The 59,971-nt window shown below is 45.0% G+C and overlaps 1 protein-coding gene across 3 annotated transcripts; it reads left to right on the plus strand.

Annotated features, from left to right (window-relative positions):
• Nucleotides 1–5,011: 5,011 nt before the first annotated feature.
• STPG4 (sperm-tail PG-rich repeat containing 4) lies at nt 5,012–44,568 on the plus strand. 3 transcript variants are annotated; one of them, XM_025185855.2, is made up of 7 exons: nt 5,018–5,401; nt 13,556–13,627; nt 22,921–23,181; nt 25,765–25,829; nt 26,839–26,893; nt 42,656–42,760; nt 44,265–44,568. In XM_025185855.2, the coding sequence occupies exons 1-7, from the start codon at nt 5,333–5,335 to the stop codon at nt 44,379–44,381; spliced, it is 744 nt and encodes a 247-aa protein (XP_025041640.1). In that variant the 5' UTR covers nt 5,018–5,332; the 3' UTR covers nt 44,382–44,568. The 3 variants fall into 3 exon arrangements, with proteins under 3 accessions (XP_025041641.1, XP_025041640.1, XP_025041642.1); XM_025185856.2 differs by lacking the exon at nt 42,656–42,760 and having other exon boundaries at nt 5,012–5,401; XM_025185857.2 differs by lacking the exons at nt 25,765–25,829; nt 26,839–26,893.
• The last annotated feature ends 15,403 nt before the right edge of the window (nt 44,569–59,971 follow it).

Here is a 59,971-nt window from a genome sequence, read left to right on the forward strand (position 1 = left end):
CTATGTCTTGAACCGGGTGCAGAGTTGACTTGTCTTGGTTGATTAGAAGGCCTAGACGACTGAGGAAGGTCGTGGTTGTATGTATCATAGAGGCCGTTTCGGCGTACGAGGATCCCTTTAGAAGGCAGTCGTCTAGATAGGTAAATATGATGACGTTTTGTCGTTTGAGATACGCCGTTACGACCGCCAGTACCTTTGAAAATACCCTCAGAGCTGATGAGAGACCAAAGGGAAGAACCTTGTACTGGAAGTGATCTGGTCCCAACGTGAAGCGTAGGTAGCATCTCTGGGAGGGGTGGATGGTTACATGGAAATAGGCATCTTTGAGGTCGAGGGCTGCAAACCAGTCCCCTTGATCTAGTGCAGGAATGATTGTGGAGAGTGTGACCATCTTGAAATTCTGTTTCTTGAGAAACTTGTTCAGTTTGCGGAGGTCCAATATAGGTCTCCAACCCCCTGTTTGTTTTTCGGTTAAGAAATAGTTTGAGTAAAACCCTCTCCCGTGGAACTCTTGGGGTACCCTTTCTACAGCTCCGATGAGGAGGAGTCCATCGATTTCTTGTTTTAGAAGGGTTTCGTGAGAGTGGTCCCTGAAGAGGGACGGGATAGGGGGAAGGGTAGGGGGGATAGAGGTAAATGGGATGGTGTAGCCCACTCGAATTATCTCTAAAACCCAGCGGTCCGATGTTATGGATTCCCATTGAGGAAGGAATGGCCGCAAACGGTGGGTAAATAGATGGCCATGTTGAACTCGTGGTAGATCGTAAGAGAGGTGTTGTAGGCCCTCGACCAAATCTTCAAATTTGTTGTTTAGATGGTTGGGTAGTTGGTGGGCGGGCCTGGTTGGGGCGACTTCTGGGACCTCGTTGCCTTGGTCTAGTGTCTTCATAGGGCCTCTGTGGTCGATTGTATTGCCCATATCGGTATCGGTTGTATGAGTTATATGGGGTGTATCGTCCACGTTTATAGGGCGGCGTGTACATGCCCAACGTGTGAAGTATGGACTTAGAATTTTTGCTGTTATGGATCATTTAGTCCGTAGTAGCTGCAAATAGCTTTTGCTTGTCGAATGGCAAATCTTCCACTTTAGGCTGGAGTTCGCAGGGAACTCCTGACGACTGGATCCAAGAAGCTCTACGCATGACCACCGCTCTAGCTGTAATTCGGGCTGCGGTGTCAGCAACATCCATTGCGGTTTGGAGAGCAGTGCAGGTGATCATATGGCCCTCATGAACTATTGCTTTCAAGATGGATCTTTTGGACTCAGGGAAATGTGGCACCAGTTCTCCCAGTTTCGAGTAATTGTCAAAGTCATGATTTGCTAAAAGAGCGGAGTAGTTTGATATTCTGAGTTGTAGGGTGGAAGAGGAGTATACCTTCTTGCCAAAAGAGTCCAACTTTTTGTGGTCCTTGTCTGCATTGCCCAACTTGTATTGTGGGAGCTTTGCACGTTGTTGTGCTGAGTCTACGACTAATGAATTAGGTTGTGGGTGTGTGAAGAGAAAGTCGTTGTCTTTTGATGGGACAAAGTACTTCCTGTCGATTCTCTTATTAGTTGGTTGAATGGATGCAGGTGTTTTCCAGAGGTCTTCTGAGGTCTCCATTATTGCCTCGTCTATAGGCAGGGCAATCTTGCTATGTAATGTAGGATGGAAATTTTTTAGCAATTGGTACTGTTTCTTCTGGACCTCTTGCAGGGAAACATTCTGGCTTGTCGCTACCCTCTTGAATAGTTCCTGGAACTGTTTTAGATCATCAATTGGTGCAGAATCTGATGGTACTACGGCTTCATCTGATTGTGTATCGGAAGCATCAGAATGTGTGACATTTATTGAATGAATGTCTGATTCATTGTCAGAGATTCGGTCCGCCTCTTCATCCGATAGAGTTGCTGGAGGTAGGGGCTGCGGCCGAGATGAGCTTCTCCGGGATGGAGTGGGGTGAGTTGGGGAGCGTCGTCCACATGGCTCCCAGTGTTCCCAGGGTCCCCATTGTGGTGGATAAGGTGGGGGTGGGTAAGACCAGTATGGGTGCCACGGGTTCTGTTGTGGTGGAGCCCTGTAATGATGGGAGCGAGACTGCCTAGGTGATGCGTGTCTCGAGGAATAAGACGTGTGGTGGTCATCCTCAGGAAGAGGAGCGTCTTGGCCGGATAAGAGTGATGTAGACCTGGGAGGGGATAGCCTTGATGGGGACCTCCCAGTTGAGTAAGATGTGGAAGGCAGGCACTGATAGTAAAGGCTGCTGTGTGAGTCAGTTTCCTGCTGAGGCTGATCGCTAGCAGTCTCATCTGGCTGCCTGTCTGGTTGTGCTGGCAGCGTTAGTGCAGCATCATGCTGCTTAGTTGGAGCTGGTGCCGGGCGCTTAGCAGGCTGTAATTCGCTCTGCTGCGGTGCCGTGGCTTTAGTCGGCACCGCAGCTTTAAGCTGTGCTGTGGCTTTCAGTGCCGCCGGAGCTTGAGGCAGCATCGGGGCTGGAAGCGGTGCCGCAGTTTGCTTCGGCGCCGGCTTTTCTTGCCGTGCTGGCTGTTTGGAGCGCTCCCGGGGCCGCTCAGCTGTAGCGCGCCCCAGTGCCGGTGCGGAGTGGGAGGATCGCCCCGAAGCCTTTGTGGCAAAAGTCCTCCTGCTCTGGTGTGCCTCGCCTCCATGTTTTGGAGAGGAAGAGGATGGTAGGGAGCGGGATGGTGAGGGTCTGCCCCTAGGCTCACTCCTGGAGGGCGTGGGGGGGCTCTTGTCACATTGCCGCCTGTTCCCCAGCAGGCTGTAAAGCCTTTTCAAATAAAATCATTCTTAGGCGGAGCTCTCAGTCCTTTCTGGCTCTCGCTGTGAGTGAATTGCAATGAGTGCAGCTGTGGGGAGAGTAAGATTCCCCCAAACAGCGAATGCACTTTGAATGCCCATCTGAAGCCGGCATAGGATCCCGGCATTGGTCGCATTTTTTAAAGCCCGAGGAGCCGGACATGGCCGGTTCTCTCCTCTTTGAGCTTGTTCCATGTATTTATTTGGCTGTTACTGTTGTTCTCGTCTGTCTCCGTGTGTTGGTTTTTTTTTTGTTTTTTTTTAACTCTTTTCTTTCTTTCCTGTGTTGAACAGCTGTGAGAACGCCGGTACCTCAGAGTCCCGGTTTGAAGCGGATTCAAGCCCCCTGAGGGGGGATTTAGGTAAGTGTATTCTTCTTGTTACTAGGTTTTTTTTGGTTTTTTTGTTTTTTGAAAGAAACAAGGAAAGCTAACTTGGAATAACAGGGGAAAAGAACTATGACTAAACTGGAGAGGAGAGTAGTCAGAGAGTCTGACAGGGAGCTCCTGTTTGCTCCATCCGCTGACGAGGGCGGTTAAAGAGGAACTGAAAGGGAGGGGGTTGAGCCGCGCTCCTCAGGAGGCGGGAAGGGCTCGAGACGCCTCCTGGGCATGCGTGGCTCAACAGGGAAAACTGCTATACAAAGCTCCGATCTGAGGCTCAGGGCGACCCTTCACCTACAGTGGAGCACCCACGGGGACACTACTCGAAGAAGAATTATTTATTATCACCCTGCACACTTGCAATAGTACAGTCAGGAGCAGTCTGGAGTCACCAGGTTCAAGACAGCAGTTGCCACACGCTTCTCTACCGAGAGGGCAGTTCTCATTCTGATGATCTTTATGCAGCAGGTCGAGGGCCAGCTCAGCATACAGTTCCACAAAGGTGGTTTTATGCATCTTAAAGCTCTAGCCACTGCTCTTCATCCCGCACCTGCCTGATGATGCAATCCCACCCCTCAGAACTGGTTTTCTTAGCTCAAATGCAGCAGTCTACCCTGTAGTGCTGCCCTTGGAGTGCAAAAAGCAATGTTAAATTGCTGCTGTCTGTGTCGTGCAGAATGCCACGCGCCTCAGAGTCTTCCTCTGTCAGTAACTTGAAGATTCACTGCGCTGCCATGTGTGATGGCCTCATGACATTTAACAGAGCCTGGGAGAGATGAGCAGGCTCCATCCCCTCTCATGGCAGGATGCTGGAGTGCACAGGAAAGAATGTCACTTGAAAGAATGGCACGAAAGGAAGGTGGAAACCACTGGGGCCATTGGAAACAAAGCAGTGCCTGATGGGACTTTTAGCAGAGTCCCAAGATGTGTTCCACATTTCCACAATACCTACTGGCAGATGGTGTCGCCAGGCCTGTGGGATACATACCCACCATGCGTTGCTCACATTATTGATTATGATTGATCCATGCTGCGGACATGATCTGTCGACAGAGGGAGCAAGTGTAAAGACCCTTTGGTAACTTTGCATTTGTCTTTTTTTTTTTTTCTCGTGGACATTAGTTTTACTGACAAGGCTTTGTAGAGTAGACAATTCCTAAGACTGTAAATAAGGCACATTTTTACCAGTGGGGGTAATTAATCATTGTAACAATTTACCACCTAAGATTGTAGTGGTTCTCCGTCACTGGCTATTTTAAAATCAAGCTTGGATGGTTTTCTAAAAGCTACGATACAGGGATTATTTTGTGTTATACAGGAGATCTGTCTGTATGTTCACAATAGACCTTTCTGGGCTTGAAATCTGAGAGAGGTAGTGACTTACTGATCTGGTTTCACTGCTAGGTGTCAAGCAGACTGAAGTGGCCCATTTTAACAAATCTGTGGAGTTTATTAGTTGAATAAGGTAGTATTCCAGTAAGCATGGACAAATTTTCCTAATATTTAAAAGTTAGGTACAAGAAGGCTCTATCAGAATCATGAAAGAGCTTGTGTTTAGTGCTGCCTGAAAAGATGCATTGCTTAAAAAAAGTTAAGGTAGCATAAATCAGTGAGATGGAAACAGGCAACTAGACTGAGGATACAAGTTATAGGGAAGGTGAATAAGCATTATACATTAGGTGTCATGGACAAATGGCAATGGAATAAACTAAAAAACTAAGGAAAACTGTATTTCATAGAAGTGTAATGGCACGATGTGTGTCCAAAGCTATCCCCCCTGTTAGGTGTTTATGGTGTGTGTTACATCACAATGGCTCCTTTTAACGGACACTGTGTATCAACTGACTTCTTTGCCATCCAAGGATGAGAGGTGGCAGCTTGGATCTGTTTTATTCTCTGGTGTGTGTTGTCCTTACAGGGGCCTGTTGACAACCCTGTTCTTCAGCATAACTGTGTGGGGGAGAGGTCCACACTAGTCCTGAGAGTTGACAGCAAGATAACAAAGGATCAGTCAAAGCACAGAATCAGTGGTCTCCTAGCAACAGAGCTGTTAGTAGGACAAAGCTAGGCTATCTCAGGCTCCTGCTGCTCCCCCCTTCAATACAGTATCTGTAACTATGGTGGCCGGAAGGATATAGGCACCAAGGGAAGATGGTGGGTGGACCCCGCCCCGGAATCAGGATTAACATGGAAGAAGAAACTGACAGTCTGCTGGAAAAGGTACTTTCATGTTGTACCCCATTCTTTTTTGGGGGGGATGGGATATAATATCTAGACTGGGAACTAGCGGATGAACATGTGGGAGATGACTGACTCGGAGTACTAAGCCAGGGAGGGAATAGGTTACTGACTGAGGGCTTGCTAGTGTGCATGGGATTGGGTGTGTCTAGACTACAGGGTTTTTCGAAAAAAGTGGCCTTTTTTCAAAAAAACTTCCCCTGAATCTAGACTGCTGCCGTGTTCTTTCAAAAGTAAATCGAAAGAATGCGGCAGTTTTTTCGACTGAGGAAAACCTCATTTTGTGAGGAATAACACTTTTCAAAAGTGCTCTTTCGAAAAAAGGCGCTATGTAATGCAAACTGTGCCTTTTCAAAAGAGAGCATCCAGACTGCCTGAGTGCTCTCTTTCGAAAAAGCGACTTGCTTTTTCAAAAGTACTGGTTGTAGTCTAGACACTCTTTTTCGAAAGTAGGCTTGCAGTCTAGACGTAGCCCCTGAGAGTTACAGCTGTTGAGTTGGAGGGAATAACACCCTCGTAGGCTACAGCAGCTGGGTGAGCCTAAAAGTAATGCAGATGAGAGTGGGGCCTTTTTTTACAGAGGTGATAGGGAAATCCTATCGGGGGGTTCTTAATGTAGCTTAGGAAGATTTAGTACTTTGCTCTGAGAGATAAGGGCGGTTTCTACACCTGCTCATTGGACACTGTGGATCAATTGCATTTCTTTCTGAGTTCAGACTCACTAGTAGAGTGACCAATCATTTGGCTTCAAAGAGGTTTTTCTTCCTTCTCAGCCTTGCATTCTTCAGTTTGTCTTCTGCCTAGGCTGTAAGCACGTGCCTTCAGCTCTTTGTGGAGCATTCAACTAGCTGGCCAGCAGAAACTGGCTCAGATTTGGCAGTGCCCAAATTCTGTAAGTAGCTGGCTCCTGTGCCATCATTGCAAAACCCCTTCTTGCTTTCTCGCAAGTCTGCTTTGAGCAGACTTAGGCTTGGTGCACCCTCTCCCACTCAGCACTAGCAGAATGGCCTCTTATAGAAGTGATATCCTCACTAGCACTAGTTGAGACAACTCGTTCTGCATGACTCTTCAGTAGGAAGCCAAAATTAGGAGCTCAGATTCCTACTTCCTCCTCCCCTTCAAGATGGACACTCAAGAGTTAACTCACCCTCTCCCTCCCCCATGCATATACGTCACCGAAGAAAAATTAATAATAGCTAGCACTGAAATAGAAGACCCTGAGGACTTAAGTAGGGCTTCTGTGATGTATTGACTTGTTTCAAGTCGTCTGCACAGGAAGAATTTCATCCTCAATCCCTTGAGTGCCATACCCCAAGGTCTCCTGTAGCACATCCTTCAAATTCATAATGAGAGGAGTTTTTCAACCGTCAAAGCCACAGTCCAACCAAAAGTAACTTTGTCCCTTTACACCTTTCTGTCTGCCTCATCTTTTATTTCAAAGGGCTTGGCCTGGAAACAGGAGCTTCTTTGTAGTCAGTCATCTTATTTCACAATCCACACTTTGCAGCAGCCGAACTGGACCCCCACCAGTGTTCCCTGTTCCTGTCACCCAGGAGAGATTCAGGTGCCACTCAGCTGATTAGCAGAGTGCGCACAGCTGGCAGCATGTGTTTCTAATGGTGGTGCACATCCACACATGTTTTGGTGCACATCAGAAAAAAATATTCCACACACAGATGGAAAAAATTAGAGAGAACTCTGACCCCTACACTATTGACTCATGCAGTCACAGTCACCTTAGCTGTATAGAAGGAATCAGGTAGGCATAATGAGAAAATTGGAGGAGAAACTCTCATTCCACGTAACAGTGTGGCAATCAGCAGTGGTAGGACATACAGAAAAAGTTAATGCTTTGAGTGCTTACTCATCCATTCCAGTGTTGGGGTGTGTGCTCATCAGATGAACTGGCACTGGAAGCTTTTTCCTCTGTGGTATCTGTAGGGAACAAACTCTGGCTCCCGTTGGAGTGGGGCACAAATAGGCCAGTACAAGGGATGCCGATGCCCCACTCCCTCCCTTAGTTCCCTCTAAGTGCCAGTGTCGGGGCTGGAACACTAACCCTTGCTCAGTGACAGCTGAGGAGGGACACAAGGGGGGAACAGGTTACATGACAACTCCTCCCACATGACTCCTGTCTGTGCTACCCCTAATCTGGGGAGGGCCATTCCTAGAAGGGTGCGGAGCCCGAGACAACCCCTTCCACTCCAGGTCCTGCCTCTTCCCACCTCTCCTTGCCCCTGCTCCACTCCTCATACCCCCTCCATCTCTTCCCCCAAATCTCTGCCCCTGCTTTGACCCACTTCTCCCAGCCCCGCTTTACCCTCTCAGAGATGTAGGGAGGGAGGTGTGGCACTTAGCTGGGGCACCCCGCTCTGGCAGCAGCTCTTAGGTGGGGAGGGTCATGGTGCTCCATGTACTGCTGCCCACAGGCACCACCCCTGCAGCTTCCATTGACCGCAAGGGTGGGGACAGTGCATGGAGACACCTCGCCCCCAAGACCGCAAGGATATGCTGGCAGCAATGTGGAGCGAGTAGGCAGCAAGCTGCTCTACCCCCTCTTCTGGGCTGCTGGTGGTGGCAGGGGGGCCCCCGGGCCATTTCAAATCTCCCAAGAATGGTAGGTGGGCCAGGAAATGCAAAGAGAGGAGGGGGGAATGTATGGGGGTAGCAGGTGGGGCCAGAGGAGAGACCTGGCCCTGAACTTTGCTGGAGCAGTGCCCCCAGGCCAGGAATATTCTTGCAGTCCAGGCACCATCAGCCTGTATAACTCACTGCCACTGCTCCTAAGTCCAAGTACAGGACAGGACATAAGCAAAGTTCACGCAGACTTGGGCAAGGGGACCCAACCCGTCCCATGAGCTGCTCCCCACTCGTGAAGGCACTGGAGGCAAGTGGTACCTAACAGTGCCTTCCTCCATGGAAGCCTTGCAGGCAGCAAGAGATATTTTCTTCCTACTTGTGCTGCCAACTCCATGGGTAGAGAGGCCCAAGGAGCCTGCCCTCTGGCCCACTTCAAGGGGAAAATCACCAGGGATGCCCTGAAAATCCCCACGACTGTGCTAGCAACCTCCAAAACCGCATCCCAGCCCACAGGCCCAAAATCAGGTGAATTCCAGGCACAGGTCACCAGACTCTGGGCACTGATTGTCAGGATCTTGACACCAGTCCCCGGAGCCCTGACGCTTGTCTCTGGACCCACTGCCAGAACCTTATGACCAGTCTCCAGAGCTTGGATACTGATCACAGGACCTTGCTGCTGGTTGCTGTAACCAGTCATCGGAGTTCCATCACCGGTCATTGCAGGGTCAAGAGCCATGCTCCTGGCCATCACAACCAGCCCACCCCACAGTATAATCATTTCTGTCACTTGCCACATGTGCGGCATAGCTCAGCAGGCTCCTGGTACCGCTTCCCAAACAGCAGGTGAGAGGCCACTGGGCAGAGTAGGGAAACTTACCCTTTGGTGGTACCTGTATGGTCGCCAGAGGATGAATATTTAGCCTCAGTCTCAGACAACGAGGAGTCACAAGCCCCCACCAACCAGCCATTAGGCCAGCCTACAAATGTGTGGCCACAAGGCCAATGGCTGGGGCCCTGGCAAGGGTATAACCCCTGGCTATGTGTGGATGTTGCAGATCATGCAGTCAGTCTCAAGGGCATTGGAAGGACCTTCAACACCAGTATACTGCCCCCTCCCATCCCCCAGGCTCACAGTTTGGATCAGGTCATCCTCGTTATCATCACTTGATGAGACAGTTGCAGGTCCCTCACAGTGGGTACCCCCAGGATGATGCAAAACCCCCCAAGAGCTGCTTACAAGAGTTGCAGCCAGCCTGGGACTAACAGCAGAGGAGATGGCTGAATCAGTGGACTCAGTATTTGACGTGCTGGCGGCAGCAACACCAGCAAAGGAGGTTCTGCCAGCCCAACCAACAGTTCACAACACTCCCCTTCAGCTTAGTGATAGTGCCAAGAATGTTTACAGAGTTCACGGCAGAAGTTGAAGCTTATCTCAGGCATGGGAGGATCCCGATCTATCCCCACCTGGATGACTGGCTTGCCAAGAGTTGCTCCAAGAACCAGGTGAAATACAGTATCAGGATATTGGGAGCCACTTGTCATGCCTTGGGCCTGCCCCATTCAGAGAATAGAGTCCATAGGTGCAGTGCTCAACTCTGTTGAAGCGAGAGTATTCTGACCACAAACTATGTTCACAGCCCTGTCAGATCTTATATCCCATGTCATTGCATACCTGTTCACCAAAGCTCGGGGCTGCCTCAGACTCCTAGGGGCACATGGCCATGTGCACCTATGTGGTCCAACATGCAAAGCTACCGCTAAGATTCCTCCAAATGTCACTGTCATCAATCTACTTCTTAGCCAAACACTCCTTGGACAGACTTCTCATGACCCCCCTCCCCCAAGTTCTTGCCTCCCTCCAACAGTGGTGTAACCCACACCTAGTAATGAAAGGAGTTCCATTCATGGCTGCATGGCGCAGGGTGTCCCTGGTGTCAGGTGCCTCCGACCCTGACTTGAGAGCACATCTCAGTCCCCTTGCAACTCAGGGACTATGGTTGCAGGAAAAACTGATGCTTTCCTACTGTCGTGGGTGGACAGTCTCATGTGCATCTTTTCACCAATCCCACTAGTCAGCAAGGTTTCTCTCCAAGATCAAGGGACAAGGCATGCCTCATCATGATCGCCCCTGCCTGATTTTGCCAGCTTTGGTTCTTCTGAGAGTGCCTGCTCATGTCTATTCAACATAGGTGTGTGTGCATGCCACATGCACCAGTCTGGAAGTTTTTCCCTATGTAGTACCTGTATGAGCCAGGATCCTCAACTCTTTGTAGTGGTGCACACATGACACACTATATAAGGCACCCCCCAGCCCCTTCCTCCTCAGTTCCTACTTATGACCAGTGATGGTGCTTGGAACAGCGTGCTCCAGCCTTGGCTGCAGCAGGCACTCCCTTTGCATTGTTGATAGTTCTAAATGAACTGCTAAGTACCCATAAATTGTTGAACTTTGATTCTCCTAAATAGATTTTGTCTGGGAAGGTGGGCCTTGCTCCCCTCCCCCCCAGCTTCATAGCCTGCATTTGAGCCACAGGCCCATGCCAGTCAGAGATCCAAATGCTGACTGCATTCGTTGCCTGGGGAAAGGTCACATCTTGGAAAAGGGTCACATTTGCAGGCCCTTTCTTCCCAGAACTATTAAAGAGCGAAGAATTCATCTTAGAGGGCTCTTAATGGAGTCTACACTTGCTCCACGGGACCAGCGGTTGGACTCGGCACTGAGTATCAGTGTCTTGGTGTGCAGTGGAACACTAGTATTGATGGCTCAGCAGTGGTCGTCGCCCACAGCTTTGGCCGGGCCTGCTAGGAAGCCAGGCAAAGACAAGTCCCTTCATAAGGACAAAGGGAAGAAGAGTGACAAGCTAACAGACAGGCTGGAGAAGGCCCAAAAGGCACCAAGCCCTGCACCTGGGTCATCTTCATTGATGTTGGAGGACCATCTCCCCTCCATCACATTCTCCATACACTGCACAGTCACTTAGCAAGCCACCCTGGATTTGGCAAAGCTGTGCTGCAATCCACAGGTCCATGAATTCCTACCCACCTCCAAAGTTATCTTTTGTAACTGTTGATCTTTGGGGTGTGTTGTTCATGTCCATTTCACGACCCACCTGCCTTCCCCTTTGGCAGAGTTAGAGTAAGAAGGAACTGAGGGAAAGTGGGAGGAGGGCCCCTCAGTGCCCCTTATATCATGGTATCTGCATGCCACTCCAGAGGGCTCCAGACATAGCCCCTTAGGATTCCACTAAGGGTACGTCTACACTGCGGGGTTTTCCAGAGGTAGCCCGGAAAAGCTCTGCCATGTCCAAGGAACACATTTACTCCTTCACTTTTTTTGTGGAAGAGCAAATGCGCTCTTTTGGGGAGCCCTGTATATCTTGTTCTATGAGGGATAAGAGCTCTGCCGAAAGAGGAGGCTTTTCCGCCATTTGGCCCCATGTAGACAGGGCCAAATGGTGGAAAATCCTCTTCTGGAAAAGCAATGGAAAAAGCTTTGCAATTTGTGTAGCTTTAAAAAAAAAAAAAAAAAAAAGAAAAACCAATAGTGTAGACCTAGCCTAAGGAAAAAGATTTCTGGCACCATGCGTGTGGTGAACACAGACACCTACCATGGAATAGCTATGTGCAGCACATCTTGAAGAACAACAGTTACAAATGGTGAGTAACCATTTTTTAAACTGGGAGGGATAGCTCAATGGTTTGAGCTATTGCCTGCTAAACCCAGGGCTGTGAGTTCAATCCTTGCAGAGGCCATTTGGGGCAAAAATTGTCAGGGCTGGTACTTAGTCCTGCTGTGAAGGCAGTGGACTGGACTCAATGACCTTTCAAGGTCCCTTCCAGCTCTAGGAGATAGGCAATCTCCATTAATTTTTTAATATTCAAAATAAGATTTTGGACAAATAATATTTTAAATGGTCATTAGTGGTATACAATCTCTTGAAGATAAATTAATTTTAAGTAATGGAGAAGCATGATGTAGAGTAAGGATGACATTTTCAAAGATGCCAAAGAGAATTAGGGGCCAACTTTCTATTTAATTTCAATGAAATCAGAGCACCTGCCACCCCTGAGGTGCCTTTGAAAAAAGTCCCAGCCTGTGTGTCTATACCCATGGTCACCAACCAGTAGATCGCGATCTACCGGTAGATCTCAGGGGCTCCAAGAGTAGCTCTTGAGCCCTCTCTGAACTGCGCACCTGCGCAGTACATTTACATTAGATTTCCTCATGTAATGTAGGTGGGGCTTCAAGGAAGGGGCGGGGCAGTAGATCTTCGCCTGTTCTGAGACTTAAAAAGTGATCTTGGGTGTAAAAAGGTTGGAGACCACTGGTCTATACCAACAGCCCATGTTACAGTCACAACCATGCTAGTAACAACTGGGATTGAAAAGAGCTCTTGGTTGCTCAGCTCCTTTGAACAATGTGGATCGTACTTTTTTTCTCCCATATGAGCGAAACTAGATTGCCCCCCATAGGCAGCCCATAGCCTTCTTTTTCAGCTTTTCTTTATTTAAAAAAGTCCATGGGAATCTGAGTGTTTATTACAACAATTTAAAATGTTTAAATGAAAATGTGAGTAAAACATTAAATTCTAGGTAAATAATGAGGGATGGAAGACACTGGGGGGCAACAATTAGAGAAAAGTGAGCATACTTCTGACTTGGTTTCAGATACTGAGCCATCAATTCTCTTTTCTGAGTGGGGAGCAGGTTACACGGAGTTCCAGCCGCCCGTTTTTTTTAGGGCTCAGGCACTAACACAGGCACATGCATGTGTGTTTGTCTCTGTGTCTCCCATCGTATTTCTTTACTTTATGAAAAAGGCTTGCATTTACAAGAGGACTAATTTATTATTAACAAACACATCCACCTAAGGTAATGTATTGAATTTTCTTAACCTAATCAGTATAATAATGCTACCAAATACTCAGGAATCTTTCAGTAAAAATTAGTAAGAATAAAAAAATGAAGGCCATTGTCTACAGCACAGACTTACAACATAAATATGATGTGGTTTCCAGACAATAGCTCAACCAATGCCCACAACAGAGCTACATCATATAGTTTGAGTAACATGGTTTCAACTCTACTATGGAGAGGGAGAAATAGGAGTTTGCTCCTTCATTACATTTTAATAATCTGTCACTGAGAAAGTTAAGGAACTTAGCAAAGAAATTCTGCTATAAATCTCATCTCATTTATGCTCCCAGAAGTTGTGCCCATTTTAAAATGTTCCTCCAATCTTGAATTCTCAAGTCTTAGTAGACACTCCGATCAGTTTCATTCTAAATCAGATCATACAAGTGAAAAGTTCAAGCAATGATTCAATAATGCAAAAACTTTCTATTAAAAATAACATTTAATTTAATAAAGAACTACTCTAAAAGAAACCCTTAAACGTAGTCGAACTCTGTCTCATGTGTTGAAGTTTAGGATGACAGGTTAGATAGACTGTATATCTTTAAGTATAATTACAAGTTATAAACTGTTGTATTTAGCCTAAAGGAACAATTGTAGGAACATGTGGATGCTGTGCAATAAATCTTTGTTTTTTAACAGGCCTCTGAGAAAGCAAGAGAAAGAGAAACATCTTTGGGACGAAGAGATACATGGTGGAGCCTCTCACTTAGAGTATGCGTATTTTAGTTCATATGTTTTACAGTACTTATGCACAGTTGTGCATGTGAGCAATGCTACAAACAGGAATATTCCCACAGACTTCATTGAAGTTGCTTGCTGAGTGTAAGAGTGGACCTTAGCTAAGGGTACGGCTACACTGGTGTTTTTTTCGAAGAAGGCATGCAAATTATGTTCGCATTTGCATACCTTCTTCTGTTTTTTTTTCCCCGGAAGATGATTTGCCGATATTTGGCCTGCCTACATGGGGCCAAATGTTGGAAAAAAACTCTCTTTCGAAGGTCCCCTTATTCCTTGCAAAATGAAGTTTACAGGGACTTTCAAAAGAGAGTTTTATTTTTCTGACATTTGGCCCTGTGTAAACAGGCCAAATATCAGAAAATCCTCTTCCAGAAAAAAACAAAAAAACGGAAGAAGGTATGCAAATACATGGTCATCCAGATCTTCTTGTATGATATTCTGGTCCTCCTCCATTTTGACAATACCTCCCTACTTTGTGTCATCCACATATTTTATTAGCGCACACCCACTTTTTGTGCCAATGTCAGAAATATAAACGTTAAATTAGACTGCTCCCAAAACTGATCCCATGACTCAGCCCCTGCAAGCACACCAGCAAGAAGACAGGTTTCTAAGCCCTTCTCGTTAGCATTGTGCTGTGTCTGCTCTGAGTTAGAGCTTGAGCTGGGGACTTAAAGGGGCAGAAGAAGAAATGCCACTGCCAGCTAACCCTGCAATAAGGAGACAGGAGCACCCTACTGTAAAAAAAGAATTGTCTTTCATTCTGTATCCCCAGATATCTGTCCTTTATTGCATTGCTAACCACATTTCCAACCCTTCAGCACCTGCAATTGTGATCTCTTCCCCAGTGTTCAGGAAGGTTGCATGTGTTACAACTCCATCACATAGCGTTCCCATTGAGGGCATAACAGAGTTTCCATGTTTGAGAGGGATATTTGAAATTAACAAGACTGCTCTTCTACCTCTGCCACGAGGAGCAAAGCCCTTAGTGTTAAAGGTATTTTTGTTCCTAACTGGAAATTAGGGGAAATTAGGAGCTTAAATGCCTTTGAAGATCTGGTCCCAAAAGTTCAGTGCCTTTTGAAAGCCACACTGCATAAGAACATGAGAATGGCCATTCTGGGTCAGACCAAAGGTCCATCCAGCTCAGTACCCTGTCTGCCAACAGTGGCCAATGCCAGGGAGTAAATCGAACAGCTAATGATCAAGCAATCTCTCTCCTGCCATCCATCTCCATCCTCTGACAAACAGAGGCTAGGTACACCATTCCTTACCCCTACTGGCTAATAGCCATTTATGGATTTAACCTCCATGAATTTATCTAGTTCTCTTTTAAACCCTGTTATAGTCCTAGCCTTCACATCCTCCTCAGGCAAGGAGTTCCACAGATTGACAATGCGCTGTGTGAAAAACTTCCTTTTATTTGTTTTAAACCTGCTGTCCATTAGTTTCATTTGGTGGCCCCTAGTTCTTATATTATGGGAACAAGTAAATAACTTTTCCTTACTCACTTTCTCCACACCACTCATGATTTTATAGATCTCTATCATACCCCCCTTAGTCTCCTCTTTTCCAAGCTGAAAAGTCCTAGTCTCTTTAATCTCTCCTCAGATGGGACCCATTCCAAACCCCTAATCATTTTAGTTGCCCTTCTCTGAACCTTTTCTAATGCCAGTATATCTTTTTTGAGGTGAGGAGACCATATCTCTATGCAGTATTCAAGATGTGGATGTAGTATAGTTTTATATAGGGGCAGTAAGATATTCTCTGTCTTATTCTCTATCCCTTTTTTAATGATTCCTAACATCCTGTTTGCTTTTTTGACTGCCGCTGCACACTGCGTGGATGTCTTCAGAGAACTATCCACGATGACTCAAGATCTCTTTCCTGATTACTTGTAGCTAAATTAGCCCCCATCATATCGTATGTATACTTGGGGTTATTTTTTCCAATGTGCATTACTTTACATTTATCCACATTAAATTTTATTTCCCATTCTGTTGCCCAATCACTTAGTTTGGTGAGATCTTTGTGAATTTCTTCACAGTCTGCTTTGGTCTTAACTACCTAGAGCAGTTTAGTATTCTTTGCAAACTTGGACACCTCATTGTTTACCCCATTCTCCAAATCATTTATGAATATTTTGAATAGGATTGGTCCTAGGACTGACTCTTGGGGAACACCACTAGTTACCACTCTCCATTCTGAAAATTTACCATTTATTCCTACCCTTTGTTTCCTGTCTTTTAACCAGTTCTCCACCCATGAAAGGAGCTTCCCTCTTATCCCATGACAACTTAATTTATATAAGAGCCTTTGGTGATGGATCTTGTCAAAAGCTTTCTGGAAATCTAAATACACTATATTTACTGGATTTTCCCTTGTCCACATGTTTGTTGACCCCTTCAAAGAACTCTAATAGATTAGTAAGACATGATTTCCCTTTACAGAAACCATGTTGACTTTTGCCCAACAAATTATGTTCTTCTACGTGTCTGACAATTTTATTCTTTACTATTGTTTCAACTAATTTGCCCGGTACTGACATCAGACTTACTGGTCTGTAATTGCTGGGATCACCTCTAGAGCCCTTTATTGGTGTTACATTAGCTATCTTCCAGTCATTGGGTACAGAAGCCAAATTAAAGGATAGGTTACAAACCATAGTTAATAGTTCCGCAATTTCACATTTGAGTTCTTTCATAACCCTTGGGTGAATGTCATCTGGTCCCGGTGACTTGTTACTGTTAAGTTATTCAATTAATTACAAAACCTCCTCTAATGACACTTCATTCTTTGACAAGTCCTCAGATTTGTCACCTACAAAGGACAGGTCAGGTAAGGGAATCTCCCTAACATCCTTAGCCATGCAGACTGAAGCAAAGAATTCATGTAGTTTCTCCGCAATTACTTTATTGTGCTCCTTATTTAAGTGTGCCTTTTCTATCTCGATTGTCCAGGGGCCCCACTGGTTGTTTAGCAGGCTTCCTGCTTCTGATGTACTTAAAAACATTTTGTTACTACCTTTTGAGTTTTTGTCTAGCTGTTATTCAAACTCCTTTTTGGCTTTTCTTATTACATTTTTACACTTAATTTGACAGTGTTTATGCTCCTTTCTATTTACCTCACTAAGATTTGAGTTCCCCTTTTTAAAAGATGTCTTTTTATCTCTCACTGCTTCTTTTACATGGTTGTTAAGCCACGGTGGCTCTTTTCTTGTTGTTCTACTATGTTTTTTAATTTGGGGTATACATTTAAGTTGGGCCTCTATTATGGTGTTTTTGAAAAATGTCCATGCAGCTTGCAGGGCTGTTACTTTAGTCACTGTACCCTTTAATTTCTGTTTAACTAACCTCCTCATTTTTGCATAGTTCCCCTTTTTGAAATTAAATGCCAGTGTTGGGCTGCTAAGGTATTCTTCCCACAACAGGATTGTTAAATGTTATTATATTATGATCACTATTTCCAAACGGTCCTCTTGGACCAGATCCTGCATGCCACTCAGGACTAAATCGAGAATTGCCTCTCCCTTTGTGAGTTCCTGCACCAGCTGCTCTAAGAAGCAGTCATTTAAAGTATCAAGAAATTTTGTCTCTGCATCTCGTCCTGAGGTGATATGTACCCAGTCAATATGGGGATAGTTGAAATCCCCCACTATTATTGAGTTCTTTATTTTGATAGCCTCTCTAATCTTCCTTAGCATTTCATAGTCATTATTACTGTCCTGGTCAGGTGGTCGATAATTATAATAGATCCCTACTGTTATATTCTTATTAGAGCAGAGAATTACTATCCATAGTGATTCTATGGAACATGTTGATTTCATTTAAGATTTTTACTTCATTTGATTCTAAATTTTCTTTCACATATAGTGCCACTCCCCCACCCGCACGACCTGTTCTGTCCTTCTGATATATTTTGTACCCCAGAATGATTGTGTCCTATTGATTGTCCTCACTCCACCAGGTTTCTGTGATGCCTATTATATCAGTACCCTCCTTTAACACGAGGCATTCTAGTTCACCCATCTTATTTTGTAGACTTCTAGCATTTGTGTACAAGCACTTTACAAACTTGTCACTGTTTATTTGTCTGCCCTTTTCTGATGTGTCAGATTCTTTATGTGAATGTTTTTCGTCTGATCTGGCCATTTTGCATGAACATTTTGGAATGAATATTTTGCAACATTTTGGTATGAAATCTTCTGGTGTTTAACACGGAAGGGAAAGCTGCTGTTATTTCTCCTTTTGCTTAGTTGTGCAATATTGGAAATTTTCCTATTAACCCCTCGCTGAAAATACACAGTGCCTTTCTCTAACATAGCTAGCTTTGAGACACCTAGTGCCGTAGGATTTCAGACTCTTTATTGCATTGTTCCTCACAACATCCTTCAAAGGGGTAGCCAAGTTAGTCTGTAATAGAAAAAACTTAAAAAACAACAAATAGACTAGTAGCACCCTAAAGACTAACAAAGCATGTAGATGGTATTATGAGCTTTCGTGGGCTTAACCCATTTCTTCAGATGACAGGAGTGTTAGAAGTCCAGATCCAAGAATAAATAAGGGAAAAAGGGGACGGGAGGGAGAGAGAAGAAAAAAAAGAGAGAAAATGAGAAAAAAAGGAGGGAAGGAAGAAAAAAGAGATAGTGAGTAGATAAGCTTCAGAGGGGTAGCAGAGTTAGTCTGTAAAAACTTAAAAAACAACAAATAGTCTAGTAGCACCTTAAAGACTAAATAGTTACAAGAGGCTGATAAGAACCATTAGCACATCCATTGTTTGATTGATAGGTTAAATCACAGGATGTGGAAAGTAGTGTGGGAGCCAGCCGATGTCTTTGTTCATACCATTTGCATAAAAATTAAACTTGTAAATGAAGTCAAGTTCCAATCCTTCTCTGTGAATTTGGCTTGTGGGATTTGCCTGAAATAAAATGGTGACTTAGAAATCCATTAATGAGTGTCCTAGTAAATTAAAGTGTTCTCCAACAGGTTTTTGTGTATTGACTTTTCGGATATCTGATTTGTGTCCATTAATTCTTTCCTGTAGAGACTGTCCAGTTTGGCCAATATACATGGCAGTGGGACATTGTTGGCATTTGATGGCATAGATCACATTAGTGGATGTGCAGGCAAATCCTGCACCTGTGAGGATGGAGAGAGGATGTTCTCAGTAATGACGGATGGCAGAACAAGGAGCAATGATCTTAATTTGCAGCAGGGGAGGTCTAGGTTGGATATTAGGAAAAACTGCTTTACAAGGAGGGCAGTGAAGCACCAGAATGGGTTACCTACAGAGGTGGTGGAATCTCCATCCCTAGAGGTTTTTAAGTACTGGCTTGACAAAGACCTGGCTGGGATGATTTACTTGAGGTTGGTTCTGCTTTGGGCAGGTGGCTGGACTCGATGTCCTCCTGAGGTCTCTTCCAACCCTGTGATTTTATTATTCTATGAGATGGAGGAGTAGGAGGTGTCAGCCGATGGTCAGGGCAATGCGTGTGTGTGTTATACACCCGAGTCTTCAACTGCTAAGACACTAGATCCTGTCACAGCGGGCGGCCTTAGGGGAGGCTGACAGGCACCCTGAGAAGTTTTATGTCCGTGTCTTTGACCGCTAGGACCGGCGTCCCTTCGCGGCGGGCAGCCAACAGGCTGACAGATGCCCCAGAGTTTACAGGGAGAGCTTATTACACCTCAGACTTTAACTGCTAGGACACATGATCCCTTTGCAGTGGGCAGCCTAGGGAAGGCTGAGAGGTGCCCCACGGATCTGTCCCTTGGAGGCAACATGATCCAAATGCCCCAGCTCTCCCTATATCTGTCCCTTATGACCGGCTGGAGTTTTTAATTGTGTTTGGCTCTGTTATAGCAACAGGAGGAGTCAGGTTAAAGCTTAAACAGTTACAGGTTTATTAAAGAGGTTTCTAAAGCATATGGTTACAATGGCTATTGCTCTATTTCTTAACTGCTAGCAAATTCAGATCTTAAAATGGTTACAGAGGGAAAAGGAGATAGCAAATAATGGTACCAAGTGACAGCTTAATCTTTAAAGAGCTCTGTTCTATGCATGCACTAAAACAAAAGGACACATACGGGTACAATTTTTACCCCCTTCTGCGTCCCTCGATTCCAGCGTGTCAGGCCAGGATCGGTCTCTCAATTCCTCGGAAAGATGAATACGAGGTGGGTATCCCCATGGAACCTTGGGAGGCAATTATCTAACCCGACCAGCAGGCAGATGGTAGATTGACACTCAGAGTGAGTGTGCTGCTGGACCCATCTTTATACCCGTGGGGTCACGTATTCTCTTCCTTATCTATGGCACCAAATGGTGCTAGTTCATCTTTGTGACGCCAGCTCTTACAAGGGAGTTGTGAACTTAATTTACACTTGTAAGAGAGATAACTAAATTGGAAGTACTGGACATTCTTTGCTCAGCAGGTGATTCTCCCCCCCCCCCCCCCCCGAAGACGGCTGTGTGTTCATATCAATATAGGTGCCAGCCAAAGCAGTTCTCGCAGCCTTGAGGTCAGCAATTGGCATATTTCTGTTTACAGCCATCCAGGGTCACAGCAGCCAGCATATCCGGGCCTTCTGTCAAGGCATCAAAGACTATGCTGATTTTATTGCTTTCTATGCCCTGTATGCTCCAGGCACCTCAGAGGGGCAAGCAAGAGGGATGTTGCAAGGGGGGTATTCCTGTCTGGCTACAGGAGGGAATGTGTCACTAGTGAAAAAGAGACTGTTGTACGTATATTTTGTCTTTTTGAAAGACATTCCCCTCCTCCAGTTTTAGGAGAGCAGGCAGGAGTGGTGGGATTTTCTGCTAGCTCCCTTGCCTGTGGGGGAAGAGGGTTGATTAGAGTTGCATAAAACTAAACATCCCTCCCTCAGCCCTGCTCTGCTTTTCCCCATGCCCCCATCCTTTTTTTGAGGCCCTGCCCCACCATTTGCTCACTCCCTCCATTGCTTGTTCTTTCCCACCCTCACTCACTTTCACCTTACTGGAACAGGGAGTTTGGGTGTGGGGTCTGGGGTGGGCTGGGGATGAGCAGTTTGAGATGTACAATTGGCACAGCAGAGGATCATGGGCTGACAGCAGAGCTGGGGGCAGAACTGGGGATGGGGAGGATTTGAGGCTAGAGACAGTGCTGCCCCGGGGCCAAAGAGATAACAAGGGCAGAGCTGGACTGAGGTAGGAGCTGGAGCGGTGGCTCAGATGAAGCAGACCTGCTGTTGGGGGTGGAGCTGGGGCAGAGCAGAGCTGTTACTGGGACCAAAAAAAGGAGGAGAGTGGAGGGAAGGGGAGCTTTTATCCCCCTGTGGCTGGGATAGGAGCTGGGCTGGAGCAGGGGATGAGCTGGGGCTGAGGCCAGAGCTGGGCTGGAGTAGATCTGGGGCTAGGCTGGGTGTGTGTGTTTGTGTTTGGGGTGTGCTTCCTGCTTGCCTGAAAGATACTGTGTGCTGAGCTTATTTCTGTGGAGGACTGCGTGCTGATCTTGTTTATTTGGAGGACCATGCATTGAGGTTATCTTTTAAATCATCTTCCATACCAAATGACTAGAGGATAGCTAACGTGATACCATTTTAAAAGAGCTCTAGAGGTGATCCGGGCAATTACAGACCAGTAAGTCTAACTTCAGGCAAACTGGTTGAAACTTGAACAAAATTGTCAAACACACAGATGAACATAATCTGTTGGGGAAAAGTCAATATGGTTTCTGTGAAGGGAAATCTTACCTCAAAAAGCTACCAGAATTCTTTGAGGGGGTCAACAAGTACATCCACATCATCATGGAAACAAGGGGGATATAATGTGCTTAGATTTCCAGAAAGTCTTTGACAAGATCCCTTACTCAAGGCTCTTATGTAAAATAAGCTAGGATGGTATAAAAGGAAAGGACCTCTCATGGACTGGTAACTGGTTAAAAGATAGAAAACAAAGGGTAGGAATAAATTATCAGTTTTCTAAATGGTGAGACTAGTGGTATTTCTATGGGGTCTATACTGGGACCAATCCTATTCAACATATTCAGGATTGATCTGGAGAAAAGGGAAAATGGTGAGGTGATAATATTTGCAGATAATACAGAACTGCTCAAGATATTTAAGCCCAAAGCAGATTGTGAAGAGCTTCAAAAGGATCTCACAGAAGTAGATGACTGGACAACAAAATGGAAGATCTATTTTAATGTTGCTAAATGCAAAGTAACACATATTGGAAAACATAATCCCAACTATATGTATAAAATGATGGGGACTAATTTAGCGGTTTCTACTCAAGAGAAAGATTTTGGAGTCATTGTGGATAGTTCTTTGAAAACATCCACTCAATGTGTAACAGCAGTCAGAAAAGCAAACAGAATGCTGCAATCATTAAAAAAGGGATAGAGAATAAGATAGAAAAATACCATCTAACCTGTTTAGAAATCCCTGGTATACCCACATCTTGAATGCAAATGTGGTCACCTTATCTAAAAAAAAATACTTTGGCATCAGAAAAAGTTCAGAAAAGGACAACAAAATGAGTAGGCGTACGGAATATTTGCCATATGGCAAATAATTAACCTGGGACTTTTCAGCTTGGAAAAGAGGCAGGTATATGATAGAGCTCTATAAAATCATCCACTGGTGTGGAGAAAGTGAATAATCCTTGCCATAACGCAAGAACTAAGGGATCACCAAGCAGAGATGAAAGTAAGTGGATGTACCCCGGTGCACAGCTCCGGCAAGAACAGACTGAGCTGCGGCAAAAGCCAGCAGGGAGCTATTTAAAGAGCTGACAGGGACCCAGGTTGCAATAGGACAGTACTTGTAAGAAATTTTAAGTTACTTTCACCACTTTCACCAAGTGAAATTAATAGGTAGCAGGTTTAAAGCAAACAAATGGAAGTATTTCTTCAGACAATGCACAGGTAACCCAGCAGTTGAAGTAGTTGTTACAGCAGTTTAAGCTCGAGACTTGATTGCAGTTCTTGGGCACAATATTTTTTTGTCAGTAGCTAACATATTGGAACATCCTGTGGATATTTCAGTTGGCCATTTCAATGATTTTCTTTGGAAAAAGAAATATTTGTCATGAACTGTTCCAAAGGTGAAATGGCCAGGATCATAAAACCTCTGAAATGTGAGCTTTTTTCAGGCTTTTAATGACTGAGTTTCATTAAAACAAAGACAAACGCCAGTTTGAAATAACATTCCAAATACAATTCTAGTAGAAATGCCGAACTGTTCAAGAATTTCACTCTAAATAATGTTTGTTTTTACTAGCCAACACCTACACCAGGGACTTATGTAGTACGGGATTTTATTGAAGACTCACAGCTCAACCCAGTGAAACCAACATATAATTTTAAAGGAGAAGGCAGAAAGCGAGTTTCCATCTTCCAGCCAACAGCTGATCTTACACTACCAGATGTTTATACTTACACTCCGCCCAGCTTTGTAGAACTGGCAGACAAAAAGCCAGCTACATATTCATTTAAAAACACAGCAAGGAAAAGTCCCAGCACTTTATGCTTTAAAGACAAGGTAATAACAAAATAGTGGCCAGAGCTATTTATAGGTTCCCCTTGTTTTTCCTTACTTAAAGTCATCTCTCCCAGTGTACACATATTAAGTACAACTTGCTCTGTCTCAGCCTTTAATATTTATTATTTTATATGTTTTTGCTGTCATATTTTAAAAATGTACCTTTAACCCCAGAGTAGAGAAGCTCTGAGTGCCATGATCACAGGCAAAGTTGTTTCAGGCCCACCTAGTGGCTCTCCTAGACCAGTGGGTTTCAAACTTTTTTTCTCGTGACCCAGTTGAAGAAAATTGTTGATGTCTGCGACCCAACATAATTTGACTAGAGTGTGGGCTCAGGGGTGGGGCTGAGGATGAGAGCTTTGGGTGTAGGAGGGGGCTCTGGTTTGGGGGGCGGTCAGGGCTGGGGCAGGAGGAGCTTACCTTGAGTGGCTCCCAGTCAGTGGTGCAGTGGGGGTGCTAAGGCCAGCTCCCTGCCTCTCCCGACAGCGCAGACCATGCTGCACCCCAGAAGCATCCAGCAGCAGGTTCCCAGCCAATGAGGGTATATCTATGCTACCACCCTAGTTCGAACTAGGGTGGTAATGTAGACATACCCTGAGAGTGCAGTGCTAGTACTCGGGGCAGGGGCAGCACACCGAGCCAGTGTGCTCTTTCTCCCCTCGCCTGCCTAGGAGTCGGGCATGCTGCGCAGTGTGCAGAGCCAAGATAGGCAAGTAGCCTGCCTTAGCACTCCCACTGGTGACCTCAATTCCCTGCAACAAGAAAACCCAGTGCCTCCCATTCCATGACCTAATCCTGGATCGTGACCCATCGTTTGAAAACCACTGGGCTAGAGTAAAAGGAGTCCCCACATAAAGGCTACGTCTACACTGGCCCCTTTTCCGAAAGGGGCGTGCTAATTTTCCAGGTCGTAATAGGGAAATCCGCGGGGGATTTAAATATCCCCCGCGGCATTTAAATAAAAATGTCCGCCGCTTTTTTCCGGCTTTTAGAAAAGCCGGAAAAGAGCGTCTACACTGGCCCCGATCCTCCGGAAAAAAGCCCTTTTCCGGAGGATCTCTTATTCTTTCTTCAAAGTAAGAATAAGAGATCCTCCGGAAAAGGGCTTTTTTCCGGAGGATCGGGGCCAGTGTAGACGCTCTTTTCCGGCTTTTCTAAAAGCCGGAAAAAAGCGGCGGACATTTTTATTTAAATGCCGCGGGGGATATTTAAATCCCCCGCGGATTTCCCTATTACGACCTGGAAAATTAGCATGCCCCTTTCGGAAAAGGGGCCAGTGTAGATGTAGCCAAATAGTATCACTCAAAAGCTTTTAAGGTTCCTTCTCTGTGGTTGCCTCAGACGCCCCTTCACACCCCCCCCAAAAAAAAACCTCCCTCTTTTTTGTGCAGCATATAAAGCAACGGAGCCTAGTTGATTAATGGGCTCCAACCACTTTCATCTTCTCAGACGCTCAGCCTGTTCCTGTCAGAGACCTCAGTTCTGCAACAAAAACAGGAAAGAGTTAGGTTTTCAGGTGGCTCCAGTCCCCCTCAGGTTCCAATGAGCTTTTGCCCCCTCAGAGGTTCCTCAGAAGACCCTGACCACCATTTGCTCATATTATTTATGCCACCTGCAACATCCAGGTTCAGTGATGTTTATAGAATTGCCACAGGGGAAGAAGGAACCAGGTTCATGTTTTTTCTCTTCCCATTGATCTCTGCAATTGCCATGAGAAAGTCTTTCTTTCATTAGGAGCTCCCCATCTGATCCCTCTCACCAATTGTCATGACAGTAGTTTCAGTAGCATGAGTAGAGAAGCTAAGTGTATGTTACACTTTGAGGATACATCTATACCGTGTGGCTATATTGGGATCCCAAAATAGCTACCCCGAGTCTTAACAGGCCACCCATTTTTTTCAAAATAATGGGTGTGCTATTTTGGTATCCCTGTAACCCTCATTCCATGAGGGTTAAAGGATGTCTCGAAATACAACGTTATTTCAAAATTTGGTGCTGTGTAGACATGCCAAATTTCAAAATAAGCTATTTTGAAATAGAATTGAAATAAGATACACAACTTGCATAGTGCAAATTGTGTATCATATTTTGAGTTTAGAGTACTGTGTAGACGCACCCTGAGACTTTCAGTCAGGGTATACCAGTATAATGTGTTTGCTTGAACTAGCCACTGTGTAGATTTTTGCATTTGTTCCCTCCACATCTGAAAATTTCAAGGCACAATTTAAATCTAGTTTTTCAGCATCCTACTCTAAAAATGTTTACATTGAAGTGGGTATAAACATTTGTTTGCTCTTCTGAGGGGTATTGCAAGGCTTAATGCTTAGAACAAGGTTTTTGCTCCTTGGATGAAATATGCTATATGCTATCAATTTCACTAGGAGCTAACCCTCTGTAGGATTAGACCCTTAATACATAGTAATACACATATGAACAAAATTCCACCTGCAGATACATGCATACATGTCCTATTGATTTAAATGAGGGTTGTGTCTGAGACTGCAGATGTTAGTGAAGAAATCAGTAATCTGAAGTCAAACCTTGATACCTGTCTGTCCTATCTACACTACTCATTCCTTTAAGGATATTGACACTGCACCAGGGCAATATGATCTTTTCCCTCTTCCAGTGCCCACGTTTGCATCCAAGTAAGTAAATCAATGTTCTTATCTTCTCCTTTTCTGAGATTGTTTTTTTTCATGTATTTTACCTGAATTTCAGAGCTACTCTGCACCTACAGTCCCCATTTATATAATACCCAAAGCCCATTGAAATCTTCCATTAACTTCAATGAATCAGGTCCTAAGTCAGTGTCTTGATTTTTCTCTGTTACAGGCTCTGACTTCAGAAAACACATAAACATATGCTTAACCCCGCCCCAGGCAATAAGCATGTACTTGACTTTGAGCATGTTTCAGTTCCACAGGCTTCAGCAGGGCAGCCAACAGACTTTGCCAGGCCATGGGCAAGGTGGAGGGGGCCATCTCTGGGATCTGTGAAAGGGCTGGGCAGAAGGGGCAAAGCTGGGAGCTAGTCTCCCCCAGCCAACCCATCAGGAACACCAGGTGTGCACTGGCCAGCGCTCCGGCAGTGATTTAAAAGACCAGGGCTCTAGCCATTGCTGTTGCTACTGTAGCAGTGGTGTCAGATGGGAGCACTGGAGCTTTTAAATTGCCTGGGCCTGGGACAGCTGCCCCCTTTGTGGCCTCCATCCCCCGCGAGTGAACCTGGACTTCAGAGTCCAAAGCATGTGCTTCAAGTTAATCTGAGTTGGTGTGCTTTGTTGCATCAGTGCCATAATCCTGATTCTAGTGAGAGCTGTTTGTGCTCAGTGCCTCTGTACAACAGTCCTTTTACCTCAGAAGGCATCTAAACATGAACTAAGCGATTGGAGTTTGTAAACTGGGCTCTTTACAGACAGTAGTAGTAGTGAAGTGTCATTCATAAAAATGGTTTAACTATCTTTCTCTATATGCCAATGGAAAGTTATGTTTAAGTCTCTTGGTTTCACTGTATATTTCACCAATACAGAATGATTTCTTTTATATTGCCTTTTCTTATACCGAAATAGAGAGCGGTGGAAACTGTTGGTAAAACTGTAAGTAGCAGTAAGAGTGTGCCTCAAATGACTTTAATTGCTTCTTTTTCAAAACTCAGGCAGTTTATGTTTCGTTCTGCAGTTCAAAGATTCCCAACAATTTACTTCACTCCTGTAAGTACTATGTAGACAAATATTAACCGATAGACTCCCCCACTCTTTTTACTAACGGGAAGCCCCCCCCCACACATCTTGTAGTTCTAGTAGTTTCTTTTTATATTTAAGGAATAATCTTTACTGCTTTGTAGTATAATTAGTATCCTGAGTATGCAAAGGCCCCGATCTTGCAAACAGTTAAGATTGTGAGTAACTATGAACATGAGCCAGGCTTTTTTTTTTTTTTAAACTACAATGAGAAAAGTGACACATGTTCTTAAGCATTTGCAGGACCAGGGCCAAAATGATTTTTTAAAAACAAGCAAATACCTCAGCTTTGCTTTGGCAATTATTCAATCTTTGAAGCCATTTATGGTGAATACACTATAAAAACACAGAGATTGTTGCTATCAACATATCGCTAGAAAAAAAACAAAAACAAAAAAAGAAAATACTATAAGGGTTTGAAAGCATCAGGGCACGTCACTGCCAGATATGTTTTGGGAATGTGGGAGAGTAACTGATTCAAAAGGAGTCCAGGTATAATAGCTTGTGAAGAAAGGGAATGAAGAGTTGGACATGCATCATTTCAGTGAGAGAAGAATGATTAGCTAATATTAATTCCTTACATTGTACTATAGTAAAGTTTATATGCTCCCCCAATATTCAGGAACATGGCCATAGCTCCACCAATGTTTGGGCTTAAGAGAGAGCTCATCCATACAATGGACCAGGGCAAGCAGCCCAAGCTCTGTGGGGCCCCAAGCTTCAGGGGACATTGGGTCCAAGGAGGCATGGGTCCAACCCAGTCCCAGCCCACACCTTCCTCCAAGTCCCCCACTACTGCCCTGCCTCTCTCCCTCGCACTCTGCCTCATCCCACTCTGCTCCTCCCCTTCCTGCTCTCTTTCCATTCTTTCCCCCAAAACCCTAACTCAACCCCACCTCTTGCCGGCTTCTTTCCCCTCCCCTGAGTGACACCAGGAGCCAGTGGGGCAATGGCAGAGCAGAGGAGGACAGTCTGGAGTCAGGTCATTCACTACTGCCAGCACCAGGCCATGAGCTAACTCCCCAGATCACCCTGGACCCTGTGATCCTCTGAAGTGTGGGGCCCTGCAAGCTCTGCTTGGATCTGTTCTGGGCACCACTAAAAATTATAAAATCTAGCACCCATGACCATGTGCAACATTTAGGCCTGATTCTGATCTCGCCAGTTGTGTAGCTCCAGTGACTTCCATGACATTGCTGCTGATTTATATTTGGGGAGACAGGAATCAGGCCCAAGATAATGATACCTCCTCTTTATTTCACTTAAAATGTACCATATGGTGTTTATTAAATTGTCAACACTCTAACCCTACATAGACTAGACGTACTAACACACAATTCTGGCATCATTCTGAATTAGCTGGGAATTACACTCATGAATTCTGGGCCTGACCGAACAAACCTTTCATATGCAGAACTCCAGGAAAGAAAAAAACTGTCTAGCTGCACTTTTACTCATGATTACCCAAAGCTTAAGTCAGTTCTGAACCTCAGCTGCTATTGTGTATTAAGCAAGCTTTATACACTCATATCCTATACTCTTTCTCATGCACACAGTACCTTTTAAAAGTCACGGGCAGCCCTAGACTAGCTGCCAGCAACTGGCGCCCTAGGCAAACCATGCAATCGGCGCTCCCACCTCCAAACCCCTCAATGATATTGCGCCACCATTTGGCACCCCATTTAACTTGGCGCCCTAGGCGACCGCCTAGTTCGCCTACATGGACAGGCCGCCTCTGGGTTTGGTTCTGCTTGTGTTTTCTTCCCTCCAGCGATATTCTGGACATTTTTCTATTGCCTGCTCTCAGGGCCCAACTTATGTCAGGGCCCTGCAGTCATTTACAGATGATTAATTCTAAGCCTGTGAATCTTTCCATTGATGTCAGTGGGACAATTCAGGAGTGTAAAGTTGAGCATTTTGCAGGAGTGGAACGTTAGTGGTAACTGTTCTTTCTGATTAATTGTCTGGAAAAGATTTCTTTTAGAGCCCCCCCCAATGGGTGAGTGGGGCTCGTTACAAAGACATAAGACCCTGAGGCTTGGCATACTCCTCAGTGCCCAACCAGTCCTTTTCTATCCCAGGAGTAAGGGATGAAACTTAAACTTGAAATTTTATATTTTATTAGTAAATGTTTACTCTGTGATCTTATTAATTGTGTTATAGCTGATGATTACAAGACAACCCATAGTTCCAGTGGTACCATTGTCCATTCAAGCTTCCTTTTGTGCAGTTTTTTACAATGGTACTAAACCTGGTGGTGTGATTATGGGATGCCAATTCGCTATTATCAAGGGAACGCAGAGTCATCATCCGTCCTATTTTTAACATAACCGTGATTCACACAGTAGAATATACTGTACTTCAAAAGAAAGTACCTGGTAAGAGACAGAGGTGACAACTCACTGCTGTGATTCATGCATGTATTATACGGAGAGGCCAAAAATGGGCCTTGCACATAATTAGCCACAAAAATCTGGAATATATAAGAAGAGTCCCTTCAATCTAACAGCAAAAAATTCAGCTATGCATCTTGAGACATGGGAAGGTAATAACTCACAATGGGATAAGATGTCAAAACTCAGTTGATACCAGCTCAGGATAACTTCCTTAACAAGCAGCTCTAATAAACAATGAGCACTCAAACAGAAAACAGGTACATAGATCATGTAGACGCCATGTATTACAGGCTTGATTGTGGCTCAGCTGCTTCTCACAAGACCACATGCAGGGGGAGGGAGGTGTAAGGAGCCATTTCTCCACGACGTTCAATGGTTCATGTAAGGTTGACGGAAGTACAGCCTCAGTGGTCTGGGGAGTGCACTGCCATGTGTTCTCCTGAGACCTCCTTGGCAGAAAAGTGGAAGAGAGTAGGCAGAGCCATAGAAGATGACTGTTTCCCCAAATGCAACTGAGGAGGGGAAAATACACTGCACATAGCTTTCAGTTTATACTATTAAAAATGTGGAAGGTGGCACTTGAAGAGATGTTTCATAAGGTGGGAAGGCACCTCCCTCAAACTATTATTGGAAACCTGCTGCTGAGCATTGCCTGGTTCATTCCAAAGGCAAAAGCATTTGCTTTTTGGAAGTGTTTTTGTGAATCCCAAGGATTCACCATCATCTCTGGCCTTGGTGTTTTTGCAGTATCTAAGATGAAGTGAGTGCCATCAGAGGCAGGAAATGCACCCCCATCCCTTCTCATCACTTCTTATAACACGACTTCTGGGAGTCTGACCAATATATTCAGAAATTACTTTGGAAAATATACATATATTATCAAGGAGATCCTCTGAAAATGCATTTTGTTAGCTGACTCTGATTTAGAACCCATATTAGCTGCAATATTTCTGTATTCTTTGCCTTTCCCCTTTCAGGAATTAATGCTTAAACCTGTCAGTCTTGCTCTGTTTTCCTCAGTAGATGCACCCTTTTTCTTTGGTCTTAAATATAATTTATCTATAAAAGATCAGAATGTACAAATGTTAGCAATGTCAGATTCCTAATGGAGACTAGAAGAGGATTTTGACTCATGAAATCTAGCTACTATTTGTATCACTCATAATCAACCTATTAAAAAAGAAACATCATCTTTAAAAAAAAAAACATCCAGAAAATGCTGAGCATCTGTGCATGAAAATACAGCAAAGGATTGTGTTTATTGTAAATTATCAGAAGATATTATTTCACTGTTTAAATAGATGTTAACCTTTTATTTCACAATTCTCTAGGATTTCAATTAACTTTTCTATGTACGATAAAAAGTCATTATTCGTAAACAATATCTCTTAAATGAGTTATTGATACAGCTGCCATACAGTACTGTGCAATAAATGAGCTTTAACATCCTTTAAAAATCTGCCTACAGCTTCAGAGTGGCACTCTACACCTGTATGGTTTGCTGATAGATTAGATCTGTTGAGTTGCTGTTTGGGAGACTATTTTGTGCTTTCTGTTTATTTCATGAGGTTATTTTCTGTGTCAGAAATCATAACATTATAAAATCATAGAATTGAAAGAAGCCTGGGAAACAAGCAGGAAGAATTGGAAAGCTTTTAATATGGTGTTGGGGAAAATCTCACTGCCCTGGGGTACAGAGTCCCCAGAATGGTCCGAGGCTGGAGGTCAAAGCAGTGAGGCAGGGGAGAAATCTAGAAGGAAAACTTTATTATGCATGCATGCAGGCTGACAGCTACCAGAGTGGGAGCAGCAGCAGCCCTGAGAGACAGTTTCAGGGATTCTTTATACAGTATGTTCAGACAGTTTAGTTGTTGATTGTTTTCTTAACATATCAAAGTCTCAGCAGAAGTACTCTGAGATGTTTCTGTTCACCCCAGGAGTGCTAGAAGTAAGTTTTACTGTACAAAGGCACATGAGAACCTGAGTGAGGAGTCTACAAGGCAAACTGTGACAAAGATAAGAGTTTACATGACAATTTGTGACAGACTAGGAGTATCCATGAACTTGAGATAGGAGGCATTGTAAGGGTCTTGATTAGAGTTAAGATGATTTCTCTCTGTTACAGGGAGAGAGGTCTGGAAAACTTTTAACCCTTACAGCAGTTTTCTTTTAGAGAGTTTTGATTTCCTCCAGTGTCCACCCCTTAGACACAATTGGAGTTATTTGATTTTTCTCCCACAATGGTCTGCCACTGTATTCTTGACAGCAAGTAAAAGAAGTATGGATTGGATGGGTGGATACAAAGCTGGCTAAATGGTCACGCTCAACAGGTAGTGATTGACTGCTTAATGACTGGCAGGCGGTCGGTATCAAGCAGAGTGCCCCAAAGGTCAGTTCTGAGGCTGATTTTGTTCAACATCTTTATTAATGACCTAGAAGAGCTGATGGATGACACTCAGCAAATTCATGGATGCCACTAAGCTAGGAGGAGAGGTAGATATGCTGCAGGGTAGTGATAGAGTCCAGAGTGACCTGGACAAATTGGAGGTTTGGGCCAAAAGAAATCTGATGAGGTTCAACAAGGACAAGTGCAGAGTCCTGCAGGTGGAATGGAAGAATCCCAAGCATTGTTACAGGCTGGGGACCGACTGGCTAAGCAGCAGTTCAACAGAAAAGGACCTGGGGATTACAGTGGATGAGAAGCTGGATATGAGTCAACAGTGTGCCCTTGTAGCCGAGAAGACTAACAGCATTTTGGGGTGCATTAGTAGGAGCACTGACAGCAGATCTAGGGAAGTGATTTTTGCCCTTTATTGGGCACTGGTGAGGCCACATTTAGAGTATTGCATCCAATCCTGAGCCCTGCATTACAGAAAGGATGTGGACACATTGGAGAGAGTTCAGCAGAGGGCACGAAAAATGATTAGGGGACTGGAGCACATGACTTATTAGGAGAGGCTGAGGAATTTGAGCTTTTTTAGTCTACAGAAGAGAAGAGTGAGGGGAGGTTTGATAGCAGCCTTCAACTACCTGAAGTGGGATTCAAAACAGGATGGAGAGAGGCTGTTCTCAGTGGTGACAGATGACAGAATAAGGAACAATGGTCTCAAGTTGCAATGGAAGAGGTCTAGGTTGGATCTTAGAAAAAACTATTTCACTAAAAGGGTGGGGAAGCACTGGAACGGGTTACTTAGGGAGGTGGTGGAATCTCCATCCCTAGAAGTTTTTAAGTCTCGGCTTGACAAAGCCCTGGCTGGAATGATTTAGTTGGGGTTGGTCCTACTTTTAGCAGGGGGTTGGACTCATGACCTCCTGAGGTCTTTTCCAATCCTATGATTCTATGATTCCATGACTTGCCCTTCGTGAATCTATGCTGACTATTCCTGACCAGTTTCCTCTCTTCCAAGTGCTTCAACATGGATTCCTTGATGAACCCTTTCATGATTTTTTGGGGGGAACTGATTCTCATTTATCCTCAAGCATATAGTTGGATCAAAAATATTAATATCAAAAAGATTTTTAATCATATACTCTGTTATCTAATAAGCAATTGCTAGCCTTCTTAATCTTACCCTAGTATAACATACAGTAATGCACTAGTATTTCTGCAGTGCTGTTATATGTGATTCTAGCTTTTCAATTTCATAAATACATATCGGCATCTGGTGAAAGACTTCACACATATTTATGGTCAGGAAATGGATTTTGTAAAAACAATCTGTCAGTGTTCCATATTAAGTCAATTATAAACCTAGCAGTATATGCGGGATTTGATGATTTAACTGTTAGGAACAGAGCCAGTACTATTAATAGTACCACATTCATAGTTATGTGCCATTCAGCATACAAAATGGTAATTTAATTTTAATTGGTATTCCAGCTTTTATATATAATTTTGGCAGCAAAGGCGCTAATAAAACTTCCATTTACTTCAGACTGGGCCTCAACATGTTTTTTCCAAATGCCAGCATACAGATACAGACCTAATCTGGTATTTGAAACTTGCCTATGGTCCCAGCCCAGCAGTCATTTTTGGGGCCTGTTTTCTTGGTGCTCTAGCACTTCAGAGTCAGCTCCAGACCTTCTGCTCATCAGCACTCTTTCCAGATTCTTCAATGTTTGTCTCAACATGATTCCCCTTCTTAGCACGAGCACATGGCTATCTTTCCTCAGCACCTCAGCTGGCTCTTTTCCCAGTACAAAAGTACCTTGTGTTTAGCAGGCCTTTTGGCACTTTGCTGTTTGCTCCATATTCTCACTGTTGGAAGACCTTGCTATTCTTCCTGGTGTTACTAGTAATTCCCTCCTCCGCAATGACATTTTCTTTAAAGGGAGAAAGGACAAGTGTTCAGTGGCTTAAAGCCATACAAGACTGATAGCCATGCTCATGACTTCATTAGCTTGGGAGCTGACTGTGATGTGCATGTGAGCACATTCAGAGATGTCACCATGCATGTGAGCACACAGAGATGTCATTGTGTATGTGAGCATACACAGAGATGCCACCGTGCATGTAAGCACATTCAGAGATGTCACCATGATTGTGGAAGAACATGGTGAGTCCCTCTAAATAATTAATTATTTTGAAATGTCTCATCATCATGGAAGACTCATCTCTCATCACAGGAAGTGACTGGGTCAATTCAAGGGCATCATATATATTAGCAGAGAGTGGCATGTGTCAGCCCTAGTTCTTAGGGTCAAAATGCTTGAAGGGTTGAGGAATTCCTGATCATTTCACTCATAGCAAAGATCCAGGTGTGAGAATCCTGATAGAACTATATCTTCAGAGAAGCAGAACAATAGGCAAGCAATTTTTTCTTTTACACTTTGAAATGAAAGGGCAATAATTCTCCTTTTGTTGATACATTTGTAGCCGTAGGTCAGCATCAGCTTGGTTTATCATTAAGTCATTGTAATTATATGAAACATTGCAAAATCCATTAAAAAGCTTGTTTTCATGACTAGTCTAACTTGCACTGATGACTCATCAGAATGCTTTTCATTCAGAAGTTGTTTTCCTTTGTCATCTGCCATGCGTGTCCTACTTTTACCCTTATCATGTATCCGTTTTTACACTTCCATATCTGTTGACCATAGTTTTATACTTTGACTGCCACTCATATTAGATCCGAGTTCACCTGTTTCAGACCACCCTGGATTATTGCTATAAATTATCAACAGGAGAAATATTATATAATGAAACTGAAGTTAATAAAAATGCTTCAGCCCATTTAATTTCAAGCTGTCTCCTCCTGTTTTTTTCTCTCTTTATTGAGTCTTTGTTATTAATTTTAAAGGCCAGTTTCCCAGCTATGGTGTTTGATATATGGGAGTTTCAACCTATGATATACCACAGGAATTTGATTATGCCGTAAGACATCCTGATCTGTGTAAAACTGTGAAGACATGTTGCATTTTTCCTATGCATCTCTCATGCCATTGTAGCTTTAAATGGAGCTTATGTCATTCTTGAAAATTAGGTTTAAATCATCCACATTCTGACACGAGGCCTTTTCTCAATAGTGAAGTGAAATTTCTTATGATCTGAACAAAACCTACCTTCACAAACCTTGTGATCTACCTTTGATCTACCTTCACAAACCTTTTCCATTGAAAATCTAAATCAATTACCACATGAAAAAGTACACGTTACAAATACATTAATAAGCATCATGTTTATTATGCTTCATGGAACATGACATATGCTTACATAAGAACAGGGGAAATAAATAAATAAACATTACACTACCTAAAGTGTATAAATAGATTTGGTTGATTTAGAGCTTTTAGAGACAATAATTTTGTTTGACGCAAGGCATATCTGAGCCATTTATGTCAGACAGTCATTTAAAATGTACCAGTAAAAGTCATTTTAATGGTATGAAACATTGCAACATCCATTTCATACATTAAAAGGCTTGTTTTCATTTCAAGATAGGGCTGACATAGCTGTCATAATTGATCAATGTTACTCAGATTTGCTGAGTCTAAAGAAATATTTTGTCTAAAACAGAATCTAAGAAGCTAGAATGGTTAGTACAAAATCTAGGCTAGAACTTTTGCATCAGTGAGAATGAAATGAATATTAGAAAATGTATTTTAAATATAATATAAAATAGCAAAATTACATTTATATAAAGAGCTACTTTAATATTAGCATTTTTTTTCTCTCCCCAAAGTTGCTGTCCATTTTCCTAACCCTTCAAGTTAGCTTCCAAATATAACTTTCTAGTTAAAGAGCCTGACCTCGCTTCCTTTGCTTGACTGGAGTGGGAGCTCTGGCTGTGCAAAAGTTGTAGGTTTGATTCAATCTGGGTCATTATCCAAGACTTCTGTAACAAAGTTGAGGGGAAATGAAGAGAGAAAATTATTCAAGAAGAAGTTCATTCCAGTGCTGATGTCCTGCAAAAAAGCCACTTGCATCACTTAAATTCCATATTATGGATCTGATTGTCCTCTTACACTGCTGTAAATCAGAAGTAATTTCCATGAAGCTACACCAGTGTAAAACTGATATTAGGTCAGGATCAGGCCCTTAATGGGAAGTTTACAAGGTGCATGGGACCAGAATTTGGCAAATGCCCTACAATACTTCAGCTCCATAATATGGATCTATATTTAATGCATGGAAAGGGGGATTCCTACATTGCATTCTTTTTCATGAATGAGGAACAAGAGGTAGGGCAGCTCAAAAGTGAAATAGACAAAGCTAAGTACAGTCTTATAAAATAATTGGGGTTGGCAAGTAATTAAAATTAATCATGATTAATCATGCTGTTAATATTAAAGGATCATTTATTTAAATATTTTGGATGTTTGCTACATTTTACATTTTAAATTATATTGTTTTAAATTACAACAAAGAATACAAAGTGTACAGTGCTTACTTTATATTTATTTTTTATTATAAAATTTACCTTTTATAAAAAATTTGAAATAGTATTTTTCAGTTCACCTAATACAAGTAATGCAGTCTCGATCATGAATGCAGAACTTACAAACATAGAATTATGTACAAAAAATTGCATTAGAAAACAAAGCTATGTGAAACTTTAGAGCCTACAAATCCACTCAGTCCAACTTCTTGTTCAGCCAATCATGCAGAAAACAAATTTGGTTACAATTTTCAGGAGATAATGCTGCTTGCTTCTTGTTCACAATGTCATCTGAAAGTGAGAGCAGGTGTTGAATGGCACTGTTGCAACCAGTGTTGCAAGATATTTACATGCCAGATGTGCTAAAGATTAATATGTCCTCATACCTCACCTACCATGAGTCCATGCTGATGATGGAGTCTGCTCGTTAATGTTCCAAAGCAGAGCCAAATGATGAATGTTCATTTTCATAAATTGAAATGCAACCAGCAAAAGGTTGATTTTCTTTTTTGGTGGTTCAGATTCTGTAGTTTCTGCATGAGAATTTTGCTCTTTTAAGACTTCTGAAAGCATGCTTCACACCTTGTTCTTCTCAGATTTTGGATGGCACTTCAGATTCTTAAAGCTTGGGTCAAGTGCTGTAGCTATCTTTAGAAATCTCACGTTGGTACTGTCTTTGTGTTTTGTCAAACCTGCTGTGAAAGTGTTCTTAAAAAGAACATTATCCAATCTGGGTCATCATCCAAAACTGCTATAATATGAAATATATGACAAAATGCCAGTAAAAGAGAACAGGAGACATACACGCCTGCTCCAAAGAGATCAGTCAAAAATATTTTTTAATGAGGATCATCAGCATGGAATCATGTCCTCTGAAATGGTGGCCAAAGCACAAAGGGGCATACAAATGTTTAGCATATCTGGTACGTAAATACTTTGCAACAACAGCTAGCTATAAAAGTGCAATATGGACACCTATTCTCACTTTGTGGTGACACTGGAAATAAGAAGCCAACATCAGTATCTCCTGTAAATGTAAACAAACTTGAACAAAAAGTGGGATTGAGTGGCCTTATAGGGTGTGTCTAGACTACAGGGTTTTGTCGACAAAAGTGGACTTTTGTCGACCAAACTAAACCTGCGTCTACACTACCGCTGAGTTCTTTCGACATAACGTCAACAGAACTCAGCAGTCTTGTCGACGCTGGTAAACCTCATTTTACGAGGAATAACGCCTTTTGTTGACAGAGTTCTGTCGACAGAAGGCATTATTGCATCTAAACTGTCCTTTGCGTCTACACTGCCATGTCGACAAAGCAGCTTACTTTGTCGACAGAACTGGATGGAGTCTAGATGCTCTTTGTTAGACAGAAGCTTTGTTGACAGTATCTGTCGACAAAACTTCTGTCGACAAAACCCTGTAGTCTAGACATACCCATAGGCTCTAAAGTTTTACATTGTTTGGTTTTCAGTGCAGTTATGTAACAACAACAAAATCCACATTTAAAAATTGAACTTTCAGGATAAAGCGATTACACTACAGTATCTGTCTGAGATAAATTCAAAAATATTCTTTTGCTTATTTTTACAATGCAAATATTTTAATAACTATTAGTAAGCATGGTATACTTTATATTCCATGTTTTAACAGAAATCAATATATTTGAAAATGAAAAATAAAACAATAAATTTAACAATTTTCAGTTGGTAGTATATTCTTTAACAGTATGATTAATCATGACTAATTTTTGAAATCATGATTAATTTTTTGAGTTAACTGCATGAGTTAATTGCAATTAATAGGCAGCCCTAAAATTAATATTTCATTTGTGCATTGCAAATGGTTGGAAAGCTATAAAACAAATGAGCAAAAAATTCCAGACCACTCTATTATGAGCCAGATTCTAATCTGGTGTAAATCAATGTCATTCCATTGACTTTGGTGGAAATATGCCAATCTACAGCAGCTGAGGATCTGGCCCAATAGTTTATTTATGAAAATTTAAAAGGCGTAACATGAGAAATAAGTACACACAGAGCACGTCTACACTGCAAGGTAAGGTTGAATCTAATGTGGTTGATTTCTGGGCATCCGATTTTATCAAGTTGAAGGTCCATGTCCTCACTGCAGAGAAGAATCAAACGAAGTCTGAAACAGTGGGGCCTCATTAGGGAGTCTTCTGTCAATTCAGAGAATGATGCACCATGGGTAGCTTTGCAGCTTTGCTATCCTTCCGGTGCCCACTGGGCCCAAAATTCTGCCATCGTTGGTTAGAGGGGCTCATGTCGGTTGCATCTCATAAGGCACTCCCCTAGTCCCTCCCCCCTTGCGTGAGATGAAGGGGAGGCAGTGTGCTTATACCTTTTTATACCTTGGTTGCCCATGTGGATGCCAGAGCACAATGACCATGGAGCCCGGTGTGCTGGAAAGCATCGTCATGCTCATGGGTGTCATGGTGCACCTCATGGCACTGTGCTTTGAGAACCTACGCTTGTTGCTTCGCCAGCAAGAGGAGGAGGATGAAGCTTGGTGTGGCATAGAGGCCCACCTCTGGCAAGGCCTTGCGCTCATGCCAGTGCCCCCACCAGCCAATGCTCTGGACACAGTGGAACACGGTGAGTTCTGGCATCGTGAGAGGAGCTCAGACTGATGGTACCGCATTGTGATGCAGAGATGGGACAAGCAGCAGAGGCTGCCGAACTTGCACATATAGAAGGCCACTTTCCTGGAACTCTATGAATGGCTCACCCCTGCCCTGAGGTGCCAGGATACTCACATGAGACGAGCTGTGACCGAGGAGGAGCATGTAGCAATTGCCCTGTGGAAGTCTGCCATCCTAAATAGTTACTGTTCAGTCAGGAATCAGTTCAGGGTGGGGAAATCTACAGTTGGGCTCTTCTCATACAAGTAGCCAAGGCCATCAATAACATCCTGCAACAGAGGGTTGTGGCTTTGGGGAACATGGACAACATTGTGGAGGGCTTTGCTGTCATGGGCTTCCCTAACTGCGGGGATGCCATAGATGGAACGCACATCCTCATCATGGCACCCGAACACGGTGCCTCGGAGTACATCAACCACAAGCGGAACTTCTCCATGGTGCTGCAGGCACTTGTGGATCACCAGGGCTGCTTTACCAACATCATTGTGGGATGGTCGGGAGAGGTGCATGATGCCTGCATCTTTCAGAACTCCCACCTCTTCCGAAAGATACACACCGGAACTTTTTTCCCCAACTGGACAATCAGAGTCGGAGACGTGGACATGCCTATTGTGATCGTGGTTGACCCAGCCTCCCTCTTGCTCCTGTGGCTCATGAAGCCTTACGTGGGCAGCCTGGACCCTAGCAAGGAGGAACAACAGGCTGAGCAGGTGCAGACTAGTGATGGAATGTGTGTTTGGATGTTTAAAGGGGAGGTTCAGGAGTCTCCTGACCTACATGGACCTAAGCAAACGCAACATTTCCTTCATAGTGGCGACCTGTTGTGTGCTCCATAACCTGTCTGAGAACAAGGGGGAAACTTTACTGGCAGTGTGTGGGGCTGAGGCAGAGTGCCTGGCCCAAGAGTTTGAGCAGCCGGACACCAGTGTCATAAGGAAAACATGGCAAGCAGCAGTGCGAATCAGAGACACCTTGAAGGACAGTTTTATGCAAGGCCTCTTTGTAGATTCTTCCCCATGGATCTCCACAAGGTGCCCCTGCATTCTCTGTGTTTCCCTTTAATCCTCCATCCCACCCCACCCTCCTCCTACTTTCAGATAAAGTAAATAGGACTACCTATGCTGTGGTTCCTATGCTGTGGAGATGTCTTCTGTAATCAGCTTCCTCAGCTCACAGGTAATGCCTAGCCCTGTATTCTATTCACTTCAATGGAGTACAGTAGGGATAGGCTTGGCCCAATATTGGATGCTCGGTAGCCTACACACGAGCATTTTTAAGTGGTTGGAAACAAAAATCTGTATCTGTTATCACTATGTAAGCTACCAAAATCACAGAACCGGTTGTTGTTGCATCTTGGATGGGCTCCCTCTGTCTGAGGAACACAGGCTGCAGGATGTGTCCAGGAGGTGGAGGGTGTCATGGCTCCTTCCCCACTCTGGCATGATAAATGCAGAAGTGGGGGCCAGAAAGTGTATCCCAAAGCCTTATCTACCAGGCTTTGGTATAAAACTTCCCCCAAAATCTTAAAAACCTAGATCTTGGGAATAAAACTTCTGCTGCCACCACCCAAATGTTGCTAAAGAAACCAGGGGAAAGATCATTTGGGAAATCTCACCCCTAAAATAAAAATCAGGGCACACTATTAACCAATGCCAGGTTAATAAAAAGAAAGGAAAGAATTTTTATTATTACAACAATATTCCTTTGTTGCAAACATAATGACTAGAGAGGAAGGTAACAAAATATATTCATAGAGAAACTCCATGGGCCTAGAACTTAGTTACAAAGAAAAGCCAAAACATCTTTTAAACAGTGCCAGATCTCAGATCCCATACCCAATCCTTAAAATAGTAAAACCTAACGAAACTACCTAAACTTTACCCTACTTACAGAAAATGGAGAATGGTGTCTTGGAGAGAGAGAGACATGCTTGTCCCTCTCTGTAGCTGCAGAGAACTCTCACAGAGACACAAAAGGAGAAAGGAAAAAACCCAAATGCCTTTGTCCCATGTTGAAAGTCCCACTTACATTCCTACTGGTCACTCCACCTGGCTAGGTGTAGTTAACCCCTTAATCCCCAGGCTGCTGGCTAACCCTCATAATCATGACAGAGGGGGACCCTGCCAGGGCTCAAGTTTTGCCTGTCCTGCTGTGTCCTACTGCTCACTCTCTGTGTTGCTCCCCTGGTCTCTGGCCCCAGCACTAGCCTTGCCCAGACTCACCCCCCAGATGGCATGATTTACTCCCTTTCAGACTGCATCCCTCTCCTGCCAATACCATGCACTGCTGCCCCAGTCTCCAGTCCCAGCAGTAGGGCGTGCACCTTGTGGAAGCAGGTCTGGTCAGGGCTAGCATGGGGACTGGAGACCAGGGCAGCAGAGTTGCCAAATTTCTACTTACATAAAACCAAACCCACCCTTTCTCCTTCCCTTCTCTGAGGCCCCGCCCCAGTCTCTCCATCTTTTCCTCCCTCTGTCACTCTCCACACCCTCACTCACTCATTTTCACCAGGCTGGGGCAGGAGGTCGAGGGTGTGGGGCTGCTCTGGGTTGGGAGAGGTTCAGAGGGTGGGAGGCAGATCAGGGCTGAGACAGGGGATTGGGCACGGGAGGAAGATCTGGGGCACAGGCTCCAGGCAATGCTTACTTCAAGCATCTCTCAGAAGCAGTGGCCTGTCCCCACTCTGTTTCCTACGTAGAGGCATAGCTAGGTGGCTCCATGTGCTGCCCCATCCCCACTGCACCCATTGGCTGCAGTTTCCTGCCAATGAGAGATGCAGAACTGGTGCTAGAGCAGAGCCAAGGCAAGTAGGGACGCTGCTTTGGCCTGACTGCACCAACCAGATTTTTGACAGCCTGGTCAGTGGTGCTGACTGGAGCTGCTGGGTCCCTTTTGAAATTGCATTCCAGTAGGAAACCAGACATATGGCAACGCTACCCAGGGCAGCAGCACACAACTCCAGCAAGAGGGGATGGACACCAAACTGGGTTTTGAGAGTCCCAGCTTGTGGATGCAGGGCTCCACACCCAAACTGAGTGTATGTAGATGCCAAATGGATGGGCTGCAGCCCAGCCAGACCCATCTGTGGCTATGCCCCAGTTCCAGGAACAACCCCCTTCTCCGACACCCGTTTTACTAGTCAGACCCAACAGCCCAAAGGCTTGGGCCCAGAAACTTAGACCACCTCTCCCAGCACAGCTATTGAGTCCCTTTGAAGTGGCAGACCCTATGATTCATTGCTTTCCCATATGAGGGCTACAAACCAGTGAAATCATGTTACAGACCGTACATACATGCTCTTAGGCAGCACCAACCAAATGTACATCTTCAGAAAAACAATATCGGCATGCAGTTCCAACCAGCTGCCTTCTCAGGACCAGTTCTCATTCAGGCAGCTCTAGTTCTACTCCTCTACTGGCATACGAGCCCTAGGATTACCTCCCTGAGTATCTACACCCTCTCTCAGGGAACCACTAGGTCACTCCAATCATTCCTCTGCTGCCTGCCTTCTGACAGGCCTTTATAGCACTAGGTGTAGACCTGGCTTCTTTAATTGGCTCATTTGAGCTCATCTTCTCTGACATAGGAACCAGCTCCCCTATTGCTGGAGGATGAAAGACCATGGCAGAGAAACTGTATATATGTGTACATCTGCTCTGTGTAGTATAACATGATGAATTATTATAATCAGGCAAAATATGTAAGCACCTTAATTTGACACGAGAAGAAAAGCTATAAACTGTTCCAGATTCTGGGAGTGAGCCTTTAAGAAATCCACTTTTGGTTGTGTTGTAGAAAGAAGGGCCAGGACCAGGTGATTATGAAATGAAGGGGAAACCACCTCATCCTGTATCTTCGTGTTTCCAGTCCAAAATACCTAGGTTGCAGCCAATCCGTTCAGTAAGTAGTCTGAAATATAAACCAACCTACAGGGTATGTTGTCTGCCTGAAATTAATCATGCAGTGTTTAAAGCAACATTTACAAAAAGTATCACACTGACAAATTAGTAAAGAGTAGAAAAGTAGGATTTTGAACTTAAGAAAGAACACACTTTAAGGAATGTTAGTTACAAAAAAAGCCTTTGGAAAGCAGCTAGAGCTATGGAATATTTTCCCTTTTCAGCCATTGGAGTAAATCTAGCCCTAGTGGGGAGCCACACAAAGTCATCCTACTTCTTTGCCAGCTATGGGGTGGCCTATGTGGAATAGGTTTGCTACGTCAGTTTGGTTAATAAGCTTTTTTTGAGGGGCCAGGTTAGCAAACTTCTTATTACACTGATCTGAATAATCTTATTGTGTAATAACTGGAGGTCAGGTGGGCCAGGTGAGGTCACTCAATTATGGTGCAACACAAGAAATGGGACCACCGATCTCCAAAGCTGGTGCTTATTCCAATATTTGTATTTATCAACCCAGCACAAAACAATGCCTGTATTACCTTATTGATTAATCAGTGGTCCAAACAACAGAGTTCCCTTAAAGCCTCAGGCTTCCATCCAGACACCCAAGTCAGATAAAGTTCAACCAATCCCAAAAGGATCAGACATACTAGATTCCAGGTCAATAAATAGTTCAGACCTTATCCCAAATACACACTTACAGCCAATTCTTTTTAACTAAACTAGTATTTTATTTTGTTTTTTTAAAAGAGAGTATTGGTTAAAAGTTCAATATACATAGAGACATGAGTTCAATTCTTGACATTCAGTAAGAGATGGTGATTTTGAAGTTGCAAAAATTTCTTTTAGAATTTATTCTATGGTTATAGTCCAGAATCCATATTGAAGGTGATTCCAGCCAATGACTGGGATCTCAATCCTTATGACTTAGGTTTCCCCTGTATGAAACCTCAAGCAGTTCTGAGAAACAGGATCAGGACCCAAGGGCTTTTTATACAGCTCTGAGTAAACAACAGGCTTTTAGTGTAACCTTCTGTTTCCCAAATATTTAAACTATAAAGGTGTTTTTGTAAGCTCTTTCTGGGCCAGCTCTTTATTACTGGCGGCAGCAGGATCTAGAAAATAGATTACTGAATTGGGATTTGGGAGATCTTGTTTCTATTCTCAACTTGATACTGGCCTGCTTGGTGATTGGGTGAGTCATGTCACTGCTCTGTGACTTAGTTTCCCCATCTGTAAAATAAGGATCATAATATTTACCCTCTTTGCAATGTGTTTTGACAAATACAAGAGTGATAAATGAGAGCTAGGTGTTATCTGTTTGCTCGCTCCATGAGGCCAGACCCCAATTAATGGACTTAGGAACTAATGCAACACAAATATTATGAGTAGTAATAATTATACATATTATATTTCTGCAGTGTTACTAATGGTTCATAGTGGTCTTTATTGTACACACATCTCCTGTATTTACTTCCTTGCTTATTTATTTCATTTTTTTATAGAAAATACCTGGTCCAGGAACTTATGAGCCTACAAGACAATTTCCAAAGCAACCACGAACTATTGCAAGCCTGGGTCATGAGCACAGCATCTTCTTTAGCAATACATTTGGGTTTTAGAATAAAGTGGCTGTGTACCTGCTTCTGAAAGAAAGCAACTTTCTCTTCCTCCACCCCTAGAAACGCATTCTTCCCCCCAATATATTTGTCCATGATACTTATCATAAAAAACTCAGCATTTGCCAACAGTTCCAATACTGTGGGACCTGTGATAATACAAGAAATAAATGTGCTAAGTATAGACCAAGTGGAGGAGTTTGGTAATATTTCATATTATATGTGCATTTAAGGTGTTATATGTGCATTTAAGTATTATAAGGCAAGGCTTAAATTGCAGCAAGGGAGGTTTAGGTTGGACATTAGGAAAAACTTCCTGTCAGGGTGATTATACACTGGAATAAATTGCCTATGGAGGTTGTGGAGTCTCTGTCACTGGAGATATTTAAGAACAAGTTGGATAGACATCTATCAGGGATAATCTAGATGGTGCTTTGTCCTGCTGTGATGGCAGGGGACTGGACTTGATGACCTATTGAGGTCCCTTCCAGTCCTAGTATTCCATGATTCTATGGAACATTGGATAGAAAAGAGTGCAGGCAGTAACAGGAACAGAGGTAGATGGAGGATTTGAGAAGAAAGTTGGAAGTAACTTACACTTGTCTACACTACAAGATGAGCTCAAATCTACTCTGGGGTTATGTCTACACTACATAGCTGTTTTTGCACAAAAACCCACGGATCATCCACACCTCAAGCACATTTTTGTGCAAGAAAATTTACAGTAAAACGGCAGACCATGGGCATTTTGCAGTGTAGGTATACCTCTTTCTACGAGGAATAACTCCTTTTTGTGCAAGAGTTCTTGCACAAAAAGATGTGTGTGGACGCCCAAGAGGGGTTTCCTTGTGCAAAAAGAGCCTATCAGAAAAAACACAGGTGCTCTGTTGGCCATTCACAGAATGGCCATCAGAACTTTCTTGCGCAAGAGTGTCCATGCAGTGTGGACACTCTCTTGCACAAAAGCACATCGCTTTTGCATTGCACTTTTGAGGTGTGGACGTGATTTTGTGCAAGAAGTTTTTGCGGACGATCTCTTCCGCAAAAAACTTCTTGTGCAAAAACCCTGCAGTGTAGACAAAGCCTGGGTGAGTTCTGGGCACACAATGTTGAGAAGGCAAGGGTCCATGTCCCCAACATAGGCAAGAATTGAATGTTCTTCATAGTAGTACGTCCACATTTATGGAGCCTAACACCAACTCAGAGAGTGAGGAAGCATTGTGGGGAGCTTGGCAATCCAGCCTATGCTTCCAGTGTCCACTGGATCCCCAAATCAGCAGAAAGTGTTTACAGGGGCTCCTCTTGGCCATGTCCCAGAAGGCACTCCTCTACTGCCTCCCTGCAGTGCAACATAAAAGGGACGCAGAGTGCACATGCCTTTTCATGCCCTGGTTGCCTGCACAGATGCCTCAGCACTATGACCATGGAGTCCAAAGTGCTGCAAAGCATTGCCATGCTCATGGCTCTCATGCTGTGCCTCATGGTGCAGAACTTTGAGAGCACCCGCATGATGCTTCACCTGGAAGAGGATGAGGAGCAGGAGGATAAGGAGGAGGATGGGGATGAACCTCAGTGTGGCCGAGAGGCCCTCCTCAGGCAAGTCCTGCTGCTCATGCTGCTGTGGCCAACACTCAATCCTTTGGACACAGTGGGATGCTGTTTCCTGGGAGACAAGCTCAGACTGGTGGGACCACATCATCGTGCAGAGATAGGATGATCGGCAGTGGCTACAGACCTTCTGCATGTGCAAGGCCACCTTCCCGTCTCTGTGTCTTTGCTTCCCCAAAGTGGGAAAATAGTTCTATCTGAACTCATAGAATGTGTAGAGTTTTTGGAGCATATGTGATGTGCTTCACTGATTCCATTTTGTCTTTCAACCCCATGACCTGCCATTGAATAGAATATGTACCGCACGATAACTCAAATGGAGTACTATGTCAACTTCTGGGGCCTCCATTATAGAAAGGATGTGGACACATTGAAGGGAGTCCAGCAGAGGGCAACAAAAATTATTAGGGAGCTGGAGCACATGACTTACGAGGAGAGGCTGAGGGATTTGGGCTTGTTTAGTCTGCAGAAGAGAAGATTGAGGGGGGATTTGATAGCAGCCTTTAACTTCCTGAAGGGAGGTTCCAAAAAGGATAGAGAGAGGCTGTTCTCAGTGGTGACAGATGGCAGAATGAGGAGCAATGGTCTCAAGTTGCAATGGGGGCGGTCAAGGTTGGTTATTAGGAAAAACTGTTTCACTAGGAGGGTGAAGAAGCAATGGAATAGGTTACATAGGCAAGTGGTGGAATCTCCATCTCTAGCGGTTTTTAAGTCCTGGCTTGACAAACTGTGGTTGGGATGGGTCTTGCTTTTAGCAGGGGTGGGCCTCGATGACATCCCAAGGTCTCTTCCAAAGCAATGATTCTATGATTCTGTGAAATGCTAGATATGTACAATTACTGTGATGATCATCGGAGTGTGAACAGTAAGGAAGGAAAAGTCCTAGTGGAGTCCATCTCCTTGCGGGATATAATCTTTTGATAGAGGATACAGTGTATAAAAATGTATCAGAGGTTTCTTTAGTATTGGTGATAGACACTTCACAAACCTGGGTGCTCTGTATATCTGAAAACAAATAAAAAGGGTAAAAGAATATCTGAGGGTATGTCTATATTACAGAGTTTTTCCGGAAAAAAACATCATTTTTCCAAAAAAAAACCTTCAATTACGTCCACACTGCATTCACGTTCGTTTGAAAGAAAATCGAAAGAACAGAGGGGTTTTTCTGACAGTGGTAAACCTCTTTCTATGAGGAAGAAGCCTTTTTCTGAGAGAGCTCTTTTGGAAAAAGGCATATGTGCACGGGGATGAGGGTTTTCTTTCGAAAGAAGAGACCTCCAGGAAATAACACAGGTGCCCTGGAGGATACTCCATCCAAAGTAATCACAACTCTCTAGTTCCTCTCTCCTGGTCCCTCTTAAAGCTGCAGGCAGCCTGGACAAGCCTTGTGGCAGGAAGAGGGGCAGCACCCTGACCCCCTGGCTCTTCCTGCCACCCAGAATCGGAGCTATGGCCAAGCCACAAGCCCCACAAGACCACCCTGGCCCTCACAGGGAGCAGCCCCAGTGCTCACAGGACCCACCCAGGGGGACGAAGAGGCAGGCACCCTCCTGGTCCAGAGCAGAGATCCTGTCCCTCCTCGAGCTGTGGGGCGAGGAGGAGACACTGCAGAATCTCCGCTCCGAGACTTGCTCCCAGGACATCCCCCTCCTCTGGCTCGAGGACTGTTGGTCGCTGCTCACAGAGGAGGGCACGGTCTCAGGGACAGCTTCTGCATGGATGACTGACCGCTTATTCCTCTGTGTTCTCCACAGATGGTTCAATTGGGACTGAGGGGCGAGCCACACCAATTGAGCCTACGGTACCCGAAAGCACGCCAAGGCCCATGAAGACCTGCTGCGGCAACAAGTCAGCATTCTGCGTGACATGCAGCAGACCCTGGCACAGAAGATCCAGGAGGACGCAGAGTGGCGGAACTGCGCCTCGGACCAGCTCATGCAACAGTGCAATAGCACGTGTGCCATCATGAAGGAAATGATGGCACACCTGGCTGCTATCATTGCTCCTGCCTACCACACTCCTGCCCCCCACCCGCTATGTCCATTCCCCCTCCGCTGTCCCCCAAGCGATGCCTATGCCTCTTCCTCAACTTGTTGCCCACCAACCAGTAACTGTCTGGGTTGGCGAGCTTCCAGATGACAATGGCAACCCACTTCTCCAGGGGGATGGCGAGCTGCAGGTGGGCGTCATGTCGTCAGAGGGCAGGGGCGAGCCAGGGGCACAGCTCCAAAAAAGATGGCCTTCTGCATGCAGAAATTTTGGAGCCACTGCTGGTCATCCCACTACTCCGTGACCAGCCAGTCCCACCACTCCAAACTGGTGTCCAGCCTCCAGAAACACCTCTCCAATGAGGGTTGCAGTGGCAAGGGTGTTGCTTCCGCACCCAGGGAGTGGGTCCCCAGAATGAGCTCAAGGTCAAGCTCAGTCAGGACCAGGAAGGCAGCTAGCACAAAGTGCTGCAGAAACTGCAGCATGGCCGTGTGGGGCCATCACATGCCCAGGGGCAGCTCCGGCTGCACGGCACAAAGGAAAAAGCTGTGGCATCCAAAAAAGCTGGGCTACCACAGCAGGCACAGTGAGAGCTTTGCTGTTCCTCAAAGAGGTAGGCAAGTACGCAGCAGAAGCAGAGAAATGACTGTCCAGCAGGGTCCCTTTAAGATCATGTCCCTGCTAGGCTCCAGCACCAGCACTCGGAAGCTACTTCTGGCCTAATGCCCTGCCTGAACTGTTTCTGGGTGGCCTTTTATGCGAGATAGCATCCAATCAGTGTGAACGTTATCTTTTGAAAAGCAGATCACTTTTTCAATGTGCTTTGGCAGTGTGGATGCGCTCTTTTGGAAGAATGTTCTTTGGAAGATCTCTTTCGGAAAAGCTTCTTCCAAAAGAAGCCTGCAGTCTAGATGTAGTGTGACGGTAGTATCCAAGATTGGGCCCGTACGGTGCAATATAACAAAAGGTATTGTAATACTGATTATCAAAAAGGATCCATCCTGGGATGGTATAGGTCAGGATGGAGCATGTTTGCCAGCATGGACCCCAGTTGTAGTAAGATGGCCTTTGCTACAACCTTGTAGTCTGTGCTGAGGAGCAAAAGAGGATGCCAGGTCCAAGGTCACGGAGGTCCCCCTTCTTTGGCAGCAAGGCGAGCATGACTCACCTGCACAACCGAGGGAGGACCCCACTCTCCAAGGACTCAGCTCAGACAGTGACAAGGTCTGAGCTAAAGATGTCCCAGAACATGTGGCAGAATTCTACAGTCAGCCCATCCATGCCCAGGGTTTCTTGGTGGGCATGAGACAGAGCTTTCAATAACTTGGCCAGAGGCAGCTCCAGCTGGTCTCTGTCGCCCACACTGACGACTGGGAGTCCAGAGCAGCCTGCAGGTATTGGCCAGATCTGGGGAGAAGAGGTTGGTGTAGAAGGCCCTGAGCTCATCCAGGCATCTCCTCTAGATTGATGAGAGGGAGACCATCTTCCACAAAGAGGAAGGTGACATGATTTGTCCCCCTCTTTTTCTCCAGGGTGTAGAAGTGGAATTGAATGAATGTGCCCTGGTCTCATGGTCTTCCAGGATCCAGAGCTCCTCCCACTTCTTCTGGCATGCTCCAGAGGGATGGATCCTTGGGGCTGGTAGCCAGAGGCCTCTCCAGCTCCAAGACCCCATTGTCACTCCAGCTGCCCCATCATCACATTCCTCTGTCAGCAGGTGCCCCAGGTGTATTCGCGGCAGTAGAGCTGGGCATGCACTTCACTCCCATCCCACCACCACTGTGCCAAGGGAAAGGCGGGCCGGTGCCCTCACTATGCCAGGTAGAACTCCTGGAAGGATGTCACACTGCCCATATCCTCCAACAAGCTGCTGTTAAAATGCCGATAGGCTGGCATCAGCCTCTCTGATCTGAAGAAGGCCATCATGGAAGCCAGGTTGTGGTCTGAGAACAGGGCTGGTTGGACACTTGAGGAGTGGGCCCATGCCAGATGGAAGCAGGACAGATATATTCTGTCAAATCAGGAGTGATATGGCCGATCATCCTCCACCTGGACATAGATGAAGGTGGTATTGTCATCTGGATGGAGGGTGACAAATGTCCACCAAACATCCACTAGGGAGTGATAATCCACGATATCCCTGAGCATGCCCATGGCAGTGTGATGTTACTGGATTGTGATAAGAACTCTCAGATCATTGTTGCAACCACTGTTCTGTTTGCAACCAATCAAGTACAAAGTGGGGCAAGTGAGAAGTCTCTGTAAAGCTTAAGATTTCTTGGTTATGGTTATACTATTTGTGGGCTTGTATCTTTTTTTTTTTTTTTTTTGTATTTGAAGATATGAACATCAGCTGTGTGTCTGTATTTCACGTTAGCTCCTGAAGTAACAGCATCAGAATAGCTAGCCAGCATATCTGGGAAAGGCTATTCAGGTTGAAACATTCAACAGACAATGAAGCATGGGAGGAACCCAATTACACTGAACGGACTTTCCTGGAAACCTTCAATCTGGAATGTTGGCAGTGACATCTACCAGCAAAGAACTGAGTCAGAAATGGACATGTGAACTGCCCATGTACCTCCAAACTCCATATTGTTTCTGTACTCTTACGTAGCAAGGACAATGGGGATCCCTCCACATGGCAGAGGATATATAAAGGGCCCTAGAAATCCTTCCATTTGGTCTTCAGTCCTGTTTCTCACCTCTGGAGGATCTTTGCTATGAACTGAAGCTTGGAACAAAGGACTGATGGTGTATCCTAAGAGTTGGTATTTGACAAGGTAGCAGTTTATTCTATCATCACTACAAGTCCACACCAAGAATTTTGCAGTTGTTGTATGTAATTTGATTCCTTTAACAAATTTAACATGCACCCTTCCTTTCCTTTTATGAATAAATATTTAGATTCCAGATTCTAAAGGACTGGCTAATAGAATGATTTTGGGGAAGATTCTAAGGATACATTGACCTGTGAATGTGGCTGGTTCTTTGGGATCAGAAGATCCTTTTTTATTTAGTGAGATTGGTTTTCATAACCTCCCATCTATATAAGGAGTAGCACTGGTGACAGGAGAACTGGAGAAAGGAATTGCTTGTATGGCTTGTTGTTAGCCAGTATGGTGAACAGAGGTTTTCTTTGTGACTGGTTTTGTGTCCTTTATAATGGAGGACTCCCAGTTTTGGGTTGTAAGTAGCCCTGTCTTTAATCAATTTGCTCTGAATTGCTCCCGAGAGCTCCCATATTACAGGTAGCCTGGCAGTTTGTGAGTCACGAATGATCCCAGTCCCCAAGGATGTTGTTAAAGTCGGCACCCAAGATCAGGCTCTCATGAGAATCCAAGATGCTGAGGAAGGCAGACACTTGCCAGTAGAATTGCTCCTGGTCTGAGCCTGCATTTGGGGCATAGATGTTGCCCACCTTAGTCCCTCTGTGCAGGCCCGGACATGCACCAGATGGCCATGACCTCGCCAGTCCCCGGCATCTTCGTCTATTGGTCAGGGAAGAACAGGGTGAACACCCAGCGAAATGGGTGATGAGGTGGCTGAAGTACACCCCATGCCACCAATCCAGTTGTTAGCTAACCTTACTGGCTGGAGCTGTGTGGGTCTCCTGCAGGAAGATCACGGGATACACCTTCCACAGAGAAAGACGAGCACATGGCACCTGTGGAGACTCACCCTACAGCCCTGGGTGTTCAAGGTGGGGAAGGTGGTCAGTTTCATTATGAGAGCTGGGGTGGATCCTCACTGACATGGGAGTCAGCATCTTGCAGCCCCACCAGTAAGCCACCATGCAGAGGACTTGAAATAGGCCACTACATCAGGTCCTCAGGGTCTTCTATTTCAGAGCTAGCTATTAATTTTTCTTCAGTGGTGTATATGCATGGGAGGGGGGGAGGAGAGGTTGAGTTAACTCTTCAGTGCCCACCATCAGAGGGGAGGAGGAAGTTGGAACCTAAGCTCTTAATTTTGGCTTCCTACTGAAGAGTCATGCAGAATGAGTCGTCTCAGCTAGCGCTAGTGAGGATATCATAGGCACTGCTATAAGAGGCTATTCTGCTAATGCTGTTTGGGAGAGGGTGCACCTAACCTAGGTTTGCTCAAAGCAGACTTGCGGGAGAGCAAGAAGGGGTTTTGCAATGGTGACACAGGAGCCAGCTACTTACGAAATTTGGGCACTGCCAAATCTGAGCCAGTTTCTGCTGGCCAGCTAGTTGAGGAGCTAAAGGCACATGCTTACAGCTTAGACAGAAAACAAACTGAAGAATGCAAGGTTGAGTAGGAAGAAAAACCTCTTTGAAGCCAAATGATTGGTCACTCTATTAGTGAATCTGAACTCAAAGAAATGCAATTGATCCACAGTGTCCAATGAGCCGGTGTAGAAATGGGAAGTTACTCACCTTGTGCATAATGACAGTTCTTCGAGGTGTGTGTCCCCGTGGGTGCTCCACTGTAGGTGTCGGGCTCATCCCAGCGCCGCAGGTCAGGGATTCATTAGCCGTGGCTTAGCTGGACCACACATGCACGGTGGTTTTGCACACCCTTCGCGCCCCTTCTGAGGCTGCGCGTGGTCTGGCTCCTGTCAGTTCCTCTTAATTGGGTCACACTGAAAAATATAAAGAATATAAAGAAGACTCCAAAGAGGGGAGGAGGGCGGGTTACAGAGCACCCACAGGGGGACACACCTCGAAGAACCGTCATTACTGCTCAAGGGGAGTAACTTCCCATTCTTCTTCGGGTACTGTCCCTGTGGGTGCTCCACTGTAGGTGCGTACCAAGCTGTCATCTGGTGTGTGGAGGAGGGATCGGAGTCAGGACCTCTGCACTGAGGAAAGCACTGCCGCTGCTAGCGCAGCATCCTGGACAATGGCATCAATTGCATAGTGTCTTGCAAATGTCACATCTGAAGACCAAGTTGCCGCTCTCCGAATATCTTGTAACAATACGCCTCAGAGGAAGACAGTGAACCCGAGAAAACGTCTGTGTACAGGGTGTATTGTGATATGAAAATATGTGTCTTGTAGATCGAGGGACGTAAACCAATCTCCCATATTCAACGCTGGCATAAAGGAAGCTAATGTCACCATCTTAATCTGTGCCTTCTGAGATACCGATTGAGGTGACGGAGATCTAGTATGGGTCTCCATCCTCCTGATTTTTTCTTGGTGAGGAAATATCAGGAGTAAAATCCTCTGCCGTGGAATTGCTCTGGTACTCTCTCTACTGCCCCAATGCTGAGAAGACGAAGAACTTTCTTTCTCAGGAGTGTCTTGTGAGATGGGTCCCTGAAAAGGGGCGGGGGAGAGGTGAGTGGCAGGGAGAGAAGGAGTCTAGTGTACCCTGATGTAATCAACTCCCAGACCCAGCGGTAGGTGGCGATGGTGAACCACCATTAGAAGGGTCACAATCAATGGTGGAATAGCTCTCTGGTTCCTGATTGATGTAGCATGGGGATGGTTTGTAGTCCCTTGACAATACTGTCAAACTGTCTGTTTGTTGTTGTGCTGGACGGGCACTCTGTTAGATTGCGGGCATCATCTTTGTTGCCAAGGTTTACCTTTTTGCTGAGCTTCGTATTGCCTGAACCTAGGATTAACATAAGGGGCAGGCCGCTGTCTGTAGTGTGGCATGTATCATTTCTGGCAGTATGGTGACATATACATGCCGAGGGTCCTGAGTGTAGTCCTGGAGTCTTTCCCAGAGTGCAATACTTTGTCTGTGTTGGCCGCAAACAGACTCTGCCTGTCAAATGGCAGGTCTTCCACCTTTGTCTGTAGATCTTTTGGTACAGATGCCATTTGAAGCCATGAGGAACATTGCATTGCTACTGATGTTGCGGTGGTACGAGCCGCTGCATCTGCAATGTCCAAAGAAATTTGCAATGCTGCTTTCTGTCAGTCCCCGCAATATGCGAAGTTCGAAAGGGATGCTGGAAAGAATGAGACCACGACTTGGGGTTACAAAAGGGAAACTGATTTTATTTTAGTGATGACTCTGACACCTAATGACTGAGAACTCAGTCACATACACGGGCACCAGACAATTATCAGAATAAAAAATAAGCAAATTACCAGACAATATAAAACAATTCCCTGGGGCTTTTCTAAGTCACAATAATTCTCAACAATTGTCCAGGGATTGGGAACAGTCGAATTAATACTGATGTTGTTCATAAAGTTAACTATTTACACTATTTTAGACAAGAGAACAGTCAAAAACCTTAACAACAACTATTTGTAAACTAACACAACAACTCTTTAACCCACTGTCACTTGACAGGCAACAAGGGTACTGAAATTAATCAGGATGGGGATAATGTCGGGGGAGGGGTATTATACCAGTTCTGGAGACAGCAGGAACACAAGTACCAGCCACATGCTCATAAACTGTCTCCACTCGAGTCGACCAACTCGGAGTATGCTCAGTAAAACTCGAGAGTGGGGGGTGCAAGGTGTCTGGGTGATCAGGTCAGGCGTTCACACGATGTGATTCCCCACTCAGAGGGGATTCGGCTGCCTGTTTTATTGCCCAGTCACTTATCACCTCATTCGCTGATCTTTGCCGCAGTGGGTGGAGTAAGTAGGTCTGACCATGAGTCAGCCTATTGGCTGATCTTTACTGCAGTGGGTGGAGTGAGCAGGGAAAGATAATTATTCTGTATGCCCTTATATGGAAAGTGCTCCACCTCACAGACAGAGCCCCCTATACCAGCCTTGGGGTGTAACAGGCAATGGTTCACCTGCGATGGGCAGCCATTTTTGTTGTTCTGTCTCGGACACTCTCGAGGCAGTATAACCCTCCATTACCACTGACTTCAAAATTTGATGTTTCTCCTCTGGCAGATGTTCTAGAAGCATCACCAACTTTGCATAATTATCAAAGTTGTGATTGGAGAGATGTGCTGAATAGTTTGCCATACGCAAAGTCAGTGTAGCAGACGTGTATACTTTTCTTCCGAAAAGATCTAATCACTTGGCTTCCTTGTCTGATGCGGTGTTTTTATATTGAGGGGTATTTGATTGTTGTTGCGTGGCATTGACTATCAGGGAATTTGGCTGGGGATGTGTATATAGGAATTCCATCCCTTTGGAGGGGATGAAATATGTTTTGTCAGACTTCCTGGCTGTGTCTACATTGGCACCCTTTTCCAGAAAAGGGATGCTAATGAGACACTTCGGAATTGCAAATGCCGCGGGGGATTTAAATATCCCCCGCAGCATTTGCATGAACATGGCTGCCGCTTTTTTCCGGCTCGGGGCTTTGCCAGAGAAAAGCGCCAGTCTAGACGGGATCTTTCAGAAAATAAAGCCTTTTCTGGAAAATCCCTTATTCCTGATTTTAAGAGGAATAAGGGATCTTCCGGAAAAGGCTTTAATTTCCTCTTGGTTACTGAGGACAGGACAAGGAGTAATGGGCTTAAAGTGCAGCAAGGGAGGTTTAGATTGGACATTAGGAAAAAATTCCTAACTGTCAGGGTGGTCAAATATTGGAATAAATTGCCAAGGGAGGTGGTGGAATCTCCCTCTCTGGAGATATTTAAGAACAGGTTAGATAGACATCTGTCAGGGATGGTGTAGACGGAGCTTGGTCCTGCCTTGAGGGCGGGGGGCTGGACTCGATGACCTCTCGAGGTCCCTTCCAGTTCTATTATTCTATGACTCTATGATCGCGTGTAACAAGCTGTACAGTGTCTGAACTGAGCCCACTCTCACATAGAGGCAGCGCAAACCACGCCAATGGCGCTGAGAGCCAATTCAGCACCCACAACGGTAGAACAAAAGCCAGCGGCACTGACAAAATCGGCACTGAAGGTGCACAGGATGGCACCGACTCTGACATTGAGATCCCCGGCTCCAGCCCCAGGACCGAGCCCTTCAACATCTCCAGGCTCTATGGGCAGTTCTGTGGCACTGACTCATGTGGTGCCAAGCAATATGGCACTGAGCAACATGGCACTGAGCGTGTCGGCACCGAGCCCACCGGCACCATCTCCACCGGCACCTTCTCTGTCGATGCCTCTTTTTATTCAAGTGCTGCCCCACCCGGCACTAGCACCAACCCCACAAGGACAACCCGTGCCGATTCCACACGCGCTGCCTTCTCCTTGTAGCTGTAAGGCTGCTCATAAATCTAGGAGAATTATAAAACCATCTCCTAGTCCGGAACCGGCAGCATTTTCTCCTCAACCTTCGTCACCACGTTCACCAACCACTGTCTCTATGCAAAGCAAGGACCGCCCTAGCCCACACCAGAGGCGCTTGCCACAGTATTCTGTCTCCACAACCTTATCGTAGGAGACAGCACTCACCAATATACCACAGAGGAAGATCTCGTTCTCCAAGATTACCTTCAAGATCATCCTATTACACATACCACCACACGTCACATAGGGCATATTCACCATATTATTCATCTTCTCATCCTGGACATGACAGGTACCATCATCACAGGGTTTACTATTCCCATCGACATTCATATAGCCACTTTTGTTTGTCTTCTCCACACCATCACAGACAACACTCACGCAGTACCACCAGGCTACCATCACCTCTGCAGTCATCCACAAGACCACCAACCCCCTTGGGGATGCACCTCTAACGATACAACATCAGGAGCAGCAAGAAACTCTGAGAGCATGCTCAGCCACACACACAGTCCCCAGCAGACCAGTTGTCTTCATCCCTGGATGATGCAGTGTTTCCTGGAGACTCTTCCCCTGTTGATGACATCAAACAGTTCCATGACCTCTTTAAGAGGGTGGCGGAGTCTCAGGAAATACAACTAGCGGAGGTGCAACAAAAACAGCATTGGTTACTTAAAAACCTTCAACCCTCACAGAAAAGTAAGTTGGCTTTATCCTTGGACGAAGCTATAGCCTCTCTCCGACTTACGAACTGGTTACAGACCAAGCAATTGGTTGTAACTCCGTTCGTAAGTCGGACCCCATTGAGTTACACGCCCCTTTGTGTCTATGAGCCTGGGTGCTAGAAGATAAACTGGATGTGCCCAGCTTGTCCGCGGTGCTATGCCTGTGGGGCCGACGGTCTTCCTGTGACCACAGGGCTCGCAGCTGAGTCTCTCGGCAGGCATTTCTGAGGGATGTGACCCTTGCCCAGGCACTTGATGCAGCTGGCATGGCTGTCGGACGCCAGCATTGCGTCACGGCGCGGCATGTAGAACACTTCTTCAAGCCGGGAGAACCCAGCAATTTTTTTTTTCTAAACTATACACAGAGTAACTGGGTAGAACTATGTACTGAAAGGAGACAGGTTTTTTGTTGTTTTTTTTTATGTTAGCTTCACTTGTTATGTCAAATTACTAATTACTACTAAAAACGAACTATTACTAAATAACTAATTTTTTTCTGTCAGGTTATGAAGAGAAGCAGTTCATTCCGCCTGCGACCGTGAACGGTTAGGAGGAACTGATGGGAGCCAGACAGCACACAGCCTCAGAAGTGGCACGAAGGGCTCGCGATGCTGCCGTGCATGAATCTCCGACCTGCAGTGCTGGGACAAGCCCGACACGTACAGTGGAGCATCCATGGGGACACTACCCGAAAAAGAACTGCCCTTATCTGTCAGTGCAAAGTACTAAATTTTCCCAAGTTATGTCAGGACCCCAAGAGGTTTTCCCCATCACCTCTGTAAAAAAAGGCCCCACTCTCATCTTCATTACTTTTAGGCTCGCCCAGCTGCTACAGCCTAAGGCTGTGGCTAGACTGGCCAGTTTTTCCGGAAAATCAGCCGCTTTTCCGGAAAAACTTGCCAGCTGTCTACACTGGCTGCTTGAATTTCCGCAAAAGTACTGACTTCCTACTGTAAGAAATCAGTGTTTTTTGCGGAAATACTATGCTGCTCCCGTTCGGGCAAAAGTACCTTTTGCACAAAACTTTTGCACAAAAGGGCCAGTGTAGACAGCTGAGATTTGTTTTCCGCAAAAAAGCCCCGATCACGAAAATGGCGATAGGGGCTTTTTTGTGGAAAAGCGTCCGTGGCCAATCTAGACACGCTTTTCCGCAAAAAAGCGTGTCTAGATTGGCCACGGACGCTTTTCCGCAAAAAGTGCTTTTGTGGAAAAGCGTCCGTGCCAATCTAGACGCTCTTTTCTGCAAATGCTTTTAACGGAAAACTTTTCCGTTAAAAGCATTTCCGGAAAATCATGTCAGTCTAGACGTAGCCCAAGAGAGTGTTACTTCCTCAGACTCAACAGCTGTTACTCTCAGGGAGTATTACCCAATCCCATGCACACTAGCAAGCCCCCAGTCAGTAACCTTTTCCCTTCCTGGCTTAGTACTCCGAGTCAGTCATCTCCCACATGTTCATCTGCTAGTTCCCAGTCTATGTATTATATTCTCCCTCGCCGCCCCCCCAAAAAAGGACGGGGTGCAACAGGAAAGTACCTTTTCCAGCAGACTCTCAGTTTCTTCCTCAATGTTTATCCTGATTTGGGGGCAGGGTCCACCCACCATCTTCCCTTGGTGCCTATATCCTTCCTGCCGCCATAGTTAGGGATACTATATTGAAGGGGGAGTAGCAGGAGCCTGAGGTAGCCTTGCTTTCTCCTACTAACAGCTCTATCTATTGTCTATTGTGATCATATAGTCAGATCTCCTGTATAACAGAAAATAATCCCTGTATCGTAACTTTTAGAAAACCATCCAAGCTTGATTTTAAAATAGCCAGTGATGGAGAATCCACTACAATCTTAGGTGGTAAATTGTTACAATGATTAATTACCCTCGCTGTTAAAAATGTGCCTTATTTCCAATCTTAGGAATTGTCTACTCTAAAAAGTCTTGTCAGTAAAACTAATGTCCACGAGAAAAAAAAAAAAAGACAAATGCAAAGTTGCCAAATGGTGTTTACACTTGCTCCCTCTGTCGACAGAGATTGTCCGCAGCATAGATCAATCATCATCATCAACGTGAGCAATGCATGATGGGTACATATCCCACAGACCTGGCGACACCATCTGCCAGTAGGTATTGTGGAAATGTGGAACACATTTTGGGACTCTGCTAAAAGTCCCATCAGGCACTGCTTTGTTTCCAAAGCCTCCAGTGGTTTCCACCTTCCTTTCGTGCCATTTTTTCATGTGACATTCTTTCCTGTGCACTCCAGCATCCTGCCATGAGAGGGGATGGAGCCTGCTCATCTCTCCTAGGCTCTGTTAAATGTCATGAGGCCATCACACATGGCAGCGCAGTGAATCTTCAAGTTATTGACAGAGGAAGACTCTGAGGCGCGTGGCATTCTGCACGACACAGACAGCAGCAATTTAACATTGCTTTTTGCACTCCAAGGGCAGCACCACAGGGTAGACTGTTGCATTTGAGCTAAGAAAACCAGTTCTGAGGGGTGGGATTGCATCATCAGGCAGGTGCGGGATGAAGAGCAGTGGCTAGAGCTTTAGGATGCATAAAACCACCTTTGTGGAACTGTATGCTGAGCTGGCCCTTGACCTGCTGCATAAAGATCATCAGAATGAGAACTGCCCTCTCGGTAGAGAAGCGTGTGGCAACTGCTGTCTTGAACCTGGTGACTCCAGACTGCTCCTGGCTGTACTATTGCAAGTGTGCAGGGTGATAATAAATAAGTCATGGTCCTGCTATGGAGGACCACAACTCTGGCAAATGTAGGTAAAATAGTGCATAGCTTCGCAGAGATGGGCTTGCCTGTATGGCGGGAAGGGGGAAAAGGGGAATAATTGATGGCACACTTACTCCAATGTCATCACCAGACCACCTTGCAACAGACACCAGCAGGAATATTTCTCCAATGTGTTGCACTCACTTGTGCTCCTCCATGACTTTTATCATCCACACAGTCCTAGCAAACACTTGAGTCTTTTCTATCCTGCCTTTTAGCTTCCCAGAACTCCTTTCATTTCCTTGTCTGTCTGGAGGAGTGTTGGAGCACCTCCCTATACACGTCTACTTTGCTGTGGATTGGCCTTTTAAGCTGCCTGCAACATTCTGCTGGGTTGCATGC

This window comes from Pelodiscus sinensis, chromosome 3 (assembly GCF_049634645.1).
Source record: "Pelodiscus sinensis isolate JC-2024 chromosome 3, ASM4963464v1, whole genome shotgun sequence".
Taxonomy (NCBI): Eukaryota; Metazoa; Chordata; order Testudines; family Trionychidae; genus Pelodiscus; species Pelodiscus sinensis.

Coding starts and splice junctions, on each gene's coding strand:
- STPG4 (XM_025185855.2), top strand. CDS start 5,333: ATGGTGGGTGGACCCCGCCCCGGAATCAGGATTAACATGGAAGAAGAA. Junction 5,402..13,555: donor CTGACAGTCTGCTGGAAAAG/GTACTTTCATGT, acceptor GTTTTTTAACAG/GCCTCTGAGAAAGCAAGAGA. Junction 13,628..22,920: donor GGTGGAGCCTCTCACTTAGA/GTATGCGTATTT, acceptor TGTTTTTACTAG/CCAACACCTACACCAGGGAC.